This window comes from Pyxicephalus adspersus, chromosome 5 (genome assembly GCF_032062135.1).
Source record: "Pyxicephalus adspersus chromosome 5, UCB_Pads_2.0, whole genome shotgun sequence".
Classification (NCBI taxonomy): domain Eukaryota; kingdom Metazoa; phylum Chordata; class Amphibia; order Anura; family Pyxicephalidae; genus Pyxicephalus; species Pyxicephalus adspersus.
Window position 1 is genome coordinate 33,965,005 of NC_092862.1, and position 72,089 is coordinate 34,037,093.

General features: G+C 36.4%; 3 protein-coding genes across 6 annotated transcripts in view; 2 read left to right on the plus strand and 1 right to left on the minus strand.

Annotated features, from left to right (window-relative positions):
- Nucleotides 1–18,345, plus strand: part of VCPIP1 (valosin containing protein interacting protein 1) — a 19,910-nt gene extending 1,565 nt beyond the window's left edge. Inside the window, exons 1-3 of the mRNA XM_072411099.1 lie at nucleotides 1–1,187; nucleotides 8,106–8,192; nucleotides 10,240–18,345. The exon at nucleotides 1–1,187 is cut by the window's left edge and continues 1,565 nt beyond it. Of these exons, the coding sequence (XP_072267200.1) occupies nucleotides 1–1,187; nucleotides 8,106–8,192; nucleotides 10,240–11,069 (2,104 nt within the window). The 3' untranslated portion in view covers nucleotides 11,070–18,345. The remainder of the gene's footprint in view (nucleotides 1,188–8,105; nucleotides 8,193–10,239) is intronic.
- Nucleotides 18,346–25,229: 6,884 nt separating this feature from the next.
- Nucleotides 25,230–55,843, plus strand: MYBL1 (MYB proto-oncogene like 1). Of its 4 annotated transcripts, none has more exons than XM_072411102.1 (16): nucleotides 25,230–25,537; nucleotides 32,016–32,130; nucleotides 32,204–32,275; nucleotides 33,712–33,804; nucleotides 34,851–35,071; nucleotides 35,716–35,893; nucleotides 38,969–39,043; nucleotides 40,156–40,263; nucleotides 42,709–42,939; nucleotides 44,050–44,391; nucleotides 45,062–45,207; nucleotides 46,675–46,789; nucleotides 48,463–48,576; nucleotides 49,731–49,838; nucleotides 51,683–51,790; nucleotides 52,023–55,843. In XM_072411102.1, exons 1-16 carry the CDS (start codon nucleotides 25,518–25,520, stop codon nucleotides 52,152–52,154), a joined length of 2,178 nt encoding a protein of 725 aa, XP_072267203.1. In that variant the 5' UTR covers nucleotides 25,230–25,517; the 3' UTR covers nucleotides 52,155–55,843. The 4 variants fall into 4 exon arrangements, with proteins under 4 accessions (XP_072267203.1, XP_072267202.1, XP_072267201.1 ...); XM_072411101.1 differs by having other exon boundaries at nucleotides 25,231–25,537; nucleotides 40,159–40,263; nucleotides 51,614–51,790; XM_072411100.1 differs by having other exon boundaries at nucleotides 25,232–25,537; nucleotides 51,614–51,790.
- Nucleotides 55,844–66,516: 10,673 nt separating this feature from the next.
- VXN (vexin) overlaps nucleotides 66,517–72,089 on the minus strand; it is a 12,068-nt gene continuing 6,495 nt past the window's right edge. The window contains exons 5-6 of the mRNA XM_072411104.1: nucleotides 71,589–71,680; nucleotides 66,517–70,247 (exon numbers count right to left, since the gene is read on the minus strand). Coding sequence (XP_072267205.1) covers nucleotides 70,064–70,247; nucleotides 71,589–71,680 — 276 coding nt within the window. The 3' untranslated portion in view covers nucleotides 66,517–70,063. The remainder of the gene's footprint in view (nucleotides 70,248–71,588; nucleotides 71,681–72,089) is intronic.

The following is a 72,089-nucleotide window of genomic DNA, read 5'->3' on the forward strand; positions in this document are numbered from 1 at the left end:
CTATAGTTTTCCACTTAATAACATAGTTTGTTCTTACGATGTGGTCAATGATGTATTAGTACCTGATTTTAACTTGAGCAACCTAACTAGTTGCAATTGGTGCCGCAGTAATTCGGTCCGCAGAGTGAGAAGTGATGCCTCGATAGTTTATTTGGATGGTGACAGAACAAACACCAGGTCTTATGGAGGCAAATGTGGCTGTGGCTTTAAGCATTACTGGGATGGTAAGGAATATGATAACCTACCTGAAGCATTTCCTATTACTTTGGAATGGGGCGGAAGAGTAGTAAGAGAAACGGTGTACTGGTTCCAGTATGAAAGTGAGACAAACTTGAACAGCAATGTGTATGATGTTGCGATGAAACTAGTGACCAAGCATTTCCCTGGAGAATTTGGCAGTGAAATTCTTGTTCAGAAAGTTGTAAACACTATATTGCATCAGACTGCCAAAAAGAACCCTGATGATTACACTCCGGTATCCATAGATGGAGCTCATGTACAGAGAATGGAAGATCAGGAGCAGGACTCTGATTCACACTTACCAACAAAAATCATTCTCACTGGTCAGAAAGCCAAAACATTGCACAAAGAAGAATTAAATATGAGTAAAACGGAAAGAAAGCTCCAGCAGAACATTACAGATCAGGCATCAGTTATGCAAAAACGCAAATCAGACCAGATAAAACATGACCAGAAGGGACAAGTTCGATCCTCCTCTCCTGGGACTATAAAAGATGGTCACTCATCTGGTTCCTCAACTCCCACAAAAGCACCTTACTCGCCAACCTCATCTAAAGAGAAGAAAATCCGTATCACTACTAATGATGGACGCCAGGCAATGCTCACCCTAAAATTCTCAACTACATTTTCTGAGCTTCAAGAGGGAATCGCCAAAGAGTTGGATATTCCTCCTTATTTTCAGTGCATTCGCTATGGGTTTCCTCCGAAAGAGCTTCTGCCACCCAAGGATGGCTTTGAAAATGAGCCTGTACCATTACAACATGGCGACAGAGTTACGGTCGAGATCTTGAAAGCCAAAGACAAACCTTTGCAACAGATGTCCTCTCACGCCGCCCATACTGTTTCCGATGAGGATTCTGCTGTTTCTACAAAAGCGATTTCAAAGGAGCTTCAAGACCAAATTGACAAAGAGATGTACTCCTTGTGTTTGCTTGCAACTCTTATGGGTAAGAAAAAATAAAACTTGTTACACTGACTTTTTTTTCCAGTGTTAGATATAATTCTTTGCTATATAAATTACATTTTTTGTATTATTATTATTAATAATAATGTTACTAATATGAATAATACTAATATTATTAGTATTATTATTCTATAATGCAAAGGTACTTTCTGTATAGTTTTTAAAATTCAATCTAAAGAAAAACTCACTCGCAGAAGTGGATATAGGTAAATGTGTAAAAACACCTGCTGGTCCTGGTACTGACATGTAGTTTTTAATGGGTCTTTGTAGACCTACAAAACTCCTCCTTTAACTTAAAATAATTCAGCATTACATATTCGGGATAGATGTATATGCGGTTACTTGTGTGTTTCTACTAAGCAGAAGGGTCATACTCATAGTGCTCATTTCCCAATCAAAGTTTAATGGTTCCTCCAGAGATTGCTAGGGGTTCCATGAGCAATTTGTGCCTCTCAGGTCAGTGTAATCAACACCACTGATCTTTTTGGCTATCTGTAAGGGTGACTTTGCACCAAGTAAATTCAAGGGTTCCCCATGTTAAAATGTCTCTGGTCACACTCTGTTGGCCTGCCTTGGCTCAGTGCTGAAACTGTCATAACTTTCTTTGCTGCTGTATAACATCAAATCCTTAACCCTTTTCTATGAAATCCTAGATTTACCTTTTATCATTTCACAGTTTTTTTTTAATGTCTATTAATTGAACTGAGTCAAAGCAAAAGATTGCACAGCCTTTATAACTGATCTGAGATGAAAAGAATAAAACCAAGGCCTTTGTATCAGAAACTGATTCAATAAAAGGTGACCATTTGCATAACACAAGGTTTATGATGATAAATGGGCCCCTAAATATCAGAATAAATGGCTACATCCTTAAAAGAGTTTTTGGAGTGGAGTTTAATTTTTGGAAATGCTTTTTTGTCTTTTACATTTTTAAGAGAAGCTTGTAAATCTTGTGATGCTTGCCTGTACCTGTTCCATTGTAGGATGCCACCATCTACTTCCTTCACCTCTTACTTCTTGCAATTCTGCCTTCCTGATTGGCTGGGTTGGGATGATGTAACTCCTGCGCAGACACATGGGCATTTGTTCATTGCTTGACAATCGCAGGGAAAGCTGGGTATCCTTGCATTTTTTTTATAATAATGGTTAAGCTTTGGACTGAATGCATTGCTTTTTTTATTCTATGTTTGACAGATAGTAGTAGGCGCAGTGTTTCCTACTTATTCTGCTTCCAGGGGTGGTTTGCTGCCTCCATAGACTTTCTGATTTAGTTGGAAAAAACAAAGGAACCACTCTGCTAGGTGCCCGGGGCTGTAAACGCTGCAGTAAAATACCACTGATTTGAAATATGTGATGACAGATTTCTTATTAGTCGTGCCAGTTGACCAACAAACATTATATAAAATAGGAAATATGTAATTATTTCATAAGTCGGTTGTAATTTAATGTTACAGATTACTTTTCTATTTCAGTCTGCAGCCATCTGATGTTCCTTATTGCTAGATAATCATGTTTTGCTTCCTTGTGACCATGGCAACCCTGTGACATTCTGCGCACCTTATATACAGAACGCCTTGATAAATCTAATTTCCTGCTCGTGGGATTGGCTCACTGCTTTTCCTATCAGTTTTCCTGTTGTTGCCTGGCTGTTCTCAGAACAGACCCTTTTACGCAGCCGTCAGAAAACAACTAGATTCTGTGTATTTTTCCAAACACCAGCAGGAAAAATGTTAAAAAGTATTCATTCTTTAAAACAAAATCAGGTTCTGAAAGAATTTCTGTTAGTTTTACATTGTTGTTATGTCAGTGTCAGCAGTTGGGTTGGAAAAAATCAAATAAACCAAATCAAATACAGGAAGGGTGTTTTGATGTGGTTCGCTATGTTAAAAATGGAAAAAGTCCAGGAAATACTTCCTTCTACTGTTACCTGTGCTGCCAGTCTGCACTGAAGATACAGCGGCCATCTTCAGAATCCAACACACTTCTTGTCTCAGCTTCCGTGTCCATCACCCGTACATTACTACCGTATCCTGTAATAATGAATGGCCAGCAAATTAAGCCACTGAGCACGACAAGGGGCCAAAAACTCTGGCCAGTGTTCTCCCCAGCCCCTTTTAGTCGAGTGCACCACCTGGCACTTTTCAGTAACCACCCAGCTGTTTTTGAATGGTTACTTAAGAGTTGGGTCACAATACAGGGGCCGCCACCCACCTACAAGTTCTTCTCATCTGGTAAAAAAAAATGTGGGTTGAACACTGCCGGCGAGTTACATGCAAGGGAAGTCGGGATTGCTCAACTTTGTCACCAGAAACCCAGAGCGATCAGGCCGGTAAGGCAGACAGCAATGTCATGGAAAGTCATGCAAAGCACTAAGGGTCCTTGGTATTGAATTTGTGCATGCTTCTTGGCAAACTGCCGTGTATGTGATGACACATGGTTGCATGCTATAAGCAGTCTCCAGGAATGATGAATGGTGACGGACTGTTTCTACCACTCACAGTACCACAGTATTCTGCCTGATAAAACAATTATAGCTAGGGGGTTATAGTGTGGTGTTTATGTGGCTCTTCTAACATTGCTTTCATTCTGTGTGGTCAGTACCTATATTGAGTTGTATATCTGGATACTGCTAAGGCCATGCATGGCCAAATCTAATCCAGACCTAACCTTCCAATGCTGAGAAAGATTCATGCAGTCTTTTCTCGATGTGTCATCAGATCATACAAGAGTCCAGAAATGCTGGCTGTCTTCTGTGTTTATGCTTTCAGTACTTTATAAGCTCCTGGCTTTTGCATATTTTACAAATGTTATGAAGTTTCTTTGTGCAGTGGGTTACATAAGTCTAAGGAAAGGTGTAGTTTGCTGGCAAGTGTCTGCTGACGCCTTCAGATTGTACACAATATTAGTCTGTTAATGTTTGGCTTTTATGGGGCAGACTTGTAGCTAGGCATTTGATGATAAGTATTCTAGATCTGCCTTTCTTGACCATTTGAACATGGAAAATGACTTTTTGACCCTTGAAATAACTTTTAAATCTTCAGTTAACCCCTACAATAATTACTATATCCACAGCTCCCAGTACATTGTTGTGGTGGTCAGTGGGAAGAATGGCCCTAAGGAAAACCAAAAACATCATTGGTATCACTTAAACTGAGCTGGCAAGTACAAACTGCTCATTGCTCTAGGAACCTCTGAACTTCTAGAGCAGCACTAATCTAAATAAAACATAAAACTTTAGGCTCATATCTGATGGCTGCACGGTATTAGCTGGGTTCCCATGTCAAAACTTGTCTGATTGCTTCCCTCCTTCTGATATAAGCTTGTGTCTGATGGGTGTAATGCTTCAGCTGCCTAACTTTCACATTGTCTCAAACTCCTAAGACTGCATTGTTGTATAATAGAACTTTACAGTTGTTTCTATTGTTTTAGGTTATAGGGATTTGTCATTTGACAGAGTTATGCACTTTAGGGAGCTGAAAGACAAAAGTTGAAGCAGGTAAAAGGGCAGACACCGTCAGACTTAAGGCAACCTCTGCTGCCATAGTAGACAGTTCTAATTTAGGAGTGCATGCAGTTATCTTTAGTGAAGTTTAAATGCTTATGCAAAAACACTCCCAAATCCAGTGTTCTTTAAAATGTATTTTTAGAATGTAGCATACAGGGATCAGTCAGCATGCCCCCAGGAAAATTAGAACGATTCCTATGCCTTACACAATTATTGTTGTGTTTTCAGGCTAAAGCCATTCACATGCGCATATTTTAATTTGATATTAAGCGTTTAGATTGAAGCTTCACTTGAAAATTTTTAGTACAGCAATCTGTTGAGCTGATTGTGAGGGGCATTCCTTGTGAGGGGCATCTGTGCTGTGCCATCCTTAATACACCCTGGCAGCCCAGGTGCACGGTGACATTACTTTCAGCACCAAGCTGTTTATTAATTCACTTAAACCTGGGAAATTGTATTAGGAATTTGGCTGTCCCTTTTTGGGGCCATTTTAGGCTTATCAAAGTACATGGTGATGTCTGCCTTGGGCTTGCTCAAACCATTCAGATTTCACATTGGAGCCAGGTTTGTTTTTATACCTTTATTCAGACCGGAATACTGATATTGTTCACACCAGTCACTTGTTTCTATAGAAGAATTGATAAACTTTCCTAAAGCACACTTATACTGATTAAAGATTGGGTTAGAAAGTGCTCAGGAAGGATATTAAAAACCTACACTGAGAGACGTACTTGGAAGTTAGGTGCCCCTTACTCACCCACACCACAAACCAGGGATTTTACAGAAGCAGTCATATGGGCACATTGACTAAAACGCTATGTTTAGACTAATATAGTGATATCTCCTGTTATAACTGACCAGTTACTATGGGCAGAACTCCTAATAACTGCTTATACGTTTGCTTTATTTTTGACAAGGTAATCAACCTGCATCAAGGTGAATATTTGTTTTTGTTGCTTGGAGAAGTTTGTAAATATACAAAATAGAAATATGATTGTCATTAGATTTAAATTTTTGGTGGAGATTGGATAACTTTTAACCTTTGAATATAATTAGAAAAATAAATATTGTATATTTGAGATGAATGAAGCCCCTGTTGGCATTGTCTACTGTACAGTGAAGCAAAACGTTCGGTTCTTCAAGTTGCCTTGAAAGTAGAGCTGTTATAGATTATAGCCACAGGGTAAATTATGTAAAAGCTAAAATTGTGATCTCTAATCTGGATGCTACAAGGACAGATGTTTGCTCAATGATTAAAAGTTGTTGATTCATTGTGAACTCTGATGAACCTGTTGTCAGTGTTACTGTTGGTTCTCCTGTGTTTGGCGTCGTCTTGTGTTTGGGAAATAGTCTAGAACAGTTTTAAAGGTAAAAATAAATGGGCGAACTTTAAAGATGAACATTGAGCTAAACGCTTGTATTTGTTTTATAATGACACTTGCTGTATAGATCTCATTATCTATGTTTCTCTCTCAAACTAGCAGGGCTGTAATTTAGTTGATTTACATTTTTTTTGTTTTATTTTTATACAAGCAATGAAATATATCATTGTGTTTTACAAGTAACCTGTAACAAGGTGCTGCAAAGTTGCTTGGCAAATTCCCTCTTCTAGTGCTACATCTTACATTTCCAGAGCTTTTCTACTGACTGACTAACCTGCAGCATCCTTCCATTACTGGGATAGTTGGAGGCTCACAATCCCATACATATCACTAATTTATTCAGTCACAGAAGATATACACTCACTCCTTAAAAATAGGAAAAAAATATACTATTTCTTTGGGAGCCCCCCTTTTCATCTCTAATAGGGAAAACCTGTACATCAGGAATATGGTTTCCTACATTTGTATGTATTCAGATATATATTTGGAAAAAAACGCATCACAGATTTCAAGTGTCCTAGAATTCAGCCACATTACTTGTCCTGATGATGACTGTACAGTTTATGCAGAGTAATCCATCAATATAATGTGTGTTATCTGCCTAGAATCTCTCAGTATGATTACATTAAATAATTATATCCTTCTGGAAACTGCTGTGAGCACTTTAAGAACTGTAGGAAAGTCTCTATGGAATTGTATGTCTTTGTTTATTTCCGTCCATGCTTTCCTGACAAAGTTTTGAGGTTTGGCAGGTATATTGCCTTGGGTGAACAAAAAGCAGTGTAGATTAATGAATTTTTTATTTAAAAAAAATAATAAAATATATATATTCTTAATTAATTATACCTCCAGTCAATTCCTCTGAAATTTGCTGACAGGTGATCCCACCTCTTTACAGGTTTCCTTTGAAAACCGTGACATTCTGCCACCTAGTGGCCAATCTTCAAAAACAAATTCACAGTGGTCACAAGGAAAAGAATATTATTAGACATAATTTTTAAGAGCCCTTTTTTTTTTCTTCTTTATTGGTGCTCATATTATGCCTACTAATGGATGATTTTTAAGAAAGGGGGTAGGTAGACTTTTTATGAGGACAATTCCTTCTGTATACTGTATTTTTTTTTATAGAGAACAATCTCCCTTTCTGAACATGTAGTTTTGGTACATATAGTGAAATTTTCCACATCTTTAATTACACTATAGGACATTTATCATTCTGTTGGAGTAAAAACATGCACATGGGAGGCACTAGGGAGGCTTTGAGGAAGATTTGTGCAGCTGTTGGCTCTTGTGACTGAGTCTTTGGTATTGCCATAACTAGTGGATAAAAATATTTTCTTTAGAAAAATGACTTGTCTAATAGGTAACCAGCAGAGGTTACCTATTAGCACTCTTAGATTACCTTATGACTTATCGTTTGATGACAGAAATGTAGCCAAAACATCAAAGCAGTGTGAATAATTAAATGGTGAAATACAGTTTTGGATCATCTAAGCCAGTGTTTTTCAACCACTGTTCCGCGGCACACTAGTGTGCCTTGAGAGATCTTCGGGTGTACCGTGGGAAATTATCCAATTTCAGTTAATTGGTCCCAAAATGATTTATTTACTGCAAAAAATTTGTCTTCATTTGTCTATACCAGCGATGTATAGTGATAGGCAGAACCAAAAAAAACTCTTCCACTAGATGGCAGCAGGTAGCTAATTTACGTGTCTGACTTTTTGGTGGTGTTCCGTGGGATTTTTCTAATTGTAAAATATGTGCCGCGACTAAGAAAGGTTGGGAAACACTGATCTAAGCAATATTACTGATCATACTAATATGTGATGTTTCTTCTCTGATTTATTATATGTCTAATTATGTGTCCACTGTTTCATGTTGATAGTAGTGTCCAATTCTTTCTCTTTTAAAATTACTGTCCATGTACTTATGCTTGGTAGTCTGCATAAGCCAATCTCTGTGTTGGTGTGCTTGCTCTTTTTTGTAAATGCTTTTTTTTTTTTTCTTCCTGCAGGGGAAGACGTTTGGTCTTATGCTAAAGGACTTCCACATCTGTTCCAGAATGGCGGTGTCTTCTACAATATTATGAAGAAAAACATGGGTACAATGGAACTATTATTTGTGTTTGGGTTCTGGGTTATCCTTATTATTCTTGGACTTAAAAACTCAATGTACTGAGCTCCAGAGATTTAAAAATAGGAAAATAATTCAAATCTGTACTCGGATTCTGAGTGGTCCACTGGGGAACCAGAAGCCTCCAAGCCGCTCTGATAATAGCAGTTTGTCCCTGTGTTCTGAATGGTCCAAAACCTGGTCAAGCTGTGCAGAGGATTTACACTGTAGTAATAACATGGCAATCATTACTATTGCTTCACTTGAAAATTTTTAGTACGTTCACAGGGTATTGTGACATTGGAAAGGATCATTGACATTGACTTTTGACATTGGAAAGGATCTTTCACAATCCTTTCTAACGACAAAAAACTGAAAGATGCATGAACGAGTGCTATATATACAGCACCATTCCGCTCTATAAAGTGAGGGGGGGGGGGGGGGGGAACAAGCGAGTGGCACCCTGCTGTGCTCTCTCCCCTTCACTTGCATTACGGTGGTTAGTGGATCTGCCAGGATGGATCCATGAACAACATCAGACGGCCGCTGTACACGTCAGATTCTCGACCGATACTAGCCTCTGAAATGATAATCGGACGAGAATGATCTGACATGGATATGTAACTTAAAGCTACATACACACGTCAGATGGGCCTGATCGCTTCAAATTTGAAGAAAACCAGTGAACGCGTAAGCAGACAAATGATGGGATGAACATTTAAGCAACCAAATGATGGGATTTCATTCTTGGTTATGACAGAAGTTTGATAACAGTAAGCTGAATATTCCACAAGGACAGGAGCAGTTCAGACTCTGCAACACATATAAATGTACAGTTATCCACATTTTATTTGTGAACTTTGGGGAAAAGATATATTTAAAACTGCAGTGTTTGCTGTATGCTCACTCGCAGATATTTATGCTAGATTTAGGCACAAATTCAGGTATGTAAATTAAACCTGTATTTGCTCTCTTCAATGGTTCTAAATACCAGGAAAATTTGGTAACAAAACGGAACAGTGTATTTTTTTTTATGATTCCACTGTAATCTAATGCAGCAGTCACAAGGTGATGAAATCTTGTTAAATTGTATTCGAGAGTGTTATAGGGATTGTGCTATATGTGAATAGATGGGTAATGTAATTAAAAATGATGTGCAGAAAAAATGGTAGGAGAGTCTGTAACTGAATGTCTGTCATGTATTTATTGCAGACATAAGTATTTGGTTCAGACTCCCTAGCTTTGATCACATCAGGCCCATGTCAGAATAGAAACCTTGTTACTGATGGCATCTTGACAGAGACAAGATCTTTAACAGATCAATTACTTTTTCCTGTGGAGTCACTCCCTTGCTCTTCAGACCAGCCAGATGATGGTCTATCTCACAGGGAAATAAAAAACGTCACTGTTCTGTTCCAGCAATAGAACGATTATATTCTGGGCAGTGGTCCTCCTTAGCTGGTTGCAATGTGTTGCCAGCAGTAGAATTGCCTGGCTGTCATCATTCTTACTATAGAGGCAGGTTTAGACAACTGTGGTTTGTTGAAAATGCATTCATCTAAACTTTCTAAACTAAATTTTTAAAACACAAATGGTCATACTGTATAATCATTTTTGTTTAGCTTACAAAAAGAAGTGGATGATTCACTTGAGATCGAGCATTACATATATAGCAACTTTATTTTTTCTTTACCAAATCTGCAACATAATGGTATTGAAGAAGACTTACCTAAACATCTGCCATCCTAAAATATGAAAGTGTATATTAAAATGTATTTCAAATGTCACTAAATACAGTTCAAGACTGCCCAACTCCAGTCCTTAAGGGTCAGGAACACAATTTTCGTAATTAGGAAGTCAGGCAGTGACTTGGTATGTATAGGTCTGTATGAACATTCTGGTCTGTTTCTGGCCTTGATTTCGGCATTCCTGATGAAGTTTATTCAAATGTACCAGAACATGTGAGGTAAATATTTTTTTTTTCCTGCAAATATGCACATAATAATTATGCACTATTTTTTTTTTTTTTTTTAAAGGGGTGGTGGATGGAAAGCATTGCACATTTCCCTACCTGCCTAATAAAACTTTTGTCTACAATGCTGCTGAAGACAGGCTGGAACTTTGTGTGGATGCAGCAGGGCATTTCCCTATTGGTCCTGAAGTGGAAGATTTAGTGAAAGAGGCATTGAACCAAGTTCGCTCTGAAGCATCTTCTCGAAGCAGAGAATCTAGTCCCTCACATGGCCTAATGAAACTTGGCAGTGGTGGTGTGGTGAAGAAGAAGTCTGAACAACATCACAATGTAACAGCTTTCCAAGGCAAAGGGCACTCACTAGGAACGGCCTCAGGTAGTCCAGAACATAGTCAGAGAACAAGAGCTCCATCAAAGACTAGTACCACAGCGAGCTTTAACAATACACCAATATATGATTCTTCATTTACTTCCACAGCAAGTGATGGTGAGCTCATCAGAGTAGCTCCTGGTGTAGTTACCATGAGAGATGGCAGACAACTTGATCCCAAGGTAATAGAGGCTCAGCGGAAAAAATTGCAAGAAATGGTTTCATCCATCCAAGCTTCAATGGATAAGCACTTACGGGATCAAAATGCAGAGCCAGTGACAGGGTCTGATATCGCTTCAAAAAAAGAACCACTTGCTTCAAAGTCAGTCAGTGGTCCTTCAGGTGTGACTATGGATGCTAATATACGTTCTGTAACTTCAGACAGTAGTAAGGATGGTTCTTTATCAACTTCATTATCTGTTAGGCCTAAAGTTCAATCATCAGCGTCCACAGATGGTCAAGAAGAGATGGAGAGCCAAGATGCGGAAATAGCCAATGTAGCTGAGCCCATGGATCATTCATGATAGCTCAGAGGTTCTAAGAAAATGATTATACAGGAAAAATTATATGTATAAATAATGTAGAATGATGGCTGGGCCACAGTGTGAAATAGTCCTTTGCATAACTCTTCTAAGTTTAAAGGAATATTAAACAGTTTTTTGCTGCATGAAAATGTGTGTAATTGAGGGTTAAAAGTTCTTCATTTTAGCTGAAAACTAAAAACCTGGGTAGTCATATTTACAGCTCTATTGATTCCTGTAAGGCTAAAATTTAATTCTTTGCTGATAAGCACCCTCAAATGAATGATGAATCTTGAAAAGATAATCTTATTTCCTCAGCAGAAATAGTAATTTCCATAATAAGTCGAAAAGCATCCCAAAATCATTCATGCTGTGACTCCTAATGTTTGTAATTACGGTGATTACAGTACACAGCGTTGAGCTATCAGCTGAATTGGCTCAAGGTTGCCTTTAATTTTTTTTTATTTAGTTAGATTTTGTCTTAAGCAGCTTATCATACATTTGTTCCTATATTGTTGCCTCTGAAAAAAAAATGAGCTGATTCGTTGTTTTTTTTTTTTTTTTTAAATAACTCTTCAATTTAGTTAACAAAATGACTCTTAGAACAGGTTTCCATAATTGGTAATCTGTACAAGAGTGTGGAAAATTTTGCTCTCATTTTGAGTTTTTACCATTGATGAGTTTACCTTATAAGGTTATGTCACAATTAACCTTATATATGTGTTGGATGAATTCAACTACATTTCTCCTTAAGAGGTAACCTGTTAACTTTCAAAAGTTCTTTAAAAGAAAGTTTTAGAATGATAAATATAGGGGCTGCATGACCTTCTGCTAGGTCTGGTGTGGGTTGGCAGATTGCAGTGTGCTTTTAGGTGTATTAAGTGCATGTTTAAGATACTTCTGAGATCAATCACAGGTACTTCTATTGAGCTCCTAACCTTTTCCATTCTCATTAATTTGTATGGGGGAGAAAAAATCATTCTGTACGCAAGCCTTAACTATTCTAGGTACCACTGGCTTTATTATTTTCTGAGACACTGACCTGTAACAAGTATTCAGATTAAAAGTCCTTATCTCGTTCCAAGTTCGTGCCTCTAAGATGACTAAAGTCTTCAAGACATGATAGCCAAACAATTAGCATTTTTAGAAGATGATTATAGTAATCAATGGCATCCTCCATATTCTGCCAATATAGGGTTTCTTTTACAGGATGCAGAAAGTAAAAATTGTTGTTTTTTTTTTTTTTTTTTTTAAATATTTCCCTTATCTGAACTACATTTGGTTGAATATTTGGAATCCTTTGTTTTCTACCTGTATCTAGTCTAGATCTTACCTGTGAACTCCTCTTAAGCTAGTTTCACTTGAGGTTGTTGACCTGAAAACTGTGCTAAGTTCTGTTCATTGCTAGCCCTTGATGCAGAAAAGTGCAACTAGTTTCAGAGTAGGATTTAAAGTATACGTTGTGTGTTATGGGCTCTTGGACAGGGCTCCTAGTTTCAGGAATGTTAAAAAGATGATTTACGTGTGCCTAGAGATTTCACGTGTTATGTTAAATTATTGATCAATGCATAGAAAGCCTAGAAAATGCACTGATACATCTGGTGAGTGGGAGTCATGTTCCCTTCTTGGACATTTCTTTAGGATGTAATTTGGTATTTTACAAGCAGATGGATAGAAGCTGAAGTACGTTGCCAATTCAGAGCACTGGCTTACATCGTATATAGTTTGCTAAACCTTTAGTTTGGTGGTTAATAAGGGATTTGTTATTATGACCTGACTGATTAAAAAACAAAAACACTGGGTGGTGTGGTAACTGTTCTTCCAGCCACACATGAAATGGCAGACTTTGGAAGATATTGAGATATTGACTGTATAATATTTCTGTGTGAGGGCTGCACGCATGAGGGAATTTAAAGGATGTAGTAAAAAATTTGGAGGCTGTCATTATTTTCTTTTAAAAAAAAATGCTAGTTTTCTGGCAATTATTCTGTTTAAGTAATGTTCAAACTTTTTAATGCACTGACCTGAACCGTGTATGCAGATCAGTGTACTAAAATGGGTTTTATATCTGCTTGCTTGTTCCTGGCCATATAATCAAAGTATTGAGGCAACACGCAATCAAGAAACTGGTAATCTTGAGAGCAGACAAGTATTTGCATCTATCCATCCATCCACTTTGTTCTTCTTTAAAGGAGCTGTCCAGAAATAGATTTAATTCCCGAAGGAAGAGAACACCTTGTGTCGGTTGCTGCACTACTCATGCAGCATTCTGTACTACCTTCCTGTGCTATCTGCTATAACAAATGATTTGTAAGAGGCTTCATGTAATAAACTAGTAACTTCAGTTTGTAACGTCATGTATGCAACAGTGGTATAGGTGACACAACAGTAATGTGGGAAGGTAGGGACCTGTTTGTTTTTCGATATTGAGGGGCCGTATTTTCAGTTTCCTTTTAACAAAGTTTTGTAGGCATATACTATGCAGTTGATAAAATAAGGCTTGGGATAAAAAAATTTTGTCACAGATGGCACAGGTGGCATTTATTTTTTGTTTGCTACATGATTAAAATATTGTCTCCTCTTTGTAATATAACTACATCTGGGCTTTTAATGATGTAGTTGGAAGGCATTTAACAGAATGATGTGATTATTAGAGCTTTCCCCTATGATGCCTACTAATCCACTGTCCCAATAGGTAACTGTAATATCTTGCTACTGAATATTTTATTTCTCATATAAGTTACAGATAATGAAGTGATGGCCTAAAATCAAACAATCAGATCACACAACATGTGGATGGGGCAGTCTATTTTGGATTTTAGTGATGTGGTATACTTTGCTGAAAATCACATAATTTGTTGTTGGACAGCTATGTTAAAATTTATAATTTTTAAATTTATTAAAAAAATCTCTATAGGAAAACGTCTTTAGTAGATGCTAGGTGGTCATTAGTAGATGCTAGTTGGTCATGAGTAGGACGAAGAAGTAAATGTACTGAGCATAATGTCTCAGTCACCTATCCTGAATGTTTTGTAACATTCTGATATCTGGATTGACTTGTGGTCTATGTTCGAAAGGCTTCAGGTTTATGCCATTTGTGCGTGAATACAATGTTTATAGCCGAACTCCAGCCCTACCTTTAGTTTTGCACAGCTGAACAGGCCCCTCTTCTGTACTGAAATGCCAACTCCAATTTACTGCACACAGACAGCTTCCAACAATGCATGTTAGAAGCTGCAGCAAATCCGATATAGCCTATCTGTTTTTCCTGGCTCATAAGGATCCAGAATCATCTAGCCCAAATATTATGATTGAACTAGTTTTACTTTTCTGTTTTGCATTGCAGGATTATATCCACTATTCTATATAGACATCAGAAAGGAATAAGAACTATGACAGGATAATACACATTACATATTACTAATAATAAATCAATCTAACAATATATTATCAGGAGTAAGTGGAGTTTATACAGAACATAAATAGTGAAACTGACCCTTGTGCACAGCCTATACTTTGTTGAATTCTCTGAACCTCAGAATTAGGAGGTTGCATGTATGTTGCTGCTGTGTAACCACCTTCCTGCTGTGATTGTATTTCCATAGCTGCTGTCATATGATTCAAGTTACTGACAAGTGTAAAGAGCTGAGTAAATGCTGATGAGTGAAACGCACATCTCTGCTGATATAAACATTAAGTGTGCCAAACCTTTGCTTAAACAGCCATTTAACATTCTGTTTATTTTTTTATATTTTTTATATTGAATATTGCTGTTCTGCCTATGACATATAGGTATAGGGAGGGTGTGTGTATATAATGTATACTAGGAAAGCAGTGTATAGCAGCCTCTGAAATGTAAATAGTTTTTATTTTACTGATATTGCTTCATAATATTAACATGTTTGTTGTGCGCACAATTTGTCTGTGAATAGGAAGGAAGGCTTTCTTTGATGGTTGGTTTGTATATGTCACAAATACTGATTGGTAACATTCCTGTGAAATTTGGTATTTTGTTTGATTTTGGTTGCAAGTATTTTAACTTGAATTTACTGGACCCTGTTGATGTTATTGAATTGAAATTCTGAGATGGTCCTGTCCAGAGTGTGTTGCAGCAAATGTTTGGATACTTTCATTACCCATGCTCCTTGTGCAGTATGGAAAGTCTTGCCTTTATCATGCTGCTTTTTAATGTCTCTGTAGCTTTAAACTTTGTCTTTCACAGGCCTTAACTACTGCCATGTTCATTTACCTGTTCGGAAGCAAATGCATTACATTTTGTTCACACTTTATATTATTTCAATTTTTTAAATCCTTTTTATGAAGCACCATGAAGGCTTTCAGGAATTAAATATATTCTTCCACAGCAGTCACCTGTTTCCACCTTTATTGGGTATCGTGATGAAAGATGACTTCTGATTGGTCACTACTTACTAACTGAACTGTAGTGATCACTAGCAAATAAAAATGGCTGTGTGTTTATGTTCACCTAGGTCTTATGTAGCTCACCACTTCTCATTAACCACACACACACACCTGCAAACCTTTACTACAATTGCGTAATGCAAAAGTCTGCCTGAACAGATAAAATGTGGTTAGATTTCTAGTTAGGTCATCACACAACATACTACCAGATTCAAAGCCTGGAGCCAGCCAGCCAGCCTGCAGAAAGTTTGGTGTTTTAAGTGATATCCTGTAAGAGTTAGACCATCTCATCTATCAGGTTTTTATTGCTGTCACCTTTTTTTTTTTGTCCTTGTGACCATTCTCTTTAAACAGAATGTAGTAGTTGTCATCTGAACAATAAGTAACTGAATATCCTTCACTGCAGTCACTTGTTCCACAAACAGATATTTGGTATTCTAATTTTATTTGCTTTGGAGAGATTTTTCTTCATTTCCTACTGTATTTTAAAAAGAGGAAGTGAATGAAGATCTTCCTATAACAGCGTGGGAAGCAAAACAGAAACCTGATTGGGTTTACCTTTCCCATGCTTTACAAAAGATAATAAACAGTTGGATCCCTTCAGGCATTAAACAATTCTAAAAATAGTTTCAAACCCAAACTTGAAAGATAAACAAGAATTACAGATTGGTGGGACATTGTTGCATTTACAGAGTAGTAATGACTTATTCAGTACTCTTCTTTAAACAATATTTTGGTCTGATCACTTAATAAATGTAAAAATCTCTCATACCTAATCTGTGTAAAATTTACATCCTTTGCACACACTTTTATTTCATATATGTGCATGCTAATGTTACTTTACAAATTGCAAGGAAATTATTGCAATGAGTTCCCTTGTATCTTATTTTGAAAAACTTGCAAATATTAGCTTCTGCTAATGAATGTACTTTGTAGAAGCACTTAATGGATTTTAGGCTTTAATACTTTTTAAGCTGATTTTCCGTAAACAACTAGCACTTCTTCACTTCTTAGCCAGCCCTGCAAATGATCAGTAATGGACGAGTAGCTTTCCATTTAACAATTGCAAACACTTTTTATTGTGATACTCACTTGATACCAATATGATCATCATGTGGCAACATTTCTTGTTTGGCATCTCATCATTGGTAAAGTGCTTGTGACCAAGAAATTTAAGTGCTAAATATTAGAGGATTTTATACCTTAGTGTGTATAAGAAAAAACAAATATGTGTTGCTTATAGCTGACAGTCATATTGTTTTCTATATGGCACTGCCAATGCAGAGGGGACATCTGTTTGCTGTGGGCAATACAAATGTTTCTTGTGATTAGACACTTCTGTTAATGATTCCATATTTTGACCTGTATTAGAAAGCAAAATAATACATTTAATTGTTAACATTTTAAATGATGAGTATGAGTTAGTGGCCAGTTTAGATATGTAGAAACGATTCATTGCAAATTTCTTTGCTGTAATTAACCTACATTTTCGGGTGTATCTTTTTACTATTCGTGTACCACACTTTGCCATTACACTCTTCTGTGTTTAATCATCTGCATTTATCAATAAAGTTAGTAAAAGTCCAGAGAAACAATAATTTGGGGAACTGCAAAGCTGCAAAAAACTTTCTGAAGCAAAATGTTGGCTACTAAACCATCTGGATTGTGTTCTGTAACCATAAGACCTTTTAAGATAGATTTTCTATTCACAGCTACCTTTCCTGAGCTGCATAGAGTAGGAAATGCTAGAAACAAATGGTTGTATGCTTGGACTATTTGTTGATAACAAATCTAAGACATAGTGTTCTATAAGAATCTATATGTAATGTTCCAGTTACCATTGTAACCTTTACCATGTAAGCTCTAAGCTTGAATTATATTTCAATATGCATTGATGTATCTGGAAATCATAACATATGAAGTACTTTATTTTAATATGCAGCCCAGAAAAAAACTTTATGCATATTTCAGTACTAAAGTCAAATACCTACATTTCCAGCAGCAAGATTTTGGAAGAGAAGCTTGTGACTCCATTACCTTTCTAAAAAGCCATAAAAAGGTGTCACTCTGTTATTACTGGATTCTCCATCTGGTTTTTCTAGAGTTTGGAGATTAGCATCAAATTGTGACTTCATTATTTGGCTTTCATGAAGCTATCTAGGAATCTTTATGCCATTGGAGTCCTTGGGATATCAGAAGCCAGCATGTAATTGGCAGAAAAGTAAAAATATCCATTTTGGTTGGCTTGGCCTCTACTATATAATAACAAAGTACATGAGCTGAAATATAGGGGCATATTACCCGCACTGCCATGTCCATCTACATTAATGCAAAAGAGTAAAGTTTATAGATCCAAATTAGGTTAAATATTTATACAGTGAACAAAAGTCAAATTATAGCTTTTTATACCAGCCCTGATTGCCTCTGTTAATGGCAACAAGAACTAGACTTAAACTTGTATATAGAGTATGCTGTGTAAATTTTGCTTTCAGAGATTCTGAAGGCAATAAGAAAATGCTGTCGTCGTTCTGCAGGCTTTTTTTTTTTTTTTTATTTTGAAAGAGGTGCACTTTAGAAAAGAAATACACATTCACAAATTCCAATGTGTAGATACAAGTAGTGTAAATACATAGAAAGTAAGCATTTTTAGAGTGAGTACAGCTAAGCATAGGTTAATAACCATTTTCATTGCACTGGCTTTTAATCAGCCTATTATTTTTGTTTTGTGATTGCTGTGTTAAATGATTTTTATTTGTAATGTAACAATAGTGTATCATAATAGTATATAGTGTACTATATTACACTTGACTGTACAGTATTTGAAGTTGGATTGCTCTATTAAACAATGTTAAGTCTACATTTGGAATGTGTCTCTTTCTTTAATTGATAATGTGTTAAATGCCATTAAATCTTAAGACTTGTAAGGGGATTAACCAATTCCAAAAAATGTATCTTAAATCTCTAAATAGAACATTGTGCTGCTTTTAATTGTTCTCCTCCCAATTTTTTACCCACAAATTTTCTTTGAAGTGCATTGGAGCATTGGTCAACTTTTAGTTTCTTTAAATTATGTAAAATTAAGGAAAGTGGAAGGAATCTGATGGAATAGCAAGCCCTTCACATTCCAGGTAATCAATATATTAATCTTCTAAAAATAGTAGGTGGGTAGTAGGTAGGCGAAAGGTTTCTGTAGATCCAAAGCCACACCATGCAGTTCCTGTCAAAAATTATGAAATCACTCAAGAAAGAAATCATAGAATCAACCCAAAAAAATCATTTTAGTACTTTGTTGTACCTCACCTGGCTTTTATAACAGCTTAAATTCTTTGAGGCTTGGACTTCACTAATAAAAAGCAATGATCTTCAATCAAGTTCCAACTTTTTATAGTAAAGCAGTCGACAGATCAGGTTTGAAACCTTGTCATTGACTTTTGTTTTCCACTAATTTTGACTATAAACTTTTAATTGAATCGAGAAATGGTCTGTTTGCTGGTCATATCATTGAGTTGATACGCCTATTCATAAGAAAAGTTTTAACACTAGAATCACCTTAAAGAAGACGTCAAAGTGTTGGGACAGACAACTTGATCAAGATACCTAGAAAATAGAAAATGCCCAACAAAAGAAATGAAAAACGAATGGGCAAATGGTCAATTTTTGTGGCCAATGTGTTAAAGGGTGGGATATATTAGACGGCAAGAGAAAAGTCAGTATTTATAGGTGATGTATTGAAAGCGGAAAATTTGGGAAATTGGAAGGAGCTAGGAAGGAAGGAAGGGCCATGTAATGTAAGGGAATGTATTGGCTAGATAACTAGATCAGAGCATCACCAAAAAAAAATATTCCCCATATGTAGTAGGGAAGGACAACCAGTAGCCAGTCTGCTCAAAATCCATCGTAGAACTACTGCAGTACAAATGACTGCAAACCTTAGTGCTGGTCATAAGAGAAAGGTGTCTGAGCATACAATGCATCACAGGTCGCTTCATGGCAGCCAACCAATCAGACTGCCCATGCTGACTCCTCTGCACTGCTGGAAGTGCCTACAATGGGCATCTGAGCAAAAATGGACCAGTGGAGCAGTCAATAAAAGTGACTTGGTCTAATCAATCAGGTATTCATTTAGGTCGTGTGGATGGCTGGATACATATGCATCTTTTTTTGTGATAAGAACGACCAAAAGTAACGGGGGAATTTAAAGAATCTGCCTCCTATATATTGATACCATATACCACAGAACAACCTAAGAGGTTTTGTGGAGTCCTTACATCAATGAGTCAAAGCTGTTTTGGTGATACAAGAGTGCAGTAGTGTTCAGTTTGCTTCTCTGGAATGCTGCTTGGAAATGCCCTCTATGCTGACACACCACATTTCTGTATCTCTGGATCAGTGATATCAGCAAATGCCATGCAGAACCCTCTGCAATTTTATCCACAGTATATTGATGTACAGGGAGAAAAAGAGGACCAACAGAAAAAAACAGCTTTTTTTGTAGCTGTAAATAGAGAGAGTGCTTAGGGATGGGAATATATGGGGTGTATTTCTAAATGATTCCTCTGTCAATTTAACCTAAATGTGCCCTAGTTTTCCTATTGTAATTGTTGTGCACTTTTGATATTTGGCCACTAGGTGGCCATTAGGTCATTGTTTTAAAATGCACAGAAACAAGAAATGAAGGGGTTTTGCTGTTAGTGAACAAATTGATAGGAGAAAATTTAAAAATATACCCCATATGTGCTTGTTTTAGTTGTAATTTATCTACATTTACATACACAGGTGTGAAAGGTGGGGGAAGGGGTAAAAATTTGATGTGGTGCATACAAAAGTTAAACTAAAGCATTTCCTGACAGTTAATAGAATTTCAAAATTGTGGCTTTTATTTATACTTTGTTTCCTTGACTTGCCAAGATCAATACTAATACCCTCCTGTGCAGTTTAATGCAGCCTAGCTCTGTTGTTATTTTATTTATACATTTCAGGCCATCGTTAGGTTTAGTTTAATGCAACACGTTTGGCAGTATTGTATTTGGTTCGATGGTTTTTGACCAGCTTGGGCAAGAAAAATGAAGACATTAGCATACTGAATACTATTATTGCATGTAGAGACAAAGGAAAAAAAAATAGATTTGCTATATAAATATATTTATATCTTTCCAGTGGCTTCTCGAAGCTTTTTCCCTTAAATGACCTTGGAAGTACAGAAAAAATACCCGTTGATCATTTAGAACATCAGTCCTTTGAAAAAAGCATTTCTGTCCCACCTTCAGCAAAATATCCCCAAAAAAAGCCTTCTACTGTATGTGCTAATACCTATACAGCTCTCATTGGTTTTGGACAATATATATATATATATATATATATATATTTAGAGAGAGAGAGAGGTTTTTACTAAACTCCATCTTAAAGGACCATTTTAATAGAAGCTCTTAAAATGTACTGATACTGAGTCTAAACTGAAGCAGTCCCTGAATCCTGAGACATCCTATTATACAAATGCTGTAATTCTGCAATTTAACAGCAAACTAAATTAAAAAGTTTTTCTTCTAATGGGAAACACACATTTAAAATGACATATTTTGGTTGGGATTATATGATTACATGTTTTGATTTTGTACACTATTAAACACTGCAGATTTGTCATCTCAGTTAAAATAAAGTTAAAAGAGTCTGCTTTATATTTGAAAGTCTTGAAATCTAGTTACCGGTATATAGTTTTTTTGCTACAACGAAAATAAGCTTATTGTAATACCTTTAAATAACTGCAAGGTGGCGCCATAATACAAGTACAGTATGGAATAACTGAGAAAAGGGTTTAAGAATCTTTTCTAACCTGATTAGTAAAGACTGATCAAATTTAAATTGAGATTTATTTTTTTGTACATCTAATTGCTTTTTGTTCACTATTACAAAAAAGAGAGTTTTACATTGAAGTGATACCGTTTATTATTTAAGTTATAAAATATTTAAAGCTTTTTTTGGATCTTTAGATTAGCTCAATAAATAGGCTGTTTTATAGCAGAATTAAATTTAATTGGGAATAAATTGTGAGCAGACATGTTATTTGTAGCAGAAGGAAAGGACAGGTAAATGTACTTGTGTACACTGTGTGATGCCAGGTATCACAGCATACCGCTGGCTGGTGGGCAGGAATATTCATGCATGGGAATTACTTCATTGTGGCCTGGCCAATCAAGATGGTGAAGGATCCGGAACCTGGAGGAGGATAGGAGTGAGGACAGGTGTGTGTATTTAAAAAACTGTGATCAGGCAAGTAAGATTATCTTATTACAAAAGGGACATCTCCTCTCTCTTTTGCAATAATGAATCTAATAATAATAATAATAATAATAATGCAGCAACAGAAAGGATAGGTCAGAACTGGCCATAAGGTTCCCTCCTCAGACATTGTACAATTTAGAAAAATGGTTTTCTTTCATTTAGTAAAGAACACAGCGGAGATCCTTTTGATCTTGACCTATGGGTTCTACTATAACCTGAGTAGGACGCTAGACACCAATCAAAAAGCCAAAGCCAGGATGGTCCCTGCTTGTGGCCAATTTACCTATTCCCTCACCCCAAATCTACTAGTGACAGCCCAGTCCTGCCTAATATCAATTATTAAGCACCTAGATTCCGGTGGGTAATCTTAATTTCCTTTTCTTCTTTTCTAAAAAATAAATATTATTTTCCACAGAGCAGGACAGGTTCTATTAATATTAATTATATTATTATTATTAATAATAAAAAAACAGGATTTATATAGGGCCAACACATTACACAGCACTGTACATTAAATACGGGTTGGAAATGACAGACAAATACAGACAGTGACACAGGAGGAGGAGAGTACCCTGCCCCGAAGAGCTTACAATCTAGGAGATAACTCCAAGTTTAGTATCTTAAATGATCACAAGTTGTGGATGATATAAAAAACTTAACAAGTGATGGGAGCAGGTTCCAAGTTCTCTTCCTCCTCAGTAGTATCTAAATGTCCTTGGCAAGTCCTCCCCTGCATTAAGAATTGTGCCTCCTTAGCCATGTAGCCGAGGACCCTTCCCTCTCATCTCTGCCTATCCCCTCACCTTTGGACTGGTGGATGGCTAACCAAGGTTTAGTCTAACAGCGATTGCTTTGTTGCCCTCATCAGTAAGATTTAAGGCCTTTTGTCAAAACCTCTGCAAAGTGCCTAAGGATTCACCGAATTATGGGCCACAAAGCTCTTAATGCTTTTCTGAAGGTTTAAAAATACAAAATGATATTCATAAGTTCAGTGGTGGTTTCCCCACATGTGGGATTTCCTGGCCTCTATTAATATCAAACATGTACGGTATGGCTATCCACATGAGAATTTCAAATTAGTGGCGATACCATTCAGCCTTATGTTGGTCCCTAGGGTTTTCACCAAAGTGATATCTCCATATCTCCTTTAAATGACTCCATTGAGATTCCTGTACTTTTCTGCAAAAATAACACTTTCTGCACCTTAGTATAATTCACCTAAACTTTATTAAGTCTTTGTAGACTCGTATGCCTTCCAGAAGATGAATCATCATACCTGGCAGAGTTGTTTCTATGAAGAAGCATACAGTTAAGGCAAAGCTTTGGTTTGCAAAGCTACAGAGTGACCCAGCGAGTTTTACAGTGGCTAGCATTGCTTTCTCATACCTCAGTTCAGCCAACAGCAGCAACACTCTGGTGTAACTAGCCCTCAATGTATGAGTCACATTAGGGAGCAGTGTGTGGCTTGCAGAAAGCTCAGAACATAGGAGAGTAGGGAAGTAGAGCTAGAATTGTTCTAAGTTATTGCCAACAACATAAGCACCTAAAATGGTTAAACTGGCCAGAAGTTTGCCACACTTCCTTCTGTGGGGATATTTTTGTGTTGATATATGAGAGAGCAGGAGATAAGCTTCTAATTGACACATAAACAAACCAAGACAAACTGTCTGACAAATTAAATAATAATAATGAAAATGCTTTTTTCAAATGTACAGCTCTCCTTCAGAATAGTGATAAAAATATAAAAAAAAATAACAAACGTATATATAAAATATATATATATATATATATATATATATATATAGGGATTTGGAATTTATAAGTTAGGTTTTATTATGTGTGTGAAATTAGAAAGTGAAATCAAATTGGTCAAGCAGTGAAATAAAATAGATCTCTTCCAGCCCACCTCCTCCTGTCCACATGCACTCTATGGCTGCACATCACTGTTCTGCTAATACCATCATATTTTTATTATTACACAGTATTTATATAGCGCCAACATATTACACGGCGCTGTACAAAGTCCATAGTCATGTCACTAGCTCTCCCGTATCACAATCTAATGTCCCTACCTCAGTCATATGTCTTTAATACAGTCTAATGGCAATTTTTGTGGGGAAGCCAATCAACCTAACAGCATGTTTTTGGGATGTGGGAAGAAACTGGGGTACTCAGGGAAAACCCACGCAAAAACAGGGGAAGCTACAAACTCCATGCAGATAGTGACCTAGCCAAGATTCAAACCTGGAACCTAGCGCTGCAAAGGCCAGAGTGCTAACCACTGAGCCACCATATCACTGCCTTCCTAATGACAATGCTCCACCAGGGGCCCAGTTGGGAACCAGTTGTCACTAGAAATCATAGAAAGCTTGCTAATTATTATTTTAATGAAACTACAGAATTGCATAGATTGAAAAACAATGTTTTTAATGGCAAGGTAATGGGTACATGGAGACTGGGTAAAGGATTTACATTTAGGTGTTTTACACTTAATAATAAAGTAGTCGTCTGACGGGGATACATTGGGCCTGATTTGTTAAGTTCTTTAGCACTAGAGAAGATAGACGATCATGGGTAAACCAGAAAACCTGGAATGGATTTGGTCCAGGATTGAAAACATTTCCAAAGCAATAGAAATGATTAGAGTTATAGATATTTATCTGGTGGGAGTTTAGTATGTATAGGCCCTAAGCTGAGCCTTCTTACCAACCCTGGGGATAATCAATAGAAAAACAAAACAGTAATTTTAAAGCATTAGTGTGTAATATGTATTATGAGAATTAATACAATTTATTCATTGCCACAAAAACCCTTCATTATGCTTTGTTTTTTAATAGAAATTATTAAGAATTCCATTCCAGGTTTGCTGTATCTCCCAGGTTCTCTCATGGTAGTCCAGACAGCTTTATTAAATTAGGCCAGGTATAGGAAGTGTGGGATGTAGAACACACTGGAAAGTCTTGATAACACTCAAGTGGTCGCAACACAATGACAAGAACTATTTGATAAATATGCCCTACACCTGGCATCACCCATTACCATGGCAATGCCACCGGCACACACAGTACACCTTTATATCTGAACATGCAACCTATCCACTGACAGCTAGGCGGATAGCCCCGCCCTCGACACACCCCTTCTACCTGACGGCCAGCCCCCGGGTCACGTGATCAATTGGCTAGATGCATATTTATTACAGCGGACTCCCGCGCTCCTCCTGTGATTCAAATCACACACGTATTACAACATACGCAGCAGTAAAATACAAGACAATGTCCACGGGTGGAAGGTGTCTGTGTCAGGCAGCGAAGCCATTAGTATCCTATTTAGTCAGCCTAGCCGCATCGGCGCCGCTTACATTCAAACGAGTCCCTGTTCTACACAGGTCACATAAAGGCAACGCGGGAAAAGAAATGAATTCAAGAGGCGATTCCCCTCCCTCTTTTAATCGTCTTCCCCTCCCACTGTCGCCGCAATGGTACCGCCCCCTTTTCCAGAAGCATTCTATTGGTCAGTTTCACTTCTCTCGCCCCGCCCACGTGTCAGCGGCGCTCGCGTGTGCCCGGGGCCAGCACAGAGAATTCGGGGCAGAGGGGGAATCAGCCGTTGACAGCGTAGAGCCGCAGGCTTTCCGTGATCACCGAGCAGTAACTGGGGTGTGAAGCCCGGGAATGATGCTGGAGCTTTGCCAGGCACCTGCCGCCCTGTCCGGACTGTAGAGAGCTGCGTGTTACCCCAAAAGAGCTGAGGATGGCTGCCAGATCCCGCAGGTAAAGCTCCGGTACAAAGTACGTGTGTGGGTGTTATCAGGCCATGTGTCCCGGGAGGAGGACAAACCCTGGACCGGTGTGTGTGACAGCTTATGTCATTGCTCCGGAATGCCGGGCTTCCCTGCTGCCGGAGAACTACAAAGCCCAACACGCCGGCGGCCATGGAAATGACAGTTCATAACTGCCAACTGATCTCTATAGCAAGACCTGCATGACATTATTATTCCGAGAATATCACTGGCTGACCTGCTAATTCTAATGCCAGAGGGTCATCAGGGTGGGAGCTGAATGATGATAGTAATAAAAATAATAATAATGATGGGTGCATGGGATTGCAGTGTGCTAGGAGGTGTAGGGATCATTTACATGGGCACCAGGGATCTACATTGTGTGACTACAAATCCCAGCACAACACACACTTCATCACATCTGGAGCAGCCTGCATTTCTACATGCTGTGTGAAGGACATGATATATAATTATATAATATATATATATATATATATATATATATATATATATATATATATTAATATATAAGTGCAATTGTCTTTTCATTGAATCAATACTTTGATCATATCTATGTGTGAATCTTATGGCGAATCAAGTTATTTTCTCTAACTACAAATCTGCAGTCTTGGACTATAATGTTATTTTATTTTTTTATTGTGTGGGGAAATGTATTCGTTGCCATTCATTTTTCCATGTTTCTTTTGTTGGTGACATTATAAGGTTCATTATTAGGATACAAAAAGTTTGATAAATAACTTTTTTTTTTTTTTGCTGTGTAGATGGAGCCCTAGATCAGACAGGCAGCAATATAATATTTATAAAACATGCTATAATATGAGGATACATTGTTGCATTTATTTGGATGTCTTGTATAGGTTTGTAGTTGTGAGTTGTGTGTAGTTTTTTTTTCTTCTTCTTTTAAATATATATATATATATATATATATATATATATATATATATATATATATATATATATATATATATATAGTGTGTGTGTTTGTCCTGAAGATCTGTTACCCTTGCAACCATTAAGCCATCATCATCCTAATACTGATCTGATTTGCTATATATATATATTTCACCTTGAGATATATTTATTTATTTGAATCCTTCTATTTTTAAAGTAACAAAGAGTAACCTATATTATAACAGAAGTGCTAGGGAGTTCAGTCCATTGTCAGTGCAGTATAAGATAAATGATCACTCAAAACCCATTTTTTTTTCAAACTTGCCTACCCGTAGTCCTCTGTCTTTTGAAACCCTCACTATTTCCCACCACTACATATCTCCCCTCTTATTGTGTGTTACCCCCCCTCCTAGAGTGTAAGCTCCTTAGGTCAGGGTCCTCTCCTCCTGTGTCACTGTCTGTATTTGTCTGTTATTTACAACCCCTATTTTAATGTACAGCGCTGCATATTATGTTGGCACTATATAAATCCTGTTTATTAATATTATTAATATAATAATTAATGCAGGGCAGAGTTCTCCCTTTGCCTATATAGCCCCAGGCATTCAGAATTACAAATCTCCTACTTGTAGCATTGAGTCAGAATTCACTGTTTATTGGGTGATTTTTACTTGCTAATATCATTTCAAAGCTTTGCATTCATTTTCAAGTGCATATCACCTGTTGTTTCCATCTGTTATACTTCTTCTTAATATTGTTCAGCCATGGGTTAAACATTTTGGTAAAAACACATCAGACAGGTAGTTCAGTTTACTGGTTCGGTGCTCAGCAGTGGAAAGTGGTTTATAGGTTTTGTAAAAAAAAAAATTGTGGTTCAGATAGGAGTTATCTACTTTGCATATTATTGTCAGATGATAATTATGTTGGTGTGTTTACACACCGAGCATACACACTGCTATTAAATGTGGTTATATTTTATAATGTGTTTGTTTTTTATGTTTTGGGCAACAAATGAAATGTTTTTTGTTTTTTTTGGATCTAGTATTTTATAATTTCTTATGATTTTTTGAGTGCACATCAACATTTATTGCTTAGAAGAATGGCTACAAAATTGTGTGTGTTGCTCATTCCAGCACTTTTTGGTGGCTGATGAACAGTGGAAAGGACTAATTAGAATTGTATATTTATTATTCATTAGAGCAGTGTTTAACCAGGGTTCATTCAGAGGTGGCTAGGGGCTCTTTGTGCCTTTCAGGTCAGCTTGTGACACCAAAGATCTTTGTAAAATTATTAATAATAAACATTATTTGTATAGCTCCAACATATTATGAAGTGGTGCTGTACATTAAATAGCTGTCTGTAAGGATGGCATTCTTCCCACTGGCCAGCAATATAAGATGATTCTTCTCACTGACCACAACACTTTGAGTCAATATTATCTTACATTTTGTGTATTACTGATGACCAAACATTGACACATTTTTATTTTCTATGCATGTATATTGCTCAGAGGAAAAAAGTGCTATGAATGTCTAGTGTGACACATTATGAATAATCATATGTCCCCTTTGAACTGGTAGCATTACTTACCGTCAGTGGGAACATTGCTCACAGTGGTTCTATCACTTACAGACAGTGGTATCATTTCTTTTAATCAGAGTATATTTTTAACTGTGGTGTCTCCCAATAATATTTTATACATATATATATATATAATTTTTTTATTAAGTGAATAAAAACTTTTGAGCTTGCAGAACATGAGTAGAAGTTATTAATTCAATTACTTTCATTTGTTATTAATGATTGTATTTAGTTTGGCTTATGGTAAAGACGATGATCTTGTACTGATAGCAGAAGACTGTTCTGGCAGGATCACTAGCTGGACTTCTAGCTGAGATTATGTGACCAGTGACTGTACTTTGCACAGGGATTGCAAGACTTTTGATGCCTTTTCCTGAACACAGGCGACTGACCAGGCATGTTAAAATCTGATTGTAAAATATCCTTTAGCTGGATAATCCAATCATTTAGGTCGGGCCCTCACACTACGTGGTCATGGTAAATCTAAAGGAGATTGTTATGTATGTGGCCAGTTTTAGAATGACTTGCTTGATTACACTGCATAATATCAGTTTTATTTATTGTTGTGGTTGACAGTGCTGCAAAAATCAACCAGATTTGGATTTACAGTTACCAAATGAAATAAATGGTTCCTGGGTGCTATTGGTTATTGCATTTGGGATAAATGTTGGAATATTTTGCAGCCTTATTGAACAAATCTTTAAGTGCTTCTACCAAGAATTTGGGGAACTTCCCTTGCAGGCTTTTTATGTTATTCCATACTGCAGAAACTGTAGTGTAATGTAACACAACCACCTAATAATTCATGGAGTCTTTAAAAGGTGTGTATATTGTTGCTATTGCGACTGCTGGTATATACTGACCAGTATAATGTACCAATCTATAATTTAACTGAATAGAAGCCAAATATTGATGCCGATTAGAATGCATAGATGCAGCACATGTAACATAATGCTTTGCAGTGCCATTAATTTACATACCTTGTAGTGGACCCAAGACATGGTATTGTGCATATCAGGCACTGTGGTGTGCTGTTTTGAAAAAAAAAAACATGTATGTTATATTTTCATTGCATTTAAGTGAATAGACTGTGTAAGCACAATGTTGGAATGCATGGTGCATAGATGTTACTAGGTCATTTATATCAGCTTGAGCTATTGTGTTCTCTAAACAGACTGTTTATTCATGAAGCAAAAGAAGTGCTAGTCAAATGTGAAACAAATAGCTCCAATTGCTGACTCAAATAGAAAATTGCCAAATTTTTAATGCAATATTATTAATATACAGTTTTTATATAGCGTCAACATATTACACAGTGCTGTACAAAGTCCATCGTCATGTCACTAACTGTCCTTCAAATGGGCTCACAATCCAATGTCCCTACCATATGTCATATGACATATGTCAGTATTAAAGGTCAATTTTGGGGGAAGCCAATTACCTAACTGCATGTTTTTGGAATGTGGAAACGGAAGTACCTGGCTGAAACCCACATAAACACGGGAAGAACCAGCAAACTCCATGCAGATAGTGTCCTGGCCGAGATATGCGAACCTGGCACCTAGCGCTGCAAAGGCCAGAGTTCTGACCACTGAGCAATATGTTTTTCTGGCTTAAAACTGGAGGCACATGAAAACAAGGGGATATTTTTATTAGTAATGATAACATTATTTTATTAGTTTATAAACTGCATGCAAGTAAAGCATTGTCCCAAGTTTCTAGAGTTCTCTGTTCCTTGGTACATTACAAGCACAAACACTATGGAACCAATCTGGGTTGTTTTCTAAAGAGGCCCTGTCACCACTCCATCAGTGATTGTTAAAGAATTTTTTACCACAGATCTCCACAAATAAATGGCACCACTTTACACACTTTCTTACAGTGAACAATGGATTTTGGTATTTTTGCTATCTATCAGCATGTATCTATAATGTTTAGGTAATTTCATGTAGGGAGGAAATGCTAGAGTAATATAAGTTCAGTGATCACTGAGCAGTCAGGACCTAGGTTTTGCTTGTATGGCAGAATATCATGTAAAGGTTGGGAAGGAATGCAGCCATTACATATGGTGTCATCAATCTCCTAGGTTAGGATTATTCTAAATATATAAAGATTTTACATGTCCCACCTACCACACCATCCTGCAGCAGGTGAACTGAGGTCCCATACTAACTAGGAGGAAGGAATTCTTCATGTTGTTGTATAAATGGCTTATTAGTGAGGGTTGTTTGGAAAGTCCTTTTAGGCATACAGTGCTGTAGTCATTACACGTTTTCTGCTTATTCCTCTCAGACATGAGAACCGGTGCTTTTCTGTATTGCATAGACTGTTTGAAATTGTAGCTAATCATTCATGAAGGTCTGAGAAGTTTTGTTCAGTAATTTCTTTCCTGCTCCTGGCATCTCTGCAGCACTGGCTGCCCAGTCATTGGATTCACAGCAAAGGAATGCACTCTGGAAAATGTGACTCTTTATTAGACAAACCCTTGGAGTGCCAGAGCTGCTTGTATTGCATAACAGAGGAGGTATTAACAGTTTCCATGCAGGGAGCCTCTGAGCGGGACTGCAGATTGGTTTCCATACCCCAAAATGTAGATATAGCATTTCTGTGAATATTGTGACCAAGGATCTCATTAATTTATGGATCGGCTATAAGAAAAAGTTATTTCTGAATTTAGAATGGGATTTGTCGGAGAAACATGGGACTTGGCATTTTTATATAACTTTTTTAGTTTTGCATCTACAACTGGCCCAAATCAAATTGATATTCAGTGATGTAATAAGGATTGTGAGAGTGTCTTTGTATCTAATAATAAAGTTGTGCAATGCAGGCAACATTCTGCAATAGTACATCCAAGCCATTTCCACCAGGTTATCCAGGGGGGTCTCTATATGTTTGAAAGGGATTAGAGATCTATATTTAGGGTCTTCATTCAAAGTAGGAGAAACGCTATTTAATTTTCACGTTTTATTTTAATTTAAATTTTTTTTTATTATATATAACTTTTTTTATATCATTTTTCATATCCAGCAGGAGCTATTTGTTTTTACCTGTTTACTGGTTTTTTGCTTTTTTACATAAAACTTTTTTTCTGCTATTTTATCACTCAAGGTTGAAAAAACGAGTTTTGGTTTGCTTTCTATACCGAAAGTTTTCCAATTTCCTCTTTAGATATCAGACCCTCAGCATAGTTAATATATCATCCATGTATCTGCATTTCAGATGTAATGTTTTGGAAAATCACACCCTAAACCCAACTTGTCCAAGACTTGGGCGCTACACAGTTACAGTCTTCCGAGATGTTTGAATGTTGTATCACTTGGCATTATTTGGCCTCTCTGGTCTGGACTACTGTAACCTCCTCCTCCCTGGTATTCCACTAACCCGACTCTCTCCTCTACAATCCATTCTTAATGTTGCAGACAGCTCATTCATCTTACCCACCGCTGTTTAATAATAATAATAATAATAATAATAATAATAATGTGAATACATAACCTAAAGGATCAATATAGCATAAGCTATTGAATTGTATTACCTGTATGGGGTTTATGTTTCGCTGTACATGCAGGCCAAGCTGTCCAGACAGGGAGATTGGTGCAAACTACTTTACTTCCGGGGTGCTTACAGTTTTTATATGGTTTAAACATTTAAACCATGTTCATTAAACTCTTTAAAATGCAGGCATGGCATTGGGTTCACATTTTTAGTGACTTAAAGCCACACTAACCTACATGTTCATCTAAGACTACCCAGTTCACAAGCTGACAGCACTGAAATTATTTTACTGGAGAGAGAAATGTTGTCAATCTATCACAAGAAGAGGAAACATCAGAGAATTACTGACCAAATCAACAAAAACAAAAGCTCTACACTGGTTAATGTAAATTCCATTGACAGACTGCACAAAACATTGTAGAACAAGCACTGCACACGTTAATGCAATAATGTAATGCTTATTTTCTCACTTCCCTTAGTGAGGATGAAGATGATGACCTTTGCGCTGACCTTTGTGTTGACCATGAGTGCGATGTTTCAAAACACAAGGGGCAAAAGAAAATCTGGAATAGAGTGAAATGGGCCAAGGATGAGGTATTGCTTGTTTATATTGCTGTTCCTTTTAATACTATAATTACTGGCTTTAATCTAATTCATGTTTTAACAGGATGACAAATTAAAGCAACTAGTTGAAGTGCATGGGACTGATAACTGGGATTTGATCGCACGCCATTTCTTGGTAAGTCTGATGAGAACTATGAGAAATGAAAGGTGTGGGCTGGGAGCAGCTATAATAAGCTGGCATGTAAACAATATTTTAAAAGGAACATTTGCCTTCCCAAGAATTGGCTCTTTTTAGATCAACCTGAGCCAACAGTCATACGAGTACTATCTGCATGGATAGATCACATAACTGCAATGTTATTGTACAAAAATGTTAATTTTATTTGGCATTAATGATGCTTAATTTATCCATTTCCCAGGCCCCATGTGCACACATGTTCATTGATTTCCAGCATATTATCAATCTACTCATCATCACATAGCCAATCAAGCAAACATTGGGAACTTTTAGTATTGGTAAAAATAGTTTCTGTGTATTGCCTAGTTATGAAGTATATGTTCTTTTTGTAATGTAAATGTAATGTTTTGTTTTTATCGTCCTTCATGTGTCCTATAATCGCTCCCACTCATTTTTAGGTTATTTGTAAAATGCTAATTTATGCAATCTCCTCTTAGGAAGGGGTGCTGCTAAAAAATATATAACAGTTGAAGTGTGTGTCCGTGTGTGTGCTGCAATTAGGCAATGCTGCCTGGAGCCTGCATCAATTTATAATGGCATAATAAAGTGGTAACATCACACTGATGAGGTCAACCCTCTGCCCTCCTCAGGGTCCCATGATTAGACTGAGGTCTTTGTAAAGCTACAGAGCAATAGCTGGTTCAGAGTCTTTAACTTTCCTTCTAACAGTATCAGTGCTACTGTGCAAGTAACAAAACCAGGTCATATTAGGACTTTAAGGTTCTGAGACTAATTCTTTATAAAAAATAGAAATTAAAAATAGAAAAAAGGCTGTATGAGAGTTTGTATAAGTAATTATATATGCCAGACTTCTTCTTCAACTTTAGCACACTTTAACATGTACTTACTAGTGTTCTTACATGCTAGAATATATTAGGTAACTACCCGTGAACTGCTTAAATTACATACTGCCCTGGAGACTAGGGTATCATGTACTTGGCAAAGCCTCTCTATTATCTTTTGCGCTAATGATTCAATGAATAATAATTTCACTTCAGAGTTTGGCTCTCATCAAACACTTGGGACAACTTGTAAAACAGGTTTGTGGAATAAACAATTAAACTGAAATGCTTGGAAAGTTGTTACACGGTGTACCATGGAAGGCTGGAAAAAAGCCAAACAATCACTATTGCACATTTTGTCATCTACTTTGAAATCATGTGTATGTTTTTTTTTTTTTTAATAATGTTGCTGCAGTAGTTTTTGTCCAGGTTCCCCCAAATCTTAGGGGGTTCAAGCTAGAAATCCCATAAATTGTGGTAAAGCATCAATGAGCTGCTAAATGTTTAGTCAACATGCCAATAATCGAGAGTGATCATCAGTATCATGTTTATCTTTGGGCATTAATTTTTTAATGTAATCTTTTGTTTTAGAACCGGTCAGATATTCAGTGTCAGCATCGATGGCAGAAAGTTTTAAATCCTGAACTAATAAAAGGCCCATGGACCAAGGAAGAAGACCAAAGGGTAAATGATTTTACTTTATCCATTTTATTATTTAAAGTGTTCAGCTTTGTCTAAAAAAGATAAGTAAATGTGGAAATGACCTAACCAAACTCCCCAAACATTTTAGCCAGTTTGGTGTGGTATACAACTACACCTCTCTAAAATGTCCACAAGTTGTCATCACTCACCAAAATTCACCAAAACAATACCATACTAAATCATAACATGACATGTAAAAACACATTGTCCAGAAAAAAGTAACATAGTTGATGTATTTCATGAAGCACTTTTCGAAGTCTATGGTCATATCACTAACCTGTACATCAAAGGAGCTTACAATCTAATATCCCTACCATAGTTCTATGTCATTAACACACTCTAACTGCAGATTTTTGGGATGTAGGAGGAAACGCATGCAAACACGGGGTGAACATACAACTCTTTGCAGCTGGTGTACTGGCTAAGATTCAATCCTATGACCTAACTTCAAAGGCAAGAGTGCTAACCATTAAGCTGCCCATGAGCTAACCTTAACGAATATCACTTTGGCTTTAGATACAACTTAACTGGTTACATATGTTAAATATTGGTATCCACAGTTGCCTCCTAATATTTTTAAAAAAGCTCTGGGTGCTCCAACACCTAAATAGCAATCTATTATACAAAGTCTGGTTGGTGAAGTCAAACTCTAGCTTTATCGTCTGCTTAACATCACTGTCACTAAGCAAGGCTGCTATTTGCTGATTGACCAAAGAGATGTAGGAATTGGTTGCCTTCTTTTGCCATCACCAGGAAGAGTACAACTGAGCAAATCTGTGCTCCTCAGGGCCTTCAGAAGTTTTGGATGTTTAATGATAAAGATATTTAAAAACATGTAACTGTTTTTTTATATGTTACTAATTTTATAGAATATATTTTATTGATATACTAATTGAAAAAAAAAAAAAAACAACTTGGCGATCCCATTCTTTCCCATGTTGGAGCCACTAATAAACCTGTCTTTTTTTTTTTGTAATTGTTTTCTGACACTAAAATTGGCTTCACTGGATGTATTTATTTGTTTATAGGTAATTGAACTAGTTCACAAATATGGACCGAAAAAATGGTCTCTCATTGCTAAGCATTTAAAAGGGAGAATTGGAAAACAGTGTAGAGAACGGTGGCACAATCACCTAAATCCTGAGGTGAAGAAGTCTTCTTGGACAGAAGAGGAGGATCGTGTCATTTATGAGGCTCATAAAAGGCTTGGAAACCGATGGGCTGAAATTGCCAAGTTACTTCCAGGGAGGTAAGGCAGCTCTATCTGTTATAAATATGGGATATTGGACGTTTGGCAATATTGTGCTGATCCACACAAAAAATGTCATAAAGGAAGGAGAAGAAGACCTCATGCTTGGTACTTTAAATGGCACCCCAACCCACAAAAAAGAAAACCCCTGTGATGCAGTGCACAACAGCACATTATAGTTAGGTGCCCTGTTAGCAAATATAATGCTCGTACTTGGGCAGTCTATTCAGATGAATGGGCTACTTTATTACAACACACCTTTTACATGTGACATAACACATGGTACCAGAAAGGTGCGGCTGGGGCCTTTTATTTGAAAGCATAATATATATACCTAAGCATAATATTTAAGGCAAGTTCTGTTACCTGTATTGGCTTCCTATACTCATTACTGTCAGATTAGGTTGTGGGTGTTGAGTGTTTGGTGCAGCTGTGCAGCTAAAGAACAATAGAACCTCATCACTGAAAGTAATACAACCACATCACTGAAAGTTATACAAAACTCAGTTTTGTGGTTTCTCGTCTGAGTATTTTTTTTCAGCACACATTTGAAAATTGTATTGTACTTATGTTCTGAAGGTTTTCAGAAGTAAGGAGTTGACATTTCCTCTATGCATGTCAATTGGTAACTTTTTTTGTTGTAGGACTGATAACTCCATAAAGAATCATTGGAATTCCACCATGAAGAGGAAAGTGGAACAGGAGGGATATTTGCAACAGTCAAAAGAGTCTGATCGTAGCTCTAAAGCAAATTATCAATCCAGTGCACCATTTCTTCATGTACAGATACAGAACCAGTACTTTGTGCCAGGGCAGTCTGAGGTATATGTCTTCACTTTGTTCAATATATTCTATGTCATGTTCTTATGGTGTTGCAACTTTAGGATCAAGATTGCCCTTTATGTATTTGCTTTTTCTTTTTCCCCCCTTGATTATTTGCTTGACCTATTTGGCTCTTCCTCCATATGGCATGCTGCTCTATTACTTTTCAGGCATCTATCACTGTCATTGTAAAGAAACCCTCCCTTTGTTTAACTCTAGGTTCTTTTCTCCTTTGTCCCTTATCAGCTGCCAGCAGCTTTTCTGATCTGCTTTCATTGTCACAATCCCTTATCTCCTTTATCTTATGTAAAAAAAATGTAGATGCATATTCAATGTAGAAATTCATTTTTTTTTTTATTTGTGCTTTCATATTTTGTGTCAATTTGTAAAGATTATTTTTTTATTCTTAGTTTTTAGTGACAAAAATAGAGCATAGGGTAAATACGATCATAAAGCTTTGTTAATCCTCTGGGATCATTTATAGTTCAAAGGTTTTGAAACTTTTATTATACCCTGATTAATTATTTCTCTCAGATTAAGGAAGGTTTCATTTTTTATTTTTGATGTAAATCACCACTTTTCTTGGGGTTATTTTAGGTAGTGGCACTTCCTGATCACTTTCCTCAGACGTGATAATATTGCTGTAGAAGGAATCTCAGGGTAATGCTTATACATCCTTTATGTAACAATAAGGCATAATGTTACACTTATTGGGAAATCTGGATCTTTACCCCCATCCAGCAGTACCAGACTGCAATAGGAGTCTATCCTTCTACACCTTCCCAGTGCTTTTTTGGCTGATGTCAGGATTTATACTCTTTAAATTATTTATATAACTAAAAACTGTTGTAAAAAAAACTAGTGTATCCCTTTGTTGTTGTTTACCTTTAGCTTACTTACATATTCTAAAGTAATTTTTAATGCTTTAATAGCCAGCAGAACGTCCTCTATGCCCTTATCTGGTTTTTAGTTTCATGTTTTTACTGCACTTTCTATGGGGCTCTCCTATACTCTGCTGAGCTGTGCAAACCATGGTTTGCGTTTTATGACCCAAAATGTAGGGAAATGGCGTGGAGCCCTACAGAGATCATCCCACCCATGAGAGAAGAACCAGTCATGTGACTTTGTCAGATCACATGTCTCCTAATTTTTTTTCTTTTCCTTTTTTTACAACCTTTATTTTATTGTTCATTTTTTTTTTTATTCGAGTTTAAGGTTTGTGTCATTTGTTTTTAAGAACATCTTTTTACTTTACTGGTATTTCATTTAGTTCATAACTTTTTAAATTGTTGAAAATATTTAATGTACCATTAGCTGATTTGCTATATTTCCATAGAGTCCTCCTCTTTGATTCTCTTGATCTGACACAGCTGAGCGCTTCTACCATTCCAAATGTCTAATCTTTTGTTCTCTTTGGCATGACCTTCCCGGTTTTTATTCACGCTCCAACTGCTCTTTGTGTCTTTTTTGTGTCTTTTCCTTTCACAGTATGTCAACATTCTGCCCTAAGCTTCTTATGACTTCTTATCTGTGTATCTAATTATACCGTAATATGCCAATAAAAACAGGGTTTTATGGCTTGTAAAAGTGGCATTGAACTGTAGAGTAGGAATAGAGATTTGTGTGCCCTGGCTTGAATTTTTAGCTAATGTTATAGGGTAATCAGCGTTAAATATGATGGCTTTACAGGTTTACAAGTCATTTCAAGACTGCACATTTTAAATAAAAATGTGTTTTAATCTACCCACATTTGTATTTATTTAATTGTTTTAGTTAATAAATATCTGTAAAATTGATTACATTCATTTTAAAGCAAGTCCCTTGTTTTGGCTTGTATGCAGCTTTCACGGACTGGCAGACTGTACTTTACAGGTGGTATGATCATTCCACCTGAAACAAATGTTTGTCATTAAAGAATATGTATATTTTAACCTTCTAGCAACTACTGTGATCTCTCTGGGAATCTATGGTAGGATCTCTGTAAGTTTCTGAGCCTGTATTATTAGGGGTTCCCTCGTAAGATATTGGAGCATGCAAAGATGGGGGTTAAATGTCCAGATTTCCCAATAAGTGCAAAAGTTTGCCTTTTTGTTACATCCAGGATGTGTAAGCAGGTTAACATCACCCTCAGGGTTATCCTAAAGCAATAATATAACTTCTGGGCAAACTGATCACAAAGTACTACTACCTAAAATAACTGATCTATTGGAATCAACCAGACTTTTTATTGTAAAAGTTGTAAGTGTCCTCACACTCACTAGTATCAATAAATATATAAAATTAGGTACTGCAACACCCTTGTAATAGCCATGTCAGGTGTGTAAATGTTTGAATGTGAGTGCAGAGATAAAGTGGTGATGCCTTGAAACTGAAATATCATTCCGATTAAGTGGTCTGATCTTTTAAATGCAGCAGTTGTTGAAATAAATATGAATGCTTTGCTTCTGATCAAGCTAGTTGCCAGTCATTCTAGTCCAATGCAAAAAGTATTGAAGCCATTGAATTAGTATGACAGTCAAGTTACTAGCATTTTTAAAAGTTGTCCAGTGGCAGCACAGACATTTTTATCAGCACGGGTTTTCTTTATTAGCTTGTCTTGGCACTGGTCTGGAGGGGAAGAGTTTCAATGAAACTTGGGAATCAATTTTAAAACTATTAGAAACACTTGGTGCCTACATTTTAGCACTATTGTTACCATCCCTTACGTTCCTGTCCAATACCCTCACTATCTGTAATATGCTGGTATATAAATTCAAGCCTTGCATTTATTTTGTTGGGTTGATATATAAAATAGGAATAGCAACATGTTTTTTTTAAATTGCCCATTATTATTATTATTATTATTATTAAACAGGATTTATATAGCGCCAACATCTTACGCAGCGCTGTACATTAAATATGCCCATTCACTTCAAACTTTCACATTTTAAAGACCCAACTTTTTTCTGGGTGTTTAGTTACATATAACCTTTGCAGGGATTGTGAACAATATCCTGTTGTACATATATTTTAGAAAAGCAGTTATTCCCTATGAAATGACTGACGTTATGTAAATAGTCTGTTCTTTACCTTCAGGTTCCAGGATATCACTATATGTCTGCTGATGACAGCTGCATAGATAATATTCAGAATTCTTTTGCCTTCATTCAGGTAAGATTCATGACACATAATAGTTAAAATACACGTCGGCATTTAAGAAAAAAAAAAAAAAAAAAAAGACTGTTATAGAAGATATATAATGCAGCATGGAAAATTTTCTAGATATTTATTAAGTCTCCTATTATTAATGCAAAGTAAGTGCTGAGATGTACAAATACTTATATACACCATTCACTGTGATTATTAAAGCTGAACTAAACCCAAAATCAAACCAGGTAAATACTTCAGGTAATCATGTTCATTTGTGTCTTTAAATCTGAACTGTACAAATTCAAGAACCTATTGTGTAGCCATACTTGGCTGTGTACTTATTCCTACAGCCAGGACCTCTGTGCCTTTTGGTTTTGTGTTAACAGATGAGGTCCCACAATTACTCATCACCTACTTCCTGTGACTACAAGTCACTAGCAACTGTTCTTCCATTTTAGATGTCATTGGGTCATACCTGATGATTCTCCTACCTCCAGAATTCATAGATGAGTGGAAATTGGATAAGTGCATTGTTTTTCCGATAAAACTACTACAATTAGAATTTTCCTTTTTCAGTTTTGGGTTTAGTTGTGAAATTGTGCCCTTCCTTCACCATGTATGAAATAAAGTCAGGTATACCTTTATATGATGTGTATTTGCTCGGAGCCTTTTGGAATTCTCCTGTTTGTGCCATAGAACTTCTTTGTTAAGTGGACCTTTTAATGTTTAGAGGGATCCACTCTCTTTATAAATAGGGGACATTTTTCCTTGCTGTTTTTTTCTGTTTTATTTGTATCTGTCTAGATATGGGGAATTGTTCCACACTCTATAAGAAAACATATTGGTATGACAGGCCCAAGCTGATTCTTTTTACATATAGTATACAGTAAACCTGTCACAGCTGGCCAATTTGATAGGAGCATATGGTATTGTATTGTAGATCATAACTGGCTCTTTGTACTTGCTGTACAATTTGCATTGGAACATATCACCTATCTAATACCTGTTGTAACCCAATCACTTTCATTTTGGGGGGCTTTCCTAAACTACTACGACTGTGTGATATCTCTTCTATCTGTCTTCTTGACCTGTTCTTCTGTCTCTTCTCCGGTTCTCTTCCATGCCTATCTCAGCAGCCCTTTGTTGATGACGATGATCCCGATAAAGAAAAAAGGATAAAGGAGCTTGAATTGCTGCTTATGTCAGCTGAGCATGAAGTCAGAAGAAAAAGATTGTCATCTGTAAGATTGTGGTGTTTTCTTCTCTGATTTTTCTCTTACATGCATGCTGCTTTTTCCCCTTATTTTAAGGCTTTTTTTTTCTTTCTGGTGGTATTGGTGGCAGGGCTAAGCCAGTGACAGAGGATAGTATGGGAAAGAGACAGCTGTAACTCTGCATATGTCTTTTCATGCGGTACAGAATGCTGTTTGTTAAACAAAAAGGCAGATTGTAAATTCTTTAGACATTATGGATAAGAAACACTCATCATTTTTCGAACTCAAGCAGTTAGTGAGCTCTCATTGTAAAGGTTAAAACAAATCGTAACCCAAAGACATAAATGTAATGTATTGCAGCTCACCAAACCGATATATAGATACTTTCAGTGGTATTTTTTAAGTAGAACTAAACTCCACAAGAACACACTAAAATGTATATAAAACTTTTAAAAAATGCACACTATTACTAACGTACTCTTCTAATATAGTCCAGCGACATCTTGAATTCCTTAAGTCTTCTTACCTCCTCTTTTTTCTTGTGGCATTGTCTTTAATACTGCCATTCTCTTCTGTCCCGTTCTTCAACGCACAGATTGTCCTAAAAACCTTCTTGGACAGATGCCCCTGACAACCATTTGCTAATGAAGGCGTTCCTATTGGATTATAGTTGTCGGGGATGGGAATTCTCCCCGATGTGAATGATGGGTGCTGATATATATAAAACCTTTCCGGGCATGACCCAATTCTCTTTTCTAAAACACTGGCACAGATGAGAAAGGGAGAATGGGTCAGGTGACTCCTAAACTTTGCTCAAGAATATAGTTTATTTGAAGTTTAGTTTTTCCTTCTAGAATCTATCCTATCTAGGATAGAAATAAAACCTTTTTTCCAAAATTGCTCAAATAATTCCACTTTTAAGCCCTGAAATGGCTGGTGTCCTAGCTTATCACATGTGCAGCACCATGTCATCAGCCGACCTATATAGAGTCCAAAGCTAGGTACAAAATTGCAATAATTATCGTTAGAAAACAAACGACTAACGATTATGCATGATTACTTTGAACGATTGTATTGTGCACAATTCTGTACATGTTGTAACAATACGATTGTTCAAATATAATCCACCAATAGTCTACACACGCTAGATACGATCATTTAAATTATGCAGGAAATGACATGTAAAGGAGAAAGTGTACTGCAGAACCATCCAAAATCACTGAACGACCGTACACACAGTAGATGGTGAACAATTGTTGCTCAATCAGATCCGCCGGGATGGTCATTTGTTTCCAGTCACAATCTCCTTTCTTCGGCATTGTTGGTCAGGCGTTGTGGTTGTGCACTTTTTTTGTTAATGATTATCGGACGATCGGTCGTTAGTCCTTTCCAACAATAACTATTGCAAGTGTGTACGCAGCTTAAGATTGGCTCTGAAATGGGGGAGGGTTTAGTTCCACTTTACTGGAGCAATATGGCGCACGTAAGAAATGTTTACTCTTAGAATTTACATACACTTGTATATGTATGGCTGCATGTCTGAATGTAGATGATATGCAGCAGTTATCATTGGTATTCATACTGTTTGCCTTAGATCAACAGTGTAAAAGAAGGTTTTCATTGGTGATAGATGTACTTTTAGTGTGTTTACATCTGCAACGCAAGTTACATTTATATTTTTTAAATGGTAATGCATAATAATGATATTGTAGTTATATATCATACCTGCAGTCAGTGGCAGTTTGCATTGCTTATTAGTGGCTTGCTTTCCTATTGCATTGCCTGTTATATGCACGGAATAGTTTAATTCCCTTTTTTGTTTCTTAATTCTTGGTTTGGTGCCTAATTACTTGCTTCACTGTTAAAAAAAAAAAATGCAGCCTGCGGTGTAAAATATGTATATTTTGAATGCATCTTAAAGAAATATTTATTCCAGGTGCAAAGATTTTGCTTTAGGTTCTAGAAGATTTTAGCTTGGTCAGCAGTATTTATTTATTTTTTTTGTAATGTAAAATTTCTTTTTATGAGGCAGTGGGAGGTCAACCAAAATTGCACATATTTTTTTCATGTGTTGCATATAGGTAGACGTGCCTGAGCAATGCTATACAGGTATTTTGTTTTGCGTCCCTTCTGAATGAAACTTGTATCTTCTAGTGCAGTACTTAATGGCTCAGTCCACCCTTAACTGTTTCAGTGTTCTGTAAATTACTTATTTTATTTTTTATATACCAAAGAATGAAACAGGTCTGCATGGCTGTTCATGTGATTGCCTATTGTTAACAACTTAAAAGAGTAGAATGTACAATACAAATCTGATTTATTATGACTGTTTTGCATTTTGTTTATGCATGGTTGTTTATTATTTTAGGGCTACAACCATGTTGTGTAACTCCATTTTTTGCTATGGCATTCTCTGTTACTAAATTAGTTTTTATTGTTTTCCAAACTTTACACATTTTTCTGTCTTGGCAGACTGGAAGTTTATCAAATTGGTCTGATACTTTCCTTATGGATGATACATTCTCCAATACACTAAACAATCTAGAGGAGCAAACCAGTGATTTCTACAGTTTAGAGGAAGCTAAGGGTCTAGCTTGCAAAATGATTTCTCCAAATAAACTTATTGTCCTGGAACCTAACCCTGTGTTGACATCACTAGATGTAATTCCAGAGTTCTCAGAAACAATAGAACTGATTGAACCGGTGAGTAATTAAGAAAAAGAAAAGTGTTATTTTGAAAATAGGATGATATAAATTGCATTGAAAGCAATTCTATCATCCTATTGCTTTTTTTTTTTTCATCTATAAGTTTATGGGCATTTATTTCCATTGAAAGTTCTGCAGAACAGACAATAAATCAAAACAACGGAGCAATGTTGAGTTCAAAGAAAGAAAGTAGATATACGTTTCTTTTTTTATAAAAATGCATGCAGCTAAATATGTTAGGAATTCCTATAGTAGACCTATATTCACACAAAGGTCACCATAAAAGCTGTTAAATTCTATTAGTAAAATTGAATCAAACCTAAACTATTTCTGAATATCTGGAATATTTAGATGAGCCCAACATTAAATAAGCCCACTGGTTTATTTTTTGTGATAGTTTACTTAAATATCTGAATAAATAAGTGTATTGTAATTAAGCTTTTAAAATGCTGTCTTTAAATTGACTAAAAAAAAACTTTAGTTTCATTTAGCCCTTACCAACAGAACATTAGATTAGTCAAATGCAAAGGTATTTTTTTGAACTCCTGGTGTTAAACAGAGCAAGGATGAAGTTAGGCAAACCTGTTTTGGTAATAAATCACAGGTTTGCTTTAAGTAGTTTTTTATTACTGTATATTGCGTGGATGAAGTACGCAGAAGTACGCATACAACCCATTTCCTTGTACTAAAATATCCTCAAAGTGACACATTTTCATTGTGGAAAAAGTTTTTCTTGTCTTTTTGTAATACAGTCTACACATGAGTTTTCTTTTAAGGTTTTAGAAGAATGGGTTAGCAGTTATGTAGTCCAGCCTGCAATGAACAATGCTTAAATCCTGCTGGAGATAATATTTTCAGGATTTAACTTGGATACCTAAATGTCCTCCAATGCTAATTTTGAGCGAATTACCTATATTTTACAAAAGTAAGGTTTAGATTCTACTCTACACTATTTGCATTTCTATTTATTACCTGTAAAAAAGAAAGTTATATATTTTTGGAAATACTGAAAGACAAAGTTTCTGAAACTTTTTTGCCTTACATACTTATATAGTGCAATAACCATAACTATGCATGTATATACTAAAGTAATTTTTATCGAAACAGGATCCTACTACATGGGGTGCAGTCCCTAGGCATGTTGAGGCATCCATTGACGTGACTTCTGTTCAGCTGACCCCAAGAAAATTGCTTCAGGTTTCACAAGAATCCATGCAGTCATCACAGTATTGTAGCTCTGAACTTATCGATGTGGAGACTGTTAGCGATGACAGTAAAGGTTTATATACATCCTCCATTACACCAAAGTATACCACATCTCCATCTGTTCTGAAGAAGAAGGGTCAGCTGGGACTATCACCTCCCGCAAAAGAGAATGAAGTATATGAAGCCAACAATACCATGTTGAAAAACACTCCAGTAAAATCCCTCCCATTTTCCCCATCACAGGTTGGTACACAGTCAAGGTTGGTCAAAGCTGTAGAATGTTTCCAGTGTTTTTTTTTTTTTTTTGCTTCTACTGATCTAGCTTAACCCCGACCCATAAAAACTGTAATTTTTTTGCATAGTTGCAAAGCTTTTCAGTGGTAGAAGATGGATAGGTTTATAGGTATACTGTACTCCTGCTTAACATAGAGAAAGTCCACATCATTTCACAGAGTTTTTGTTTTCTGATCAGCAAATTAAAGAAAAATAGGAAGCCGCAGACATCCAACCTTGCACCCAAGATCAAAATGGTTTTGATTTCATTTCTGGAAGGGAGCTGAGACTTTTATATTTCATAGTTAGACATTAGATTCCCATCCTTCATAGTCATCCTACAGTAGCTTCTGCAGTCATTATTCCAGTCTTGGTCTTCCGTGATGCTGGGCTTTACAGTATTTATTTGGTCTGCTTGCTCCATTGCTTAATTGTTTGTCTATTGTAAACAAATTAGATTATGTTTCACTTAGACAGTGCTGATGTAAATATTAAATGCTTTGAATTAACAAGTATTAGTCATTTTAGTAGCTGATCATGTTGTATTTTCCTTTTTCTTATACAAAAATGATTCATATAATATTCATGAATATGAAAATTATAAGCTTTTTGAACGTAAGTGAAATGTGTTTATTTGTAGTTTTTCAACACCTGTTCGAGCAATGTTCAGGAACAATTAAACCTTGAAAATCCTGCATTTACTTCCACTCCAATTTGTGGCCAGAAGTATCTAACAACTCCTCTGAGGAAACAGATGACCTCTGCAGAGGACAAAGAAAATCTTGGGTAGGTAATTGCTAGCTTTATCTTCACAGATTTTAAGGGCACTGTTTATAAAACAGGGAATCTGACATTCCCTCAAACATTCCCTGGTGGGAATCAATTGCTGCCATAAAAACACATGCACCTGAAAGATTCCCACCAGGGAGTGTTAGAGAGAATGTCAGATTCTCTTTTTTTATAAATAGGGCTTCTAAATATTGTATTATGTAAGGTAATCACCATGCTAGTGGAGGTTTAAGCTATCATTTGACAATACTCTTATTTCTAGGCTCTCTACCTAATAACACTTATCATGTCATTTAAATAATATATCTGATGATATCAAATTCCTGACAGTCACATATAAGACTAAAATAACCTGGACACTGTTATGATTTGAAGTATACTGCTGTTTTTTTCCCTAAATATATTCCAAGAATTTTGTTTTAGTCATTTTAAAAATGGAATTAAACTGAATGCTTGTAGATATTTAGGCTCTAACTGTTAATACTAAAAAAATTGCTTTTGGGGCCCTAGCATAAAGTATTCCTCTTCAAACATCAAGATCTAGCTGCATATGGCTCTTAGTAGTGAAAACCACTAATTAGTCTGTAATGTGATACTAATTCTTAGTAATTCGGTTCCTGAAGTCCTCTGTTAAATGATGAAGCAAAAATTGCATTTGTTCATGTGGTACACCTGTGCACTTGGCAGGGGACTCAAGTTCTTTGAATAACTTTAATGCCTCACACTGGCCATACAGCTGATTTTTAAAATGTAAAAATGTTACAGCAAAATAGGAGGAGAAACCATGTAACCAATCTCTACACCTATAATAACCTTCCCTGCAGTGTTATGCAGGGAACACTTTGAAGAACACCTGAGGCTTATAAATGTCTTGTTAAATACAGGTGCAGACTAAACCCTGCAAATAGTGGTTTCACACTATGTTATAGCTTCAATCGCTAGGCCTGATTTATTAAAGCTCTCTAAGACTGGAGAAGGTGGACTATTGTTGGTAGACCTGGGTGTTATTGCTAATATATGCGATGTTATTGCTATTATATGTGCAAATGTTTTTAATCCTGGACCAGATCCATTCCAGGATCCATTTCCAGATCACTCAAGTTCTTCTGCTATAGTCTATCTTCAGTCTTGGAGAGCTTTGATAAATCAGGCCCACTGTTTGCTTCATAAACCTCCACTTTACCTAAGAAGTGACTAGTAGGCTCAGATCAAGATCAATGAACTTTGATGTTAATTGCATCAAAGTTTGCTACTTTTTTTTCACTTTTTCAAAGGATCCTGTACTTTTGCACACAGTTTTATATAATAAATTAAGAGCTGTATTAATTTAGATCACATCCATTGCGGTAAAAAAGGGTTGTTTTAGCTTTTTAAATATTTTTGATAATCTGTCTGAGCACAAACTGCACTTCCATAATTTTATATTATGTTGCCAATTTACATTTTTTTTTGTTTTGGTTACAGCTTTAGGACACCAACTATAAGGAGGACTTTGCAGGGTACAACTCCCAGGACACCAACACCTTTTAAAAATGCTCTTGCTGCCCAGGAGAAAAAATATGGTCCTCTAAAAGTTTCAGTATGTACTATTGTTACTGTTTTTATTTGTAAAGCTTTGGATTTTTGTTGATAAATTGTTGTTTCATCAACAATAATCATTCTGCAAAAAAAAAAAAAAAAAAAAAGAGCAAGAGAAAAAAATCCAGTTTTTGTAACATTTTAGTACCAAATTTGGATAAAGAAGGCTTTTGTAATATATCCCAATGCAAGTTACTCTAAGCGATGTTAATATGGTGAAGATGGTTTAGGATAGATTATTATTATTATTAATAAACAGGATTTATATAGCACCAACATATTACGCAGCGCTGTTCATTAAATAGGGATTGCAAATGACAGACTAATACAGACAGTGATACAGGAGGAGAGAAGCCTGCCCCGAAGAGCTTACAATCTAGTAAGTGGGGGAATTTCACACACAATAGGATGGGAGATATGTAGTGGTGGTTTCAAAAGACAGAAGAAGACAGGTAGGCAAGTTTGAAAACAAGCAAGTTTTAAAATAGATCAGACTAAATACATAAAACACAATAGACCAATGGAGTAATTTTGACATATTTTTGTGATTTATATGCCATTTGTATAGTATATTAAAAAGTGTGCCAGAGCTGAAAAACATGTGCCAGTTAGTCAAAATAATAAACCATTAACAGATAAACTTAACAACACTGATTATCTTGCTACTCTGACACCAATGAAGGGGTGGGATTTATTGGTCAGTAAGTAAACAGTCAGTCTAAGGTGATGTATTGGAATTTTGATGTCTTGAGTGCTGGGTGATGGTGTCTTTAAAAATAAACCTTGGCATGGAAAAAATAAAATATAGCTTTATTTTTTGAAAAATTACTACTTGTTTATTGTTGGCCCACTTTCAAGAGCCCCCTACATACTGTGTGTAGGGAAAGGGCACTGAGATATCATTGCAGGGGCATATGCCTAATAATATTATTATTATTATTAATATTATTATTATTATTATTTCTATTATTATTAATAAACAGGATTTATATAGCGCCAACATATTACGCAGCGCTGTACATTAAATAGGGGTTGCAAATGACAGACAATTTCAGACAGCGACACGGGAGGAGAGGACACTGCCCCGAAGTGCTTACAATTTAGAAGATGGGGGAAATAATGCACAATAGGTGGGGAGATTTGTGGTCATGGGAAGTAGTGAGGGTTTCAAAAGACAGAAGACGATGGGTAGGCAAGTTTGAAAAATAGGTTTAGAGCTCTCTTTTAAATGAGCAGAAAGAAGGAGCAAGCCGAATAGGATGAGGAAGACTATTCCAGAGAGTTGGGGCAGATCTAGAACAGTCTTTTAGCTGTGTGTGTGATGAGGTTATGAGTGAGAAAGTCAGTAGTAAGGTGAAATGGAAACCAATGAAGATAACTATAAAGAGAGGCAGCAGCAGAAGAGTGGTGGGAATGATGTGTTCCTTGCTTTTGTCTGTAAGAATTTTACTAGGCTCGTAATAATGTCACGTGACATTAAATAGTTAATGAAATGGTTTTCCCCTTGCAAGAACGATGTTAAAAAGAAGGCATAAATACTGGGTTATGCTCTAGATGGGGATTTACCCACCTAGATGATCTGATCTTACAAACTCATTTTCTAATGTCTGATTTTGTTGATGTCTGAATGTGCTATCATAATAATAAATAAATCTCTGTTTTTGTACATTTTAGTCGCAGCCTTTTGCATATCTTGAAGAAGATATTCGAGAGGTGCTCAAGCAAGAGACTGGAACAGATATTTTCATTAAAGATGAAGATGACAAGAATTATAAAGCCGAAAAAGGGGTAAAATAAAACTTTACTAAGCTTGGGAATTCTAGTCTACTGAGGGACATAGGAATTCTTCGTACCTTAGCTTTAGTAGCTACAGGAGGATTAGACACTGTTTTTTCACAAAGTAACTGTAGGCCAGCCTAGGAAATCCCCTCCTACTAATAGCATGTCTCTAGTGAGTCATGGGCACTAGACCCCACATTAGGGTCCTGTCCAGACCTCATTCTGGTAGTAGTAGGCCATGGAGTACTTGATCAGCATCGCCTTCACATTTACCCCTTCTCCAAAAAACCCTTCATTAGGTGGTCCAGTCCAGCTGATCACAGGGCACGAACTAAATTATGTTGTTGGGGCATCTTTTTAAAATCCCCATTTTGCTGCCACTTCACTGTAGAGATGGTTCATAAGGGACTGAGCCCTGACATCATCTGTTCTCTTTCCCATCAGTTTATGTAAAACTTCTTCTCCTGTTGCAGTCATATGAAACTCTCTGATCTTTGGTCTGTTACTACTGCCTGTCTACGACTTCATTTATTAGGAGGGGTTATCCTTAATTAGACTACTGTTTTTTGGGTTGCCATTGTTTAATCCTTTTCTAGCCAAAGCTACAAGACTACGTATGTCCCAGAATGGACCAGAAAAGGGTTTAGGTATAAGCAATAAATTCTGGTAAGCCTAATACCACTGATTTCCTTCTTATATCTCTTGACACCAGCTGGAAATCCTGAATCTTGGTAAATCCTTATAACACCCCATACTATTGGGTTTTAAAGTGGAACTAAAGCCTTTGGCACTTGTCTTTCCACGCCTGGCCACCTTGATTGTCGGTGCCAAAGTTACGTAATCTAATGACGTAAATTCATCCTATCTGGCAATGCCAGGTTTTCCCACCTGTTCTTTCTGCAGTAACAACCTGCCTGAATTACTAAAGTTCAAAGTGAAGCCTTAGTTCCACTTTAATACTTTATCAGGATGAATTTTGCTCCTTTATCTGCAGGTTTTATACTGAAACCAGTAAACAGTACTGTAAACACAATTGCAGAGGTCTCCTTTTTTGGGCCCATAAGATAAAAGAAAGAAAGTAGAAATAGGTATTAGCCATTATCTACCAGCAGCTACCTGTATGTGAAATGTCCTATTTTAACAACAATACTTTGACTTTCCAGCATATATCTGCCTTTAAAAGAGTTCGAAAGTCATTAATTCTGGATGGTTTGGAAAAAGAGGAAAAGGGTGTTGAGCTCTTATCAGAAGATGAAGTTTCTAATGTAAAGGTAAATATTTAAAAAAAAAAAAAGGACATTCATTTTTTTTTTAATTTTACCCTATTTTTACAACCATCCAAAGCAACTATATATATATATATATATATATATATATATATATATATATATATATATATATATATATGGCATGATTTTTACATGACACAAATGTTTTTATGATTATATTACTGTCTGCTTGTGTGAGGAGTGGTAATATTTGTATTTGTGAATAGCAGCAGAACTGCAAATAGTCTGGCATCTTAACATGTCCTTTTGAGTTTTGTTCATCAACCCCTAGATGCCCATGTCAAATTTAGCATGGTTGGCATATGTTGAGCAACATGATTATTTTTAAAGTAATGTATTTTCTTATACTTATATTTGTGTCCAACAATTGCAATATCAAACAGAGATATTATGCTATGTTTGCAGGATTATTTTTGTGATAAAAAGCTTGTGTATGATCACTGTGTCACAGATGTCATAGTGACTTTATAGCTGCCTTCTGTTCCACGTGTCACAGTCCCTAAAAAAACTGCTTTTAAATGTACCAACAATTATATAGACTGCAGCCTAACTTAAAATGAAACTTCTGCACTTATCTCCAGCCAAGTAAGGCTTGCTGGACTCTATGGGTGTCAGTACATTTACCACGTGACCATTATTATACAGATTCTCTGCATTAAAAAATTAAAATGTCTGAACGGTGTCCTTTGAAGAGAACCTGGAAGAACAGCAGTATTGGAGCTGCCATTGCTGTGTACGTTCCGTTTAATAAGACAAATTTTCAAATAGTTTTCATTTATTAATACAGAATGAGTTTGCAACAGAAACATTCTAACTTGCTCGCCCAAACTCTTCAAGGTCTGAAATTGGCAAAGTTTAATGCCTAAATCATGATGTCCACCCAGAGTCTGCCAGGTCAATGGCAGCGCCAATATTTTTGTCATTACAGGTCTTTGTATTTATAGTTGGAGACTGTATGTCTGAAACCATTTTAAAAGTATGTTGTTGCCAGAAACATCATCTCCCATGTCTTAAAGTGTATCTAAATTCTACTTTGTTTCCATGTTTTCTTTGGTGACCACTCTCTATGTGACTAAAAGTGAAAGAGAGTAAAAACTGTTTAAATTTCACTGGAACAGGAACAAAAGAAACATTTTACATTGGGGACATTTGTTTTTGTAAAAATTGTCAATGGGTCTTTCCCATATTTTGTAGAGATCTTTTTGTCTCTGAAAAACGTCCGTAATTGAGAAATACTAAAAAATAAGAAATAATAATGCGTAATGAAGTACAGCAATCTTAGAGTATATAGATGCTAACAATAAACTTTTATTGGGTTATACTGAAAATACACAATTAAAGTATTTAGTTATATCTATTACAGACGTACAGAAAAGGTCTGTCTAGCTCTGCTGCACTTTTACATGTCATTGTTTCAGTTTTATTTTTGTGTACTACCACACACCTTTTCTACTGTTTTATAGAAAGGGGGAGGTGTTCTGCAGTCCCACCACCATACTTCCTGCCTAATATGACATTATTGCTCCTCCATAGATAAAAGCATTCCAACCCTAAGAAAGGCAGTGTGGTATTTGCAGAAACCTAATGCAGCCACAATTATCTAAGGACTGGTATGCTGCAATATATTTTTCCTTGGATTTCCATACACTTTAAATTGTGTTTCTTTCTAATAAATAATTCTTGCAGTAAAGAGAAGATGTAGAGAATGTTAAAATGTCATTTAAAATTAACTCACAAATCTTCATTTTGCTCTGAAGAAGGCAAACCATGGATTGAATGAAGAGAGACCTATTTCATCTTTATTAATGACTCCGCTGTCTACACAGGAAGACTGGAATTGCAATACTAGAACTAAAATGCACAGAACAAGTATAGGCTCCAGAAAAAAGACGCCACCTGACTGTAGAAAAACCAAGCCGGAAAAGTATCCACAGGTATTTTATAAAATAATTTGAATCATGTCTTGAATGTCATACCTAAAGTTATTTTCTATTAAATAGGCTGAACTTTAAATCTGCTAGTTAGTTGTTGGGGCCGTCAAATCAACATGTGTGCAGAGTTTTACAGTACATTAAAAAAAAAAAAAAAAATCTCTAATGTATTTTATATCTTTTATTCTAAATTCTGGTGTTTGCAGTAATGCCTTTGTATTCATTTATTCTGCAGTCACACGGAGAGTGGGAAGCAGTTATGTTTGGAAAGACTGAAGACCAGTTAATTATGACCGAGCAGGCAAGACGATACCTTAATAGCTACAAGTCATCCAGCAGCTCTTCGCCCAGATATCTAATGTTATGAGTGTGGGATCTTTTTACCTGGCTAGTTCAGTTGCCTTTTTCACATGCACTAAGATAAGACTCTTTAGAACTGTTGTTACAGTAATGCTTTGTTTTACAGCCCTACATTATGCATGAAACTTGCAAATACTCTTCAATTTAACCAAGGCACAAAATATGCTTCTTTAGCTTTGCTGAAGAATTTTCAAAAGACAACAGCAGCCTTATGACCCAGCCAGGGACGTTTCTATGGTAAATTAACCAACTTGTTTTTAACAAGGGAATGACCTTAAAGGCCCCATTTTTTTGTAACTTTTTGTGTATGTACTGTCAACTTGTTTCGGTATTTTATTTGTTTTTTAAGCAAAAGCCTTTAAAGTTATTGAAATGGGTTTTGCGACAATTTCTTTTTGTAATAAAACTACTTAGAGCAGCTGGTAGCACATCATAGCTTACTGCAAAGTTTGATGGGTAACACTTGGTTAGACATCTTTATAATTGTAGAACCAATTCTTTTCCTGGTTAGGGAGTCTAGAAAAGGTATGCTTGCTATACCTACTGTGTATGTAAAGCTAAAGGAACAGTAAAACCTATGTCAGGTTTTTTATATTTACTCGAGGATAATCATCCTTTTTATTCCCTAGTGACCATTCTAACCAAGACAGAAATTTATGAAAGGTGCTAACTGAGAGGTTAGGAACTGCAAAGCAGAGAGGTTAATTCTTTCATTGAGGACACTCCCTAACTTCCCTTTGCGGGTACAGTAGAGGAAGTAAAGAGTAATATCCACAACAGAAGATGGTAAAAAACTAATATTTCGGGAGTTTATTTTCTATAGATACAGCAGTTGAGCAGTTAATTTGACATATTACATCACCTTTTCCAGTAAATGTTCTGAAAGCTAAACAAATATCCTGGAGTGTGACTCTTGCAGACTTACCAGTTGTGGAGAAGAGGGTTTTAGTTTGGTATTTTATCATATATTAAATTTGTAGTACCACATTCATGTTCTGGTCTCTCAACTCAAACTACTTTTGATAAAGCATTTGAGTTGAGTTCAGTTTGATATAGCTTATAGGAATGTTCTAGAAGAGTATAGAAATATTTTTATTAATGTAATATAAAGAAAAAAAAAGGTAGCATTCAGAGTTGATAAATGTTTATTTTTAATCTCATCCATAGAACATAGTTGTTGCATTACTTTACAGACAGCTAGCTAGTTCTGAATTTTTAGAATGTCGGTGTGCAGCAGGCGTTGGTGTTCGTAGCTTCCAAAAAGTCTGTTTATACTGTAAATGTTTGAGTGAACAGGAAGTTGCACTACTAGGATTTGGTATCCTGCAATGTAACACATGAATGAGCTACAGTGTTATGTATTTATATACAAAAGGTACTTCATGCATAGAGAAGTGAATGCTGAAATAAGAATTTTTTTTTCCTAATTTAGAATTTATCAGTATTTTCATTCTCAAGCTGAGAATTGTACTGTGTTTGAATGTAATGTACAGGGTGTAGGGACAAAGAGACTTTGTTCCTGGGGATGTTTTAATTTATTTAATACTTATGAGTAGAGGACTGTGTTTTTAAATGTATATGTAGGTTTTATAGAGGCCAAATAGATTTCCTGCTGTTTAGCATCTGCGTGTTCCCTTTTTAAAGAGAATGCTGATACATGTGTCCTTGATTACTATTTGAAAGACCACAAAACCTAAAAATACAAGTTGCTTTCAAAATGAATAATCTGATAACTGTGGAGTGTATTAAACAAAAATGGGTAAAAAGTAAAATGAGGATGTTGTCTATACCAAACCAGACAGATGTCAATGTTAAATGTTTTTTAACTTGCTATGGAAAAAATATCCACAATATGCAACACCCTCCCTTTCTTTTTTTTCTTTTTTCTTGAGATCCATTTAGAGATTGTGGTCAGCACAGTTTCATGATCAGCAAAGCACAATGCTATTTCCAGGTAAAACAAACTTAAAAACAAATACCGCTTTGGGTTGGTGTGCTCTTTACCCTGGAAGCTTTTAATAGCTTATGTTGGTGCTACCTGGAAAATACATTGCTGCTGCTTCCTTAACATTTGCCTTTGCCAAACTATTGTGTGCCTACATGCCACTTGCTTAAACCTCATTAAGAAAAATTCGAAAATCCATCCTTAACTAAAAAACTATGATTTAAGGATAATATGACATATTGGCATGATATTGCTTGGGTCTGCGCAGTAAATTGGGAGGGGAGGGGTCATGAGGACATCCTCTAAGGTTAGACCTGACTCCAAAGCTTACTCAAGGTCGACTCCTAAATATTCCTTCCTTTGGGGTGGAGGGATGGTACGATGTTTATCAGAAGACCCCTTGGTGGAGTTTTTTTTCCCATTTATTATCAGTATGATCCTTAATACATCCCAGTACCACAGTTCTTTGAGATTAAGTATGTCGGTAAATGCACCTCAGATTCATGGATGCATACTTAAAAACTACTAGTGATTTTGAAAGCAACTTGTATTTTAGGCTTAGTGGTAGATGTGAAAGACCTATAGTCATGAATGTTTCTTTTTTTCATATAAATGATAGTAATACATTACATGTCAGAATGTTAACATCAGGCATTTAATTTGTACTGTTACTATAGCTGAGCACTATTTACGTCTGGTAGAGCCATAAGACATGAAGTCATGAATCATGTAACTGCAAGGATGCAGTTAGCAGCATCTTTTTAATTGCATTACTTTATCATCATCACCTGAGACAACAATAAGGTTTATGGCTCGGTCTTCAAACACCATTTCAATCCAGTTCTGGTGAGCTATATATGGTAGAAGAGATATTTCATGCATTTGGTCTTTCTAAGCTTTGCACGTTAAAAACTGGTGACAACAGTTGCTTATTTTGCCTATTTTAAGGTATTTGCACTTATTATTTATTTCTTTGTCTTGAAGGAAAGATTTTTGCTTGTAATGTATTGTATGTAGCATAGAGGTGCGCTTGGCAGTTTATTTACAAACTGGTAAAAAGAATGCTCTATTGTAGTGTTTGGGTTTTTTTATTTATACATTTTAAGTTCCTCTCCACTTTCAAGATTTGCTGCTATTGAGAGATGGAATAAAAAACATTATATGCACTGTACAAGGATTGTAGCATGTTCCTACAGAAAAAGAAGGAATCAGCCAGCACCTTACATGATTAAGTACTGCATAACCCAAATCACTAATTGGACATAATTTATAAGAATGTGTCAAGATATTTGGCAAACACTCCTAGCAACAACCTCTCGCCACAAAGAGCTTTCATTTCTACATGAACCAGGTACTGGCTGGCCCATCCTAGTTGCCTACATTTTCCTAACTCTACAATCTTCTCCTGCCTATCTATAGTGACTTGTATCGCTTTGTGTTTCATTTATGTATGTTTGCCTTCACACTACATACCTTATTTTTATAAAACTATCAAACATGCATGCACATGTACTGGGGGCATTGTATAAGCCATTTATAACAACAGGAAAGGGATAATGGTGGTCCAATTCTAACCAATCTATTCTTATTAACTGCAAGTCTAATGTACTAAGCAGGCAATCTCTTGGCTTATTGTAACGATAGAATGCTGCATCTGCAGGGGGTAGACCTGCATTTCTAATTATAAATGTTGCTTATTTTTATGTACCGTACACTGTTTGCTTGTATAAAATAAACTTTTTATAAACCTAGGTGTGTCTTGTATTTTCTGGTAGCTATTTGTATACATATTATTACAATCAGTTGTTTGGATAGGTTGTCCAATTGTACAGTTGCTCAATAATGGGCCACGTTACCCAATTCTTTCCTGCACCAGTTCAGCTTGCCACATCTCCAAGTTGTGACCACACATACCAAAGGGGTCCCATGACTCTAACTGCAGAACTCCTTTCTGTCCAAGGTGGACTGATCCTTTAATATGTCAATAGGAATCTCCAGTAAGAACAATATTACTGCATATAAAAAAACCTTGGAAAGCTTGTTTCTGCCATCAGTTAGCATCCTTTTGCCACAATAAGGGCTAAACATTTTTTGTGTACTTTCCTGATGCATTTTCAATCATAATCATTGTAAACACATGAAATCATAGAAGATGTGCTACTACACACTCACACTTTTCAATGTGTGTTGCAATGTCAATGAGAAATGCATCAGGCAGAAACAAACATTTTTGCTTCCAGGTCTTGGCCTTCCAGAAGTTTATAAGAAATCACTAACAGCTGGATAGATAAGTTAGAGGATATTTGTTTTTTTTGCTCCAACACCTAATACACATATATTTCTGTATTGACAGGTTCCTTTTAAAGAAGTGGGGGCAAGATGGGTGAATCATACACACATACTTGGTTTTCACCAAACCACAGGGGAGTTCAAGAGTTGCTAGTTAATGTACTTATATGTTTCACAAAACTGTCTGCCAATAAGAACAAACACAGCTGCTCTATATATGAAATGTATGCCAATAAAGTTCTGAAATGAGCATGTGAATAAAAGAACTAAAGAGTAAGTCCCCCCCTCCAGTTTTCTATTATGAGTGAATGGATTGGTGATACTCATTACTTTTATTTAGCTACTCTATTGTGTATCACCTAGTTTGCAAGCTAAATTGGGTTTTATTTATTTCATACTGCTGCCATCTATTTTATCAAGAGTGTACAAACTATGTTGTATAATTCGTATATCCATCACTGCTTATGTAGGAACTGCATACAGATGCTGGAATTCTATTGCCTGGGGGGGGCTTTACATTTGGACCAGTTAGTGTACCTATATGTGGGAGGTAATTGGTAAAAACCTGATAACCCTATTGAAATTATTTTGAAGGCAAATCAATCCAAGGACCCAAGAGTCACAAGATAAGGGTAGAGTGCAATGTAATGAGTAGAGTGCCTTGTAATGACCTCACTCCTTTTCTGATTGCTGATACAAAAGGGTTGGTGTTTCAGAGTGGGGTCTCTTTGGGTTTCCACTTTACAGCTTCACATTTCCACATGTAAAATGGACAGCCATTAGGAAGTGTCGGGATCATGCAGGTGATAATGTGGACACTCATGGAAGATCCCTGCTCTAAGACACAGGAATGAAGAAGAATATTGGCCCTGAGCTTCATGTGAGGATGGCTTCTGGTGAAAAAAATGGGGTTTTACTTGACTCTCTGATCTGTACCAGTGATAGTTTATTAAAGTATATGTAAACAACCCAACCACTAAAATCTCATGTTTTTAATATGTTAAAAATTAGATCTAGGCAAATAAGTCCAGTTTTTTTAGGGGGCTCCAAACAGACCATCAGAGATGGGACCGTAGATCCTAATTAAAAAGATTTATTGTTGCAATGGGGCAGATTAACAAAGATGTATTTATCACTGTGCTGCTTCTCCATTTAAATCAAAGCCTTAGCAGTTAAAGCACATACATTTACAAATGTATTTAGCTTTACAACTAATAAATGATTTATTGTACTTTTTTTCATGAAAGTGATAAAAGTATCTGAATAAAACCTGATATTGGCCTTTTGTAGTCCCTGTACAGCAGAGATGAATTGTTAGAAGAAGAATCAGTACAAGGAGCCAATCAGTTTATGTACTGACAAGTAGCATGTTTATAGAAGGAAAATAGCAGATTAACAAGGAGATATACTTATCACTGTGCTGCTTCTCCATTCAGAGTGGCCACTGCCTGGACTCAGAGGAAGTGTGTTAAATTATGCTGTCCATCAGACTTAGGCCAGCAGGAAACAAAAGGAGAAATCACTAGAATAAAGCAATGTGAATGTACCTTTATTGAGCTATTTATTTTTGCTTTCTTATGCTCAGTTATGTTTTAATGTAATATCAATATTCTCTTTCAATATATTTAAATTATACATTTTATTATTGATATAAAACAGTATTTATGTAGTACTGTACATTAAATACAGTAGATGTACAGCTTACATTAAAATAATACCTTGTAATCCTACCATGAAGTCCTTGAACAGCCACATCCTGGTATAGGTTGACAATTATGTACCTGTCTCCCAATTGTGTTCCTGTATTGTCAACTTGCGGACTTCCAATAAATGTTTCAACATTATTCAGGGACGACCTTTTGTTGTCACTTTTAGGAAATCTGCCCTAAAAACTGCCGTCCACTGATCACTACAGTTCATGCATGTAGGCAGAGATTGTAAAAAAAATGACAAAGATGTTTGTCATTATTTACTATTTTGCTAAGTCCTTGCTTTATTATAATTAAAATTATTACAGATCCCTAATGACAACATAACTTCCTGACCCAGGGTCTGTGCGGTGAACTGGCCTTGCGTCTTTCTCTAGAACAAAATACAAATGTTCAAGGTCTGATTGCACATTAAATGGCCAGGGCAGGTCAGCTGTATGTAGAGTAAAGATTCAGTGTGGCATGAAATAATTCCATTGATTACCTTTTGTCCAAGCAGCCTGCTAGTCGACAGAGCAAATGCTTGTGATTGTGCTGTGAGCATAGGCGCCACACCGTGCAGTCAATGGCCCGTCTGTTTCCAGTCCACAGACCTCCTCTGGATCATTTCAGAGAAATGTGTTGATTTTATAACCGAATCTCTCACCCCTAAGTGATATGATGTGTTGGATGCAGGTGCTCGCCTCTGTTGTCACAATTCATTGACATTGTACAACTAAAGAGATAAAAAGGATTCTGGGCAAAGCATGCAAATGTGAATAGGAAATGCAAGGCTCATTTCTTTCTAATGAGACATCACGTTGGAGTGCACGCATGGTGTATTAAAGCAGGTTTCCTCTCTTTTCTACCATCATTTATATGGCAACTCAATTTAATACTAATGAGTATTGTCTGTGAAGAACAAATGACAATACACTTTCATACAAAGATAGCTTAGACCTGGATTTCTAAATAATTATCATTTAATATTGTATCAAAGACATTAGTACTTTGGCTACCATAACCTTATATATAAATAATCACAATTACAAAACAAGATTAAAATGATCCCATAATTGTAAAAATATTGGATAGGATTCTTTGCTTCAGGTTTGTCATTCACATCCATGCTTCACTACTTGAGAAATGATTGACTGGAACAAGCTTATGCATTTTAGATGACAGAATGGCTATTGAGCCAAGGCTGAAGAGGATACACTTTGATTAATAAACCTGGGTGATCCAGTAAACCTGGAAAGGATTTCTTAAAAGTAAGTTTGCTTTTTGTTAGCAAATGTTTTCAATCCTGGACCAGATCCATTCCAGGTGTTCTGGATCACTCAGGTTCACCTATAAAATTGTGTCTTCTCCTGCCTTGGAGAGCTTTAATAAATCGGGCCTATTATGTCCATGATTGGGCTGGGTTAGTGACTGGGTAGTAAAGTAAGAAAAATGACAGTCCTAGACTGTGCACCTTCAAACACAAGTGATTAATGACACCTCCCATGTATCTATCTTGACAGGTTACTTTTTATATGTATAGATAAGACCCACAGAAGTCCATTATTTCTTAGGTCCTTGAGGAGGTCTGCTTGCAAAGTTAAAATTTGGTCTAATCTGTATGGCAGTTCAACAAGTTCTTCTTAATTCTCAAGTCTACTTTAACAGAGTTTGAAATCCTTTAGTAAGGAAACCAGTTCACATACAGTATATTTTAAAGCAAAAGAATACATTTTAGGAAGCATGAAATAAAGGGACCGAGTCTTCTTTGAAATAATCTGACAAATACAAATTATTATGTGCAAAAGAAATCAATAATTTGCAAATTGTTTGTGACCCATAGAAGATATCCAGACTATTATTGTTTTGTATGTAATAAAAAAAATAAAGGAAAGGTGAAACTACATGGGTTGCTATAGACCAGTGTTTCTCAACTACGGTTCTGTGAAACCTTTGGGTTCATCCAGAGGTTTCTAGGGGTTCCTTCTTGAGCAATGAACAATTTGTGACTCTCAGGCTAGTCTAAAGTGGACCTGAACTAAAATTTTTACCTTGCATAAAAAAACTTTTCTGGGGGGTTTAAAATCCTCTTTTTTTACCACAAAATAAAAAGTCCCTTTCATTCTGCCTTTACTGCCACGGCCAGGAGGTTTCTGGAAATCGGGCATGCACAGAAGATGTTCTTTTTTCAATGGGGAAAAAGAAAATGCCAATCTCAGGTATGTAAAATGAGATCGGCACTCTTTTTTCCCCCCGTCTACCGGCTCCATCACCTGATCTAGGGCCTGCGCAGTGCGAGATTGGGTGACGTAGCCAGAAGGCGTAAGAAGGGTAAAGAAGATTTATTGCTTCCTTCACACTGGGACAGAGGAGAATTCCTGAACGACGAGGGACCCAATCCAGAAAACCTCTGGGGGGATCGACGGATCCGCCAATGTAAAAGGTAAGTGACTCCAATGATCTTTTTAGCTATCTATAAGGGTGGCATTCTTCCCACTGGTCAGCAATGTAAGAGACATTCTTCCTACTGACCACCATACTAATGTACTGTGGATTTAGGATATAGAGCAGGGGTTCCCTGAAGGCCTGAGAGTTTTTTCAAGGGTTCCCTCATGTTAAACAGATTCAGAAACACTTCTACAGATAATTGTACTTGTCATATTACTGTTCTTCTTTAACCTTGTAAAACTAACCTGTGTTAGTAACCTGTGAGTATTTGTGATAATAGTATAATAATCCTCCAATGTCCTACCCTGACCTCCTTACCCAAATATAAAGGACTAAACAAATCTAAATACCTATCCGGCAGAAACCTTTGCCTTACATTCTATGCTAGTAATGTGCCCTAATACTGCAGACCTACTGGGAAGGGTGCGAGCCCTGAGATGCTGATTGGCTTCCTCTAGCTTGACGTCATCCCTCAAGGCTCTTTCAGCGGACGTCACATTACAGATGGTTCAGAATTTGAGTGTTCCTGCCACCGGAGGGATCCTGGAGCAGATAATTCTGCTTGGCATTCTTACTACCGGTATTAAAAATAATAAAATATAGATTTATAATATTAATACATTTTTAAAAATGTTTATTATATTATAAAAAATAAAATATCTGACCAGAAGGATCAATTATGGAATATTGGGATATACTTAAAGTATAGGGGTAATACCACCACCACTGGATATTATTTCATGTTGTTGAATATACAAATAATTCTAGATGGAAATAATAATGCTCCACCCCGTATTATTACAATAGTTCCTGTTCAGGATTAAAGATTTAGATGTTCTACCCTAAATTTATATCATAGAATCATAGCGTAATGAAAAGTACATTACACTCCTTTAGTAGAATAGACTTAATAGTGATGTGCATTGAGGTCCTGCAAAGAGCACATATGCTTTGTGCAGCATTTTGGAACTTGCCTACTTAAATTACCTTACGTACCCTAAAATGTGACACAAATGCCATACTTTAATAAATGCTCTACTTTCATAAATATATAGACCATTTTTAATATATTAATATATAATATAAATATTAAATATAATATTATTTATTTATTAAAGGATCCTTCAGCCCAAAAGGAATGTTATAGAAATGGGTGGATGCCTATTCTGCCTTCATGTAAAACAAATAAACAATCCAATAGGGAATGAGAGAACTGTTTTTATGGTCCTTGTGGGTGAGAAGAGCTAGGAACTCTGACTCAAAGAGATATAAGAACAGAGTAAATAATTCATCATACCACCATCCACCCCAAACCTAAATATTAGGTAAAACTACACTGACCCTCTGAAACACTTTACGCTTTTGTGTTAAAAAAAATAAATAAATACAGATTTTGAAGTTTTTTTATTTATCGTTTGATTTTTTTAACTGTATTTGTATAAAAAATAATTAGTATTAAAGGCTAACTAAGCAGTATTAAAATGTGAGCTTTACAAGCACTGGTAAAACTCTGTTATAATGAATGGTATGACTGTGCTATTAAACTGTCATTTCTGTGATAGATATCCCAAAGTTTGTCATTGCCTTTTGTAAAGGACTCTTGACTGACAGAAGTGTGCCGCTGTTTAGAGAGGAAAGCCGAGTCATTCAATGCACAATCAGTTTACAAATTCATGAATGGCCCTTCAAGCTAAAGAAATGGCCAGGTCAACATGTGTTTGGGGTGTTTCTTTATACCAGGGCTCGGATATATACATCCCCCCTGCTCTGACAAATGCCCATGGCTTTGTCTGCTCCAGACACCAGATGGGAAACAATTATATGAGTGATAGGCAGGTCATCTGGCAGGCATATGAAGAACCTGCATACATTTCCATGCAAAGAAGCACTTTTCCTCCTCCTTTCAGCTGTAGAATGGAGCTCTAATGATGCTTCTATTTTATAGGATTTTTTTGTGACACAGTTTACTTTTTAATTCATCTACTTACCATGAAAAACAAGTTGGCTGGACCTGGTGTAATCCTGAAAAATCTTTCCTCATTAACTGCTAAATACTAATAGAACAATTAACTATTATGCATATGTGTCCTGGCGCCTTACTGGCATTTGTCTGTATGCCCATCTATCCAGATGAATAGATAGATAGACAGACCATGGATAGAAGCAGGTTACATTATTCTGCTTTAGGAAATGACAAATATAAAGTCTTGTTGATGAATTGTGTATTTCAGAACTGCTTAAAGTAGATATGAACCCTAACTGAATGCCATTAAATTTTCTAAATCACTGTTTCCTAAACAACTGCCATTATATTTTATTAAAAACTTACTATACCTTTATGTTGGATCTTCCATAACTCTCTGTCTACATGCATGTACTCCGACGATGGCCTTATGGCATGTCTCAGGGTGTGTTTCTTATGGTGACAACAGTGGACCATACCTTTATAATGTGTCCTGAAATGACCACATAGCAGAATCCCATGACAGAGTCACTCAAGGGCACAACCAGAGACAAACACAGAGTTATCACATTACAACAAGAGGTGCTAAAACAAGGACTTCATCATCAGGTATCCAGATAATGAAAGCTGCAGATTTACAAACATTGGAAATAACATTTAAATATAATTACCATGTTATACCTTTTACAAGAATTTAGCAATTAGGTTTACATATATGTTGTGTAACATTTTTGGTTTTCTGGTTATCTAGAGTCTGTTCTAGTTGTGTTTGACAGTATAAATATTATGTTTGTTATTTTTTAAGATTTATAAACATATAGGTGTATATTCATAAAGTGATGAATCTGACATTCCCTGAAACTTTCCCTGGTGGAGAATCAATTAATGCTATTGAAAAACATGGACCTGGAAGATTCTCCACCAGGGATTGTTTCAGTAAATCTTATATTCACTGCCTTATAAATAGACCCAATGGTGTTAACATTAGGATGAAACATTATTTACTATGAAAACCTTTCTCTCTATGAATAATTGATTGACTTATATAATATGACTAAATATTATTAGCTGGAGTTTGGCTTTAGTTTGTTATTTGTCCATCTAAAACTAACTTGTTCAAAGCAACAAAACTGCAGTGATTGGAGTGCAGAACAAATAGCATCTATTAGGAGGAAGTAAAAAATCAATAGATTTATTGGAAGGATTATCAGGCAATAAAACTGTGATTCACGGTGATTCAAAAATAGGACTAAATATATACTTCAGCATATTTATCATTCTGCTTTAGCCTTCAGTACTATTCTAGGTAAACAGTGCAATAATAACTTAAAATACGTGTTTATTGAAAATAGTTTTTTCTACAGTCTGGAGCAAAAACTGCAGTCGGGACTTCTATCTCTTCTCACAGTTCATACCATTAAAATGACCAATACATTTATTGTATTATAGATTCATTGTGTCTTTATCAGGAAATATTTGTTTTTTTTTCCATTTTCATTTCATTTTTAGGTTATATACTTTTACAGCAACCTGATCTGCAATAACATTTGTGTGATTTAATACGACCCCCCACAGCCCACCCATTAGCTAATCCATATAAATGATTATGGATACCCTGTTATCAGACAGTAGAGAACATGCTTTTCATTGTTAATGGGACATCTGAGAATTGATCAGAATGCAGAGAACACCTGTTTGTTCTGGCAATACTTTCACCACATGATCTTCCTCTTTTTATCAACCAGCTGGCAAGAAAAAGGGCATCTGAGATTACTAGAATGGGAGAAGTCCAGTGGTAATTATTGGATGCTAATTCACAGTCACGATATTCCCCTGGACTTCAGACAGCTTTTTTCACTCTCTTCTTAAAAGTATTGCTTTTCTTTACATTACTTAAATTGAATCTGGTTTACATAAATAACCCAAATGTCAGAAAAAAAAATACTACTACGAGAAAAAAAACTATGTAAAGGTGTTCATGGGACATTTGCAGGGTGTTTCTTGGAATTTACCCTGCAGATTTGGTGAATGGTAATTAGGATTGTGGGAGGACTTGTACTCTGGAAGGTGTGCCCCCAAACAAAGCAAATGGGAGGTCATTAGTATAGTAAAGGCTACTTGCATCTGATCTTTTCTCTAATTTCTGCCCTATGTCTTTGTGTGAAGACAGTAACTATTGTAGAGGATCACAGCTTTGTTTTCTCATCAGAGGTGCCACCTTTTTACCTGATGACAAGCACAGGTCCACAAAACTAGTGAAGTAGATGTAGGGAGATGCTTGCACTGCAGCTTCTCAGATACAGTTTTCTCTCCAGAAAGGACAATGGTGAGCAGCAAAACAGTGACATCACCAAATCTTACCCAAAAGCCAGCAGTATGAAGCTTGTTGCTTTAAATCAGGGGTGTCAAACTCTGGCCTGCAACATCCTTTTTATTGGCCCCCAAAGGAATCCTAAATAAGAATAGCAGCTGGCCCGCCGCTGCATTGAAATAGTGCTGCTTTTACACATCACTCGCATTTATAGACCAGCCACGTCTCTGCCTATGCATGGCCCCGCATTGGACTGTTTTATAGACGCAAGCAATGCTGGGAACTGTAGTAGCGGCATCACAGGCTTTAATGTTAAAGTAACTTATTGAATGTGTGTGATTTGTGTAACTTTTATTTTTTTACAGGTTATCCCACAATGACAGGATGATTCCCACAGCTGCACAGCTGTGGCCCCATTCATTGAGAACAGTGTGCGATCCCCGGCACTGGAAGTTAATTAACCTCTGGTGCCTCGGGGATCGCAAACAGGAGGATTCCCCGGAAATCCTGTGAATCCCCTGTGAATCCTCCTGTTATAATTTCCTTGATCTTCCGATGGTTTCGCCAAATCGTTTCGCCGAAATTTCGCTAAGTTCAAGGAAACTTTTGTGAGAATGCCGCACTTTCGCTCATCCCTATTCCTGGATAGAGTTACTCTATCCAAAAACACAGGTCTCCTGTGTTCTTGGATAGAGAAACTCTATTCAAGAACACATACAACTAATAAAGGGCTGCAAGGGCAATCAGGGGAGCGGAGCTGTCAGCTATGCTTCCCTGATTGTTCTTGCAGTTCTACACAGTCCCGAAAAATGTTCCCCCCATTGACTTTAATGGTGTTCGAATTCGACGTTCGATCACTCGAACAATATCCCCCTATTCGATCAAATAGCTGTTGAATCGAATAGTTAGATATGTTTACTTTGGTAGTATTGTGCTGGATTGGGGAAAGATGATTATAAAATTGGCAAAGGGGCAATGAGAATGAGCTGCTACAAAAAGGAATAAAACACTTTAACTGAAGTAATACTGTACACTTAAAGCGAAGCTATCAGCCAATTTTTTACTTTATATAAAAGGGTGGCTAACCCCTTTATATAAAGTACTTTTTACTTTGTGGGCTGCTCCTTCTGCACATGCTCACTCTCAGGCATGCGCAGAAGGGGCTTTAATCTAAAAAAGTGCCATTCTCATTCATGCGCAGTTAGATCAGATAGATCTCTTGACAGGAACTCTAAATTTTCTTTATTTACAGAATTGATTTCTTTTACTTGTTTCTTTCATTTTGGACCTTCTGAGCCTGATGATGATTTCACTGCAAAATAAACAGTGTCACAGAGTTGTCCACCTGTTGAAGGATTTGGAAAATCTGCAAATACTGGCACAACGATAACCTTGTAAAACCAAGATACTAGGGAATCTAACAATAACTGGGGTGTATTACTATTAGCCTACATTGTACTTTATATATTGTTCACTTTTTTCTTTGACCAAAGTACTACTGCTTTGTCATGGGGGTGAAAAAGTGTTAACTAATATTAACAATTTAGGGTAGGGGTTCGGGTAAATGCCACTACTTAATTACAGACACTAAGAACACATATACCAATCTGATTCTGGCAGAGAAACGCGAGTTAGATGGTGGTAAATGCAATGTATTGCTTTTATTACCATTATGCAGTTTTAACTAAACTATAAGTTATAGCTAAACAACACTCAGACTTCAGATTTCTCTTCTCATAACACTTTATTGACATACATAGAAAAAAGTCACACATCAGAATACACCCATCAGCACATACACGGATTTCACTCACAATTCTAAAGTCATAACCAGCCATAACATCCTTCAATACACAGAAAAAAAATGTTTTCAATGGTTAATTTTTAAGTTACAAAAAATATTTCTATAAAAAGCATTTCAGATTAAGTCAAATATATTATACAACATTTATAAATAAATAAATTAGACATATATAAATAAATCAGACTACAAAAGATTATATTTTTAATGTGCAAAGTAACCCACATCAACCAATCAGAATTCTTCCTTTACTGATCGGATGTCTGTAAAGCACAGTTGTAATGGTTGTTGTGGGTTGCTACACATTGCAGATCTCTTTTCTTTGCATTGCTGAAAATTCGAGAGACGTTGCCTAATCTACAGATGTAGGACATCTGGAAGGATTTCGGTGGAGAATGGCTCATCCACCTGCAGAAGGAGATGGGTGGATGTAGATGACCTATGTGTTTTATCACCTTCTGTTTAAGGAGGAGCACAGCCTGTAGTCCACCTGTGAATCCTGGGTTATTTTACACCAGCCAAGCATAAGGTTAAATAAATACAATAGTGCTGAAATAGAGCCAGTCCTTCCAGCAGCAGAATATTAGATTATCCTCCATTAGAACTATTATTTGATCTTTTAAAAGGCCAGCTTTATAGCAGGATTCATTACCAAGCAATATCTTATCCTGTAATACAATACACACAGAGTTATTATAGGACATTCTGGTATTCGGCTTAGATCTATTAGCATGTTATAGAAGCCAATAGTTTGCCAATTTTGGATGCAATACATATACAATTTATTAGGAAAGGCCAGTATTTAGGGCAGTGTTTCTTGAACTTGTACTTTGTGTGGGATGTCACCAACCGCACAAGTTGGTATACAATTTCAACAACAAATTTAATTTTTTCTGACTAGTTCATCAAAGCTCTGTATGGAGGCTGATCCTTCCCCCTACCATCACATAATCTCAGAACCCCCAAGGAAGTCTTGGTGGTGATTTAGTGAAGACTAAAGAGAGATGAAGTGCTATTCTATTTAAGGGATTCTAAAAACACACCTCCTTCTTAACATGATGGGGTGAATGAAGAAAATACAGGTTGACTTTACTTTGCATGTTTGGTAATCACCTACTGAAACGCAAAACATAAGCTTCACACCAGCTTTGGGTTTCTGAAGATGGTCCTTTCTATTCTGTCACATTTATATCAATTGATGGGTGAGAGAAGGACAGCAGAGAATATGGCCATGTACATATATCCTAAAACAGCCTTATTCAGAAAGACAATGGCAGTGCAAAAAATGTAATGTAGTAATCATAGCAATCAATCAGGTTTTACCTATATACAATCAAGTCATTACAGGAGGATGAATACATGATTTCCTATTGGTCTCAGCTCCTTGCACATTGCTTTTTGCAAAGTATGTCTGTGTTATGAAGCTCAGCTTTTTTTTATTGCTGGCATAATGGTAATTGGGGGAAGGGGTCGGCTCTTGGAGGATCCAGTTAAATTACATCAGCAGCACTGTAAAATTGTAAACACATCTACAGGAACAGACTTTAGATTATAGTCTAACACGCATTTCCCTGAGATTGGTTAGCTTGAACTATGTGCAGTTCTTTGGCACGACTCATGAAAATGTAGATTTTCATTCAGTTCTTTCAAAAGGATCTAGGCTAAGCAGTGATTAACTAATGACCAAAGGTAAAATGACCAGGGCCAAGCAGTGATCATCTAGGGACCATGATACCTTAGGATTAGACCAATTATAAATAAATAATTCTATCAATGCAATTTATTGTTTACGCAAAGTAACGGCTATGCTTCACTCTTCAAATGTTCCATTTTAGGGGTGCTCCTTGACATCAGATGCATCATCATTCATTTTGCATAATGAACACACATTAGGCAAAATACATCGAAGCGATAGTGACTATTGTTTCAACAGTCTGTTCATATCAGGTGAAAGCAGGTCACATATTGACTTAGAAGCCCATTGAAAAAGCAGTAGTATTGCCTTAGCACAGCCATGTTACAAAAGGTTTCTTAACGAAACTCTGATAGCAGAGGGCTTTCAATCTAAATGAGTGAGAAAAAAGTAGAGGAGGAAAGCCTGCTTGTGTGACCTGTCAATGTTATGTGACAGCATTAAGCCAAGAGATTCTTTTAAGATGCCAGAGGTTCTATGCAACTGCCTGCAGTTTATGAATGAACCAAAAATTCAGGCTCTGGTGTGGAGTAGGGCTGGGTACACATGTGCAATAATTGTCATTGGAAAGGATCTTTCATAATCCCTTCCAATGACAAAAGACTGCACGATGCATGAAAGAGTGCTGTATATACAGCGCCCTTTCGGCTCTATTTGATCGTTCCTCGTCCCTGGATCCACCAGGATGGTTGTCCGGAAGACGAATGACGATTGCTGTACACATGTAAGATTCTCGTCCGATATCAGCCCGAAGGTGACTATTGGACGAGAATCATCTGACGTGTGTATGTAGCCTAAGACTGCAGAGTATAAGGGAGAATAAAGATTTCTGCTATCATAAATGGCCTATTGAAATCATCTAAATAGTGTCTTTCAAAAACTCAAAGTATTGTATTTACAATGCATGTTAACATTTATGCCCTCTGGTGCAAACAAATGCTGCACTTGGCCATAGACAATAGTAAACACTTAGATGTACATCCACAGTGTCTTCAGAGCTAGTTTCACCCATACACAGGGCACTTTTGGCTCCAGAGCCTAGGTTCATGTCCAGGATAATGGAGAGGAGAGGGAAGCCACACACAGATAGTCCTAGTGCAGCAGAGTACAGTAGTGTTTGGATAACATATAATCTACTCAATTAATTTATTCCTTGAGAATGCTCTTTTATGTTGGACATGCAGTACCCAACAAACATAAACAGAAAATTGGTATCCAAAGGATGGTCTTTTAACTCTTAGTTATTTCAGATTCATTTAAAAATGTTCTCTTCGTGCTGCTGTTACCAATTGTTCACCAAGAAAATTATTAATGTGAAATATTGTCCATATGGCACTATAGTTTCCCTTTAAAGCATAGTAGAACTCAACGTGAAAAAAAAAGTGTGGATTTTGGACACCAAACCAGGATCAGTTCTTCATATTGTTACAGAGTCTTTTTAGGTTGAGCTGAAGAACCAGTGGCTGTTAAGCTGTTGTGGGTCACATCCTAGCATTTCATTTAACCAAGCTAAAAGTCTTGGACAAAAATGAGCAACATCCTTTGGTGTCCAGGATCTGAATATACCTGAGTTGTGCTTAACACTTTTCTAACAGTCACTCAAAATGCCAAGGCAAAAGACGGAATTACATGTTTCTGAAGGTCCAAAGTGGACACAATAGGCTGGACACATCTCCTCATCCGAGTGCATTAGTAGTAAAATAAATAGTACAGCATTTCTTTTTGGTTTGATCACAGTCAAGCATTGGCCTCACTGAATACTCATCACAGTGCTTTGTTTATTCTTCCTCAAAGGCACAGTTTGAAGCACTAATATATTCCACAGTCTTCCTGGGTTTAAACCCCATTTTCTGCAGTAGGCTGGGGGATTTTTTTGGTGTGCTGACTGCAGTCAGTAATAAATTGGCTTCATTTTCAAAGCAAACGTCCTCTTCAGTGTGGACAAGCCTGTGATTATTGCACCTGCAACAGAATGGAGGGGAGCATTGAGTGGTCACTTCACTTCCCATTGCATCCGATAACTTGACTCAAATGGGTAAACACAGACCTTCATCATCATGCCTGCAATACACAACTATCCCATTGCTAATGCTTTTGTTTCCAGCTCCATCTGCCACTATTATACGATCTGCTTGATATTTAGTTTTTGTTCAGTAGTTGGGCTAAAGTGCTGAATATTAATCTCTGCTTAGTAAGCAACTGTGAAATGTAGCTATGTATGTAGCAAACTATCCTAAAAGCTTAATTAATAATAATTTAATAATTATTTTAAATTTTAAAGCAACACTTAACTAATCAGAAAGAAAATGAAGTTTATAACTGTTTAGCATGTGCAAAGCTGAATCTTTCAGCAATTGATGTTATCTACCTCTCCTAGGTGTGTTGGATAGCTTGTCCCCTGCTAGGTGTTGTAGTTCCTCCCGCTAGTCCCTATGACATTATTGTATCCTGTAGTGACATAGCAGCTTATGGAAGAAACCACAATATCCGATAGGGGACAGGCTAGATTCTGAACACCACCCACTGGAAAAGGTTGACTATGAACTTTTTTTTTTAACAATGCGGCTCTATTAATATTTAGTTAACAAAGCAACATCACCTGTCACCAAGAAATACCTAACCTTATGCAAATGCAAGTTGCTGGATGGTTTTTGGATTGAACACTTGCAAATTAAACTCATGTAAAACCTAGAACATTGGCTTTATGCAAATAATTTAGGACAGTACCTGCTATTGTTTAGAACACATAAGATCTGCTTTCAACATCTACAAATAAATTGAATGTTCCAAATGTAAAATGTGGACATATGAAAGGTCCATCACTGATTGTTTAGTGTCTGCCTCATACACCCATATCTTTCAAGTCTTGGTCATCACCAGTAATGGTCCATATCAACTACAGAATGAGCCACATGTAATAAATGTTGTGGTACCTTTATTCTAATGACTTATTTTAACCTACACTGTTTATAATAACACTGCAATTACTTGATGACGCGTATTTAACATTTTTAAAAACATATTTTAAATTATATATATATATATATATATATATATATATATTAACACTACACCTACAATAAAATATTATAGATAACATTCAGTTGCATGAAGTTTCGTTTGAGATCATTGGTAGTTGTCAGAGTTTTTTGCTGAATGGTTGACCTCTAACCCAAGCCACCTGTTACTCTCTTAAGTTCAGAGGACATTGGGGACCTGACCCACTTCAATTGCACACTACAGCTATTGTCACACAAGAGGCAGCTGCTGGCAAAGAGATGTAGGGTGGAGGAGGGGACTTACCCATTGGTGGCAGGAGTGACATCTCCTGCTGGCAAAGTGCAGCTAATCTGCTTGTTCACACTTTGAGTTAATGGTGATGAGGAAAGAGATTTCTGCAAGAGAGGATGTAAAATAAAATATAAATTATTTAACATATGAAGACATAACTGCTACAATTTCATTTATTATACCTATATATTTTAATATTAGCAAGTTATTATTACTATAATTATTATTATTGTACAAGTATTTGTCCTTTTGTTTTTAAGCTATGCTTTAATTACAGGCAGAAATGCTAAAACATATTTAACTGCTCATTTATTTGGGGTTTAAATATCATTTTAGTATGTAAAAGTACCATTTAAAAATGTTTGAATTTGCATAATAATAAATCACAGTAATTCCCAAGAGAGCCTTGGGAGGCCCACACACAGAAGCGCAATTATTACAGGGATGAAGTCTCCACTGTCTCCGCCAGTAATTTTAAATTATTATTATTTTTGTTTCAATCATTTTTATTAG

Excerpts from the sequence above, each read along its gene's own strand:
- MYBL1 (XM_072411100.1), top strand. The coding sequence starts at position 25,518 with ATGGCTGCCAGATCCCGCAG. Across the intron at positions 44,392-45,061 it reads TCCCATTTTCCCCATCACAG|TTTTTCAACACCTGTTCGAG; the intron begins GTTGGTACACAG and ends GTTTATTTGTAG. Across the intron at positions 49,839-51,613 it reads ATGAAGTTTCTAATGTAAAG|AAGGCAAACCATGGATTGAA; the intron begins GTAAATATTTAA and ends TTTGCTCTGAAG.